Source organism: Heteronotia binoei, chromosome 21 (assembly GCF_032191835.1).
Source record: "Heteronotia binoei isolate CCM8104 ecotype False Entrance Well chromosome 21, APGP_CSIRO_Hbin_v1, whole genome shotgun sequence".
NCBI lineage: Eukaryota > Metazoa > Chordata > Lepidosauria > Squamata > Gekkonidae > Heteronotia > Heteronotia binoei.
In genome coordinates, this window is record NC_083243.1 from 46,848,944 (window position 1) to 46,909,891 (window position 60,948).

At 40.9% G+C, this 60,948-nt stretch overlaps 1 protein-coding gene across 1 annotated transcript; it reads left to right on the forward strand.

The window, feature by feature from the left end:
* The first annotated feature begins 7,346 nt into the window (after positions 1-7,346).
* On the forward strand, positions 7,347-52,192 carry SEL1L (SEL1L adaptor subunit of SYVN1 ubiquitin ligase). The gene is made up of 21 exons (XM_060262022.1): positions 7,347-7,497; positions 20,300-20,337; positions 20,902-21,124; positions 25,541-25,708; positions 27,113-27,218; positions 27,897-28,059; positions 28,976-29,029; positions 29,123-29,182; positions 29,289-29,370; positions 30,464-30,618; positions 35,336-35,392; positions 36,010-36,078; positions 38,619-38,696; positions 39,212-39,274; positions 42,279-42,366; positions 43,723-43,871; positions 46,418-46,583; positions 47,619-47,693; positions 48,725-48,897; positions 49,514-49,642; positions 51,917-52,192. Exons 1-21 carry the CDS (start codon positions 7,407-7,409, stop codon positions 52,118-52,120), a joined length of 2,391 nt encoding a protein of 796 aa, XP_060118005.1. The 5' UTR covers positions 7,347-7,406; the 3' UTR covers positions 52,121-52,192.
* Positions 52,193-60,948: the final 8,756 nt, after the last annotated feature.

Below are 60,948 nucleotides of genomic sequence, written 5' to 3' on the forward strand. Positions count from 1 at the left end.
TTGAGAGGGGCCCCCCTTGTCTTTTAAGGCTACCCTCTTTATTTGGCAGCACTTTGGTATCAATTCCTCCTCTTTGGCACTGTTCAGTCCAGTGTGTGTCACATTTCATGGTGCATTGCTGATCAGACTTCAAACAACCCGTGTTGAGACACAGTTGGAACAAAGGGAAAGGGTTTTAGGAATGTCAATTACCAAAAATAGGCTATGCCTGAGTTAAAAAATATAAAATAATCCATTCATGGTATATGCATTGAATAATTACACATGTCCAGTCTAAATTTGTGAACATAGATATTGGAAGGATCCTAGAGAACTTATTTCTTTATCAATAAAACATTATTAGTTATGATGCATGAACACAAGAACTCATCTCATTTCTAAAACACACAAGAGACCTATGCAAATCACATGCTATAAACCTAATCAACTCATGTGCCTTTATGGAAAACACTTTGTTGTAGCCTAGGTGATTAAGATACACGCATTCAGACATACTTGGAAACATTGCCAGTTGTGGGCAGTCCACATTGGCCACATTATTACAATACAAAAACCATTTCCTGACTAATTCCCCTCCTCCCTTAGTCTAACAAAAGGTCTTCTTTCTTGAGTTCATGGAGAGCTTGCGTGCTCTGTGCATGACAATCTTTTCACAGGGAAATCTATTTCTATTGCAGCCAAAAGGAATTCCTTTTCCTGGAAGCACAACTTGGAAGTGGCAATGGGCTGCTGTTATGATCAGCTGAGGCAATCAGCCTTTTGCTAGGCAGAGGAATTTCCCCGGAAATAAGTTTTCTCCACAACTCAATTTGAATGGGGTTCTCGGGGAGGCCTTCCTTCCAACATCAATGAGGCATGACCAAGCAAATTTCAGGACCTCTAGGTAGATATGGAAGAGCCTGGAAAACATACTTGAAGAAACAAACAAATAAAACAGCAATAATAGCTGTTTTTTTCCCTTTAAAGCTTTCCTTGGCTGTCCATAAATTGCCATAACTTGAGTCCAACACTGTTGAGATAGGTTTGCATACATTAGCTAAATTATCATACTTGTTTTGGGCAGGAGACTTCCTCCTTCTCACATGGTGTTTCAGTTTGACAAGGTCTCTACCCTTCCAATGTTAAAGGACAGATTTCATACAACATACATTATGCAGAACACAAATCCACAATATAAACCCATGCATCACTTCTCATGATTCAGGCTAGTGCATATCCATATAGAAAATGACCACCTAGTGGTTCATGAGAGGCTTTTTATTTTGTTGCAACAGATATGAATCTCAAAAAGAAAACATGAAATTGTGCACAAAATTTGGAGCTCCAAAAAGAGATTACCAGAGTTGAAGTTACCCTTGGATTATGAAAATGGTCACAAAAAGGGAAGAAAAACTTCAAAAACAAACACAAAACAAAACTGAGGCCTCAATAGAACAATGCCAGTTTTAATATACATGTATGCGAAGGATCAGACCCAAAATGATTAGAGAACTGGATTAGAGAATTTAAACCAATGGACATCAGTGAGGTGTTCAAGTCCACTGAACTCCAACTTCCTCCGTGTCAGCTCATCCAAAATTTGTTCTGTGGGTCTTACGTAGGTGTGAGAGCAGATTTAATCAAACTTTAACAACAAAAATCCTAAAAGCAAATAATAGTTAATCCTTAAACAAACAATTCTTAGCAGACATACCAGTAATACTTAAAATTACTATATAATAATGAGCATGCACTAAACTTGAATTGCAGATCCCGATTTTCTTCATATATAACAAAACAATCCTGGAAGGCAAATTCTAGTTAATACACCTTGACAAAGAAGGTTGAAATAACAGAGAGGCAGGAACTTAAAACAAATAAATGGAAATGTGTTATCCAGTACCTGGCCAGGACTGGTGACTGGATTGAAACACAAAATCAAACAGAATTGGAGCCCTACCACGATAAGAACATGAAACATAGAAAGAATTTTCTGAACAAAACACTCAGAAAAAGTCATGCTCTAACAAGATACTATAGATGGAGGCATAAAATAAGATAGATAAGCATATAGATGCCTCTTTCCACAATAAGAGGTTCACCATATAGCTGAATAGGAAGATTGATATGCACAGTTCATAGATGGAACATAACTATAAATGACATCAAGAGAACAATTGAAGATATACATTTTAAGGAATGCAGAACATTATTAAAGTCCAGATTAACAATGAAGACCAAGAGTTTTCAGGAATCCTGCCTACTAAATTACTAAGAAATCTAGAAAGGGTATTTCCATAGGAAACATGACACTGAGAATAACTGGATCACTGGTACAGCAAAGTATTAGTTTCTCAAGACTTAAGAAAGAAGATGCACAGTGAGAGAGCAGTTCCACCCAAGGAAGGGTATAGATGTTCCTCTATAACACGTTATAACTTCAAATGGAAAGAGGTCTTGTAGAAACCAACATTTATGAGGCAGAACTTCAAAACACTGATCTAAAAAAAAAACTCAGTACCAACAACCAAAGGAACCCCCATATTCAAATAAATGAAAAGTTGGGAAGCAGCCCAAAGTAAGATAGAAAAACTGCCAGATGCAACACCTGAAGACCACATGCTTCTGGCATGAGATGTTCTTAACAAAAATCCCAAGAGAATAAAATTTCCAAAAGGTTGGATACTGTATTAGAATAGATGCTCCATATAAACCCTTTGTCCCAGATCAAAAACTTAAGAGATCTGTTAGGTGCACCATTTCTTTAAAGCAAAGGAGATCACAAGCTAAATATCTTATAAATATTCCCCTTAAAATTAAAGCTACACAATCTAAGTACAAGGGAAACTAATAACGGCCACTAGAAAAATATTCTCAGACTCAAAAGGTGAAGCAAAAAAAAAGAAATAAATTATCAGAGGAATAGCTTCTAATCTAGAAGAACTCTTGCCTCAAGGCAGTTTACAGGCAGGTTCTTTTCTCTGGCAGAGAAAGAGTGGAACTTTGGGATGCCAGCTCCAGGCTGGAGATTTCTGAATATCTGAATTACGGTAAATTTGAAGATTACAAGGCATGCAGTCCACCCTCTTGGACACTTTCTCTCCCAGAGGCACTAGCCTTAATGTTCTGGGCATTACATTATATTTTTGGGAGTGATCTCCAGGTTCCACCTGGAGACTGGCACCCTTGCAAAACAGTAGTGTTTTGAGCAAGCCAAGGCGCTTCCAAACTGACTTGCTTATTTTAAAATATACACATCTTCCTTACAGGCATCTAAAACTACTCATTTTATTTGTGGAGACATTCTTGCAGAATTTCAAAAGTTTGAATTTGTATCCTTAGACCCAAAACCAGGAGAATATGAGAATTCAGAAAAATATTTCAATTGTGCCTCCCCCCTTTGATACCATGGGGCATATATATAAACACAAGATGTTTTTACACTTCTTATTTCTACAATTAAGACTTAATTTGGCTAAGTGTCTTCTCTTTCCTAAAACAGCTAAAGATTGTCTGCAAAAGTTTTCCTAGCCAAAATCCAGTGAAAGTTGCTAGGACATAAATTCCTTGCAAAAGAGAAAACTTTGACTCTTCGCAAATTTACTTCTCTTTTCTGGTTCTGTTAGAGATTTCAGATTGAGTAAAGAGAAGAGGATTAGCATTCCTTCCTGGTGGGGGAAGGGGCAGAAAGGGAAAAGTCCCCTGTGCAAGCACTAGTCGTTTCTAGGGTTGCCAATCCCCAGGTGGGGGCAGGGGATCCCCCGGTTTGAAGGCCCTCCCCCCGCTTCAGGGTCGTCAGAAAATGGGGGGAGGGGAGGGAAATGTCTGCTGGGAACTCTATTATTTCCTGTGGAGATTTATTCCCATAGAAAATCATGGAGAATTGATCCGCGGGAATCTGGGGCTCTGGGGGGGGGGGGCTGTTTTTTTGGGTAGAGGCACCAAATGTTCAGCATGGCATCTAGTGCCTCTCCCCAAAATACCCCCCAAGTTTCAAAAAGATTGGACCAGGGGGTCCAATTCTATGAGCCCCAAAAGAAGGTGCCCCTAACCTTCATGATTTCCAATGGAAGGAAGGCATTTAAAAGGTGTGCCGTCCTTTTAAATGTGATGGCCAGAACTCCCTTAGAGTTCAATTATGCTTGTCACAGCCTTGATATTAGCTCCACCCCTAATTTCTCCTGGATCCACCCCCAAAGTCTCCTGGCTCCACCCCCAAAGTCCCCAGATATTTCTTGAATTGGACTTGGCAACCCTAGTCGTTTCCAACTCTGGGGTGACATTGCTTTCACTTCACATTTTCATGGCAGACTTTTTACGGGGTAGTTTGCTACTGTCTTCCCCAGTCATCTACACTTTCCCCAGTCTTTTACACTTTCCCCAGCAAGCTGGGTACTCATTTTACCAGGCTGAGTCATCCTGGAGCCAACTACCTGAAAACCCTGCTTCCACTGGAGATCGAACTCAGGTCGTGAGCAGAGTTTAGGACTGCAGTACTGCAGCTCTAACACTCTGTGCCATGGTGTTCTTGTGGGGGGAGGGCAGGAAGACTGCAAATTTGCAATCTTTAACTTCCCTATGCCAGGCTCCAATTTGGGGCTGATTTAGGCACTCTCTGTACATACTCAGAGGCCTTTACTTGAGCCTGAAATTTATAGAACTAAAGCAGTAAATATTTAACAAAACTAGTTTAATCTCTCTTTCTCAGAGGTATTTGGTTCTGGCATTTTAAAGGTGAAAATAAAGGTACAACTCTCTAAATCTCTTTCTCAATCATGGCAATAAATTGTATTTATTTAATTTGCATCCTGGCTGCATTTTAAAGGAGATGAACCTAAGTTCTTTTGGGCTAACTGTAATGCAGTAGCCATGCACCACTGAATTTTAATACTGAGATAGCTGAATAGCCTTAACTGGATACACCACGAGAATGTTCAGCACCAGAATGGAGCCTACTGAACAAGGCTTAAGGGATGATCAGGCCCTTCTTCCCTCCTAAGGAGAGGAAATCCGATTTCCCAAACAATTTATACTCACAATCCTGAAGATCTTCCAATTCCCTACACACGTCGGTTCAACCAGGCTCGGGTTCTTGATTGACTGACCGGGCACCACCCCCACCAAGGCAGAGAGAGCTGGACTCAGTCAAAAATGTGACCTTAGCACCTAGTCCATTCTTTCTGCCATGAGGGTAGAGGGCAGACGGTTATGCAGTCATCCAAGGGAAGAAAAAATCCTTACCTCGTCATTCTCCAGCCAACCATTTTATGTAGCAGGTAAATAACGAAGCCCCATACATTGCTTGGTTTGAAGCGAGGTATTTTTCTTTGACATCAAAGTAGAACTTGTCAGCATAAGCTCAAAATGACTAAGTTAAAATCATCAGCCTTCTGACCATTTTTATGCATCCCCCAAAACAAGCAGACAAACCCCCCTCTTATCTAATTCAAATGCTCCACCTCCTGCTTTCCTTCCAGTAATTTCTTGTAGTTTTCCCCTGCTCTGTCCCTCTGTGTTATCAGCAAGAAGCTCCTTCTCTGCGGGGCCCCTGTTATCTTGGATTCACACCCTTAGCCTGTCTGGTTTTAACAGTTTAGCAGAAGCTCCTCTGAGGGGCCCCTTAACAGTCACTCTAAATGTTGCATCAGACATTCTCTTTTGAAGGCACAACCATATTTTCCATTATTATTATTATTATTGAGGTATTCATTAATTATTCAGGGGTCCCTCTTCAGTGTGACTTTGTCCATGGGGTCGCAAAGAGTCGAACTCGATGGTGCGACTGAACAACAGCAACAAGTCTCTTTTCAAAGAGATCCTAAGAAATAAAATGTTTAGCTTCTAGGATGGTGGCCCAATCAACTTAGAGAAATTGGAACTAACCTGAGATGCTGATATAATATAACCCATGTTAATTTAACATTCTAAAAGCCTCAATAACAGTGTTTGAAGATTTAAAAAACCCCTCCAATCTGAGGTTCTTTATCAAATTAAAGACCTGCAAAGTGTATTGCTTCAAATAAGCCACTAATAAGGGAAAGCTGAAAATTCTGGCTAGGGACATTTGATTCACAAACCATTAGTTTACAATTACTTGTCACTTCAAAAACTGTTTTTCTGATCAAATAAAAGGTGATTGTTAGGGGTGAAATTCATGTCTCACTATTACAGATGCAAGTTTATAGATGACACGGTCTACTGAAGACGAGGTTGAAAAGAAAGGCAATGTGTTAATCCTTCTGGGATTCAAGGGGGCTATGCTAATTTAAAACATTAATTTCTTCTCAGCGCCAACCTGGCTCCCATCACTTGGATCACTGAAAATCCACCCCTCCCCCCCCATCACTGAAAATACTTTGAAACTAAGTTTCATTTAATGCAATCCGAAGAGTCTTCACTTCGTGATTTAAATCTAGTCTAGATATGCAGGATCTTCGCTTCAAAGTTTATAGATGATTTCCTACTAGCAAAGGATAAGGTCACTTTTTTCCCCCCGCACGAGACCTCAAATGAATTAAACGATGCTTCATAAAAGCAGTTGTTAGTGTCACTACTCCACACAGAATCAGACAACCGGGAATTCCGCCGGAAAACGTAGCTAATTAATAATAATCTGCCCGCTCTGTTCAGGTTTTCGAATATACCAGCTGGGCTGCTACTTTGTGGGAGGCGATATCATCAGAAAGCGCTTGCTGACGTTGCAAGCAAAGCAGCTCGTCAGCGCAGGTACCCAGAACAAAGTCCCGCATTAGAACCCGCCGGATGAAAAGGTTTTCGCAAAGCCTCTTGGGTACTGCATCCTTCCTGCTCCGTAAGTTGTGCGCGCTTCTACTTTGCGGCACGGCAAAGGGCTACGGTTTAAATTAATGTAATTTACTTCTGGTTGTATTGCATAAAGTCCTTCATCCGCGGAGCATTAGTGGAAGCACATAGACAGTTAAAGAAAACCAGAGGCGGATAAAGGTTCTGTCTCCTTATAAGACTTTGAAATAATACCCGTTCTATGAGGAAAAGAAAGTTAGTGAAGAAACTACCCAAAGACATTTTTTTTTCCTCACCGGGACTTCCCATCTTTCTACTACATGCTGCAATCAGAAACCGGAAGAAAAACCCCTTCAAAAAAGTTCCTCTTTGTACGAGCGTGGCGTCTTCGTTCTCCTGATTGGCTGAGAAAAAGGCGTTAGCCCCGCGCACAAGGTTTGGAAATCGACTGTTTTTACCCAATTCGAAGAGGCCATGTCGAGGAACCTCGGAGCCAATGAGCTTTTGACATCGACAACGTCCAGCGGTGATTGGAGGCTGTGGCGGCGCTGGGGCTGCTAAGGCGTTGCCGCGTGATTGGCTGCCGCGAGGTTGGTGGGCGGGGTGGAAGGTGCCGGACTGAGGGCTCTGTCGGTCTCGCTCGCAGGGCAGGGATCGTGAACGAGATGGAACCGCCGCGCGGGCGGGTTAGGCCGCGGTTCTTGCTGTGGGCGGTGGCGTTGTTGCTCGTGAGCGTGGGCCTGGCTGTCACCGCTGGTCAGTAGGAACGCCTTTGCGCGCGGTTGGGCCTCGCCTTAAGGAGACCCTGAGAGGGAGGGGTGATAGAAGGTGGGGGTGGCATGGAGTGGGAGCGTCTAGTTGCCGCTCACAGCTCTGGCAGAGCGAGGGATGGTGTCAGCCCTCTGTTCCTCCTCTAGGGAGCTTATTGCAATGTATTGAAGTGTGTCCTCTGTTTTGCCCTCACAGCAACCCTGTGAGGTGGGTCACTCATGAAGGGAGGGTGGTTGGGCTTTGAACCTAGGACGCCTAGCTCTAGTCACTACACTGGTTGAGGACTGGATGCATCAAGAAGGCCTTGAGAAGCAATCGTTGGCTCACTAGTTGGCTCTTTCTGTGTGAATCAGTGTAAAAATTTTAATTTAACATCATGTCCCTGCCTCCAGTGTCTTCTGTGTTGGGCAACATGTAGAAAGTCTGGGGTTCAATTGCCAGCAACCCCGCTCAGAAGGATCCCCAATCCTCAATATCAGAGTGGGTTTTTGTGTGTGTGATGTGAAAACCTTCTGCCTGAGACCCTGGTGAGCTGTTGTTGTTGAGCAGGCTGGTTGTTTTATTAATTTTCAGCTTTAACACCTAGTACATCTGTCCTATTGTTGACTCCCATTTGTGCTTGTATCTTGTGTACTGCCTATGAGTAGAATGCTTCAGGATCCTAATCTGATCATTATCAGTTGCTGAGGTCTGTCTGTGTCTTCTCTCCAGCAACAACGGTTTCTCTCCCCCCCCCCTTCCCCCCAATGTGTATGTAGTTCAGCTGGTTGTCTTCGGAATTTGGCACCCTGGTAGTTTCTCAATTGGCCTCTGGTTGCACTGGCCCTTGGGGCTAGATACTAGTAGGCTGGTCAGATCTGTGAATGTAACAATGGTAGCATGCATGAAATGGAGTGGATTACTTTGGAGGTTAGAATAGGAACTATTTAAGCATTGTTGGATATGGAAGGGTGGGTACAGCAGGGAATGGGAATGAAGTTTAAAGGTGGCAGGTGGCCATCTGAGAAGTCCGGGCAGTGAATTCCTAATCTGGGGAATTGAAAGTGTTTAAACAGTTTTATAGCTGGAGAAAAGGTAAGTATGGGAGAGTGACCAGCATCCAGCAATTTAATTTAAATTTATAGCCCACCCTTGATTGAAAGATTGTGCAGGTAACACTACAACAACAAAAGTATTTCTCTCTGACAGATATTGTTCAGTCACCTTTCTTGTAACCTCTCTGTTTGGCAGTGTTTGCCACTGATAAGCAGGAAAGATACTGACTGCAAATCTAAACCTAACTCAAATAATTACATCTTTTGTTTCATAGTCTTTTTCCATAATGTAAGCTACTTGATGAGGGTAAGCATGCTGGTAATTTTTGTTATCTGTGCTGGCAGATGGATCATATATGTAAACTACTATACAAAAATAATTTTTTGCAATAATTAGGAGGAGAGGTAATTTTATTATATTCATGTCTGCTTCTGAAACTGGCCAGTTATATAACTTCGTTGCTTAATTTCATTCAAAAGGAAAGAGTTAGACGATTCATTTGAGGTGAAACCCATCATATACCAGTGGCATTTCTATCTTTGTGTGCTGAGTTTTTTGAAATGGGGTTACTGGATAGGTAAAATGCAGTTTGAGAAGCGCTTTCTGGTGTAGCAACATCAAGTACTTGCCTAGGGCAGCAAGGAACATTCTGTTGTTCCTTTAAGCTGGGGACAGTGCTCACCAGGTATGTCCCTTGTACTCATTATTCTTGTGCTGGTCATTTGGCTATTCCTTAAGAGTGTGCCAAAGTGTTAAGAGGGACAGTCAGTCCTAAAGTTGCCCCCCTCCCTTTATTTTCACAGAACAGTATGATACTTTTAAAGAATTCACTGGAGCTATCACCTGCTGCAGTTTGCAATCTGAGGGAAATTTCCACAATATCTGGTATCAGAAGTAAATGTCGATAAATCATAGATCTAAACTTAGAATCTAAGATCAGCAAGGAAATCAGTGTGTACTGAGCGAAGTGTATGGGCAGTGATAGCACTAAGAGTCCAGATTACAGCTACAAGAGTTGAAGGACAGAGCTATAACTGTAGCCACCACAAAATAAAGCAAATATGTATCTGTAAACTGCTCCACAGATAAGGGAGTATTATCATTTTATTGCTAAAACAGCTGTTCCTTTTTCATATTTAGATATTCTATAGAAGCAGATATACCTGGCTAGCCTTTTGCCAAGGGCAAATACCTGCCAGCATAAGGGTCTAAGAATCCATGAAGTGTGTGAGCCAACTAGGGGCAATGGGCTTATTGTTTGGAATTGGTCACTGTTCTACGGTGCTGTTATGAACAGCCCCATCCAATTCTCTCTCTCAGAGGCAAGATTTTATTTTATTTTTGAGATTTTTATTCCACTCTCCCACACAAGTGGGATCAGGGTGATTGCAACATAGATAAAACAGTCGCCTTTCTGACTGAGCATTCCTAATGGTCTGTGTTCTTCTTTTCTGAAGAACTTCTTAGATGTCCTACCCTGTGTCAGTATGATATTGTACTGCCGGCTCAGCCCAGAAACCTGAGTTGGGATCGCCCTTTAACTTAAACCACTGAAAATGGCACTTGAGATGTTTTGAAATTAGAAAGTAACAAAATATTTTATTCAACTTAATAAAATTTAAATTTATTTATATGTGTGTGTGTGTGATGTTATAAAAAAATTGTGAGAATAAGTGCTTGCCGGCCATGTTAGGAAGGAGGGTGGCAGGATAGGATGAGGTGGGAGGTCAAGTCACACATCGGGGAGAGGGGGGGGTGGCTTGGCTTTGTTGAGGGCAGCTTGGTGATGGGAGAGGACTAGGTGACAGTGGTCAGAAGCCAGAGTCATGCATCAGGGAGGGGGAGCCCAGTGGTGCCCCCTTGGTCAGGTGGCGCCCAAGGCAACTGCCTACTGCCCTTTCCTTGGCCTGAATGAGAGTCTTTATATACTTCTCAAACTTCTTCCCAACTTTCCCAGTAATCCATCTGCGTTAAACTGCTTTCGTTCAGGGATGAATTAAGACAGCTAGGGCTGAAATCAGACTGAATTCTTCTCAGCATCAGTTCAGAAGTCTTTCTCTGTTCAGCTGATACTAACCAGTCAGATTCCTAGTGTGTCACTCAAGTCTCTGTTTCTGTGAGGAATTAATCCTTCACAGTCCTTCACTTGTACAAATGGAAACTAGCTGCAGCCCAGAGTTCTTAAGAAACACAGAGTATGTTTTCATAATAATCATGAATGCTTGAAAGCATTATGCAAGTAGTATGTCACAAATAGTACCTTGTTAGCTATATGACAGCTCTATTAGCTGGGTGGGTACATTCACACTGTCTCATACAGGTACCCCCCATATTGAGGATAGGGGGCTGAAAGAGTGTTGTCTCCTAAGGTCACTAGATGAGCTCACAGCGGGTTTGAATTTTAGGGGACTTACTGATTAGTAGATCAAGGCACAGTGGGTTACCTGGGGAGGGGGAGCGGTTTTATATATTTTCTACTGATGGCTCAAGTAGTAATAGCAAGACATTAGGGAAAAAAGCTCATTAAATCTAGGAGAGGATAGACATTCTTGCTGGCTTCTGTAAAGTAATATTGAGATTGCCAGTGTGGTTATCTTGGGACCAGTAATTTTATTTTTCTTTAATTTTAATTTGAAATCTGTTTATTGTGACAGATATTGTGATCTTGGTATGGGTTTTGTTTCTCAGAAATGGGGGTGTTTGGGAGGCTAGAGCTGTGTTTCTATTTTCTCCTGTATTTTAATAACTTGGAAGCTATGCTAATTTTATTATTTATTTATTTTATTTTATTGGATTTATATCCCGCCCTCCCCGCTGGGATTCTTAAATCTCGCATTTATTTCATTGACATTTTGACAAGAACTTTAGTCAGTTTCAGTGTACAGAGACCACACACCAAAATGAAGGTTAGAATGGCAACTGGGCAGATTAGAGAACAGGTTACTGAGCATCTTCAGCAGATTTAACTGAGAATGCAGAGGCTTTTATACTAAGTGGATCATTTAACTCGGGATCCTGACCTTTTACTGTGGGAAACTTTGGAATTTTGAGGGGGAGTGGTGAGTACCACCCCAAATAGCTCCCACAGGAAGTGGAGCCAAACCAAAAATGGCTGGTTATGAATGTGAAGCCAAATGGAATGCCTGCCTTCTCACAAATCCTTAGGAGGAGGAAATACTGAAGGGGGGGATGGAACCACACACTAAGGAACACACAGTTCCTTAGCAGTCATCTTCATCTTCCAGCGGAGAATCCTTTCATTTGAATGAGGGAATCTCTAACAAGGCCTGTCTTGCAGTGGCCCCACCCACTTCCAGAAAAGCTCAATGAACACTGAGGGAAGTACATCTTCTGAGCATGCAGCAGGTGTCACTGGGGGTGTTGGGGAAGGTATTTGTGCAGGGTTGGACTAGATGACCCTGGGGGTACCTTCCAACTCTATGATTCTATTGGTGGGTGCTATGGTGCTGTGTTGGGGAACCATGATCTAGTCATTTCAGATGACAGCCTGCTGAAATGTTGATTCAATCATGTTCCTGACATCCTGTAATTAGTTTAAATTTGTATAAGAAAATATCTGCTGAATGTCTCCCATCTGTTTTGTAGTTAGAGAAGAGACAGTGGTGTATGCCTTTCATGGAAAATAGCTAAAGTAATGCCAGGGCAGGTAGTGTGCTGGCAATTTGGCTTATATGTTATCAGTGTTAGTCCTTTCTTTCATAGTGGAGCCACAAATACTGTGAGTGGCACTTGATCCAAGAAGGCTGTAGTTACTTATCTCATTCACAGATACGATTACTTTAAAACTTGGTATTATTACCTTTAAAACTAACCATCTGCACTTTTTCTCAGAAGTAGTTTGGGAGAATTAGGTTTGTGGAAAAAATGACGAGATCAGCAAAGCTTCAATGTCAGTATGTTTCAAGAACAGAGTTTAGGTCCAATGACATCTTTTAAGACCAGCAGAGTTTTATTCAAGGTATAAGTTTTTGTGTGCACGCACTTAGTATCTTAAGTACCAGGACTCTTTTATATGTACCTTATTCTGTTCTGTGCTGCCTATAAGGGGAATGGTCTTCAACCTTTCCATATCCGGAACCCTCCTTTAACCTTAGGAAGTAACATAGTGCATGCTGAGCTCCATGTCCAAGCAAGTCACATGACATTGATCATTTGACAGAAAGAAGAGGAGTGAATCTGCCTGGGCTGAGGAGAAAAATGCTTTTCCATCAAGTGACCTGGCTTTGCTATTCTCCTCCTCCTGTACTTGCATAGAGGAGTGGGAGATGTTGTGCCCTTGCACTCCACACATGCACACCTGAAGCAAGTGCTTACCTGAAAGCAGCAAAAAACATATCAACTTTATAGAGACTTGCAACCCAGCAGATGAAACAGTCAATTCACCTGGTGGGTCTTACCATATGATTTGAACAACACTGCATTAAGGTACCCTCGTGCATGTTATGCAGCTTGTTTGGACAAGGTAATGTTTGTCTTGAACAAGCTGCCCATGAGATCTTAGTATTGCTATTTTTAGAGACCTCTTTTTTTCCCCATGGATCGATTTGGGCAGTCCTTACTTGATAATGGTGCAAAAATTGTAGATTATTGGATAGTCTTTTCATATGAAATAAAGATATGGCTTGTATACTTTTTTATCCAAATATTGGTCCTAATTTCTGCTGTTATAATTATAATAATAAAGTTTGTAGAAATGTTGCTAGAATGTTGTTAGGGGCATCTTAAAATTAACAAACTGGCTGAGAGGGAAGCAGTACCAGGGTACACACCTCTTCACTGAAATTGCACTTATTCTGTGCTGCTTTCTACTGTATTAATATGAAGGCAAAGCTTTGTAGAACTTTGTGGGAAAATGTTTGGTCTCCAGGATTTATTGGGTGGCATGTGAGATTGCTAGAAATCTTTTGTCACAGGTGTTTCTCAAGCTTTTAGTTAAGAACATAAGAGAAGCCATGTTGGATCAGGCCAATGGCCCATCCAGTCCAACACTGTGTCACACAGTGGTCAAAAAACTGAGGCACCATCAGGAGATCCATCAGTGGGACCAGGACACTAGGAGCCCTCCCATTGTGCCCCCCTCAAACACAAAAAATATAGAGCATCACTGCCCCAGGCAGAGAGTTCCAAAAATACGTTGTGGCTAATAGCCACTAATGGACCTCTGCTCCATATGTTTATCCAATTCCCTCTTGAAGTTGTCTATTCTTGTAGCTGCCACCACTTCCTGTGGCATTGAATTCTATGTGTTACTCACCCTTTGGGTGAAGAAGTACTTCCTTTTATCTATTCTAACCTGACTGCTCAGCAATTTCATTGAGTGCCCACAAGTTCTAGTATTGTGAGAAAGTACTTCTTTCTCTACCTTCTCTATCCCATGCATAATCTTGTAAACCTCTATGATGTTGCCCCTCAGTCGACATTTCTCCAGCTAAATGACTGACGATGATGTGCCTGCAATATTTTTCAAAATCCAAAAGTATGGCAGCCTATAAGGGGTTCTGAACCTTATGTAAATTGTGAATGCAGGGAAGAGGGGAGTCTTTTTGGGGAGAAGATTGTGCCTGCTTATTGCATTATTTCTGCAACCATTTCAACAGATCGTATTTTTTAACTCCAGGCTTTCTGGGAGCCTTCCTAGGGTACAGAGGAGACTCCTGCCAACACTCCCCTCCCCTCCCCCAGTTGATCTTATTCAGCAGCAAGAGGTTGGGAATCTGTGTGTGTTAAGTAACATAACATTGGGTTTGCATAGCATAATGACTTCATGACTTAGAAATTTGTAGTATTGCCCCTCAGACTCTTTGTATGGATACATTCAGCAAAAGCTTAGCTAGGTTTGCCTTGTCAAGCCTGATTTTTTTCCACCCTAGTGCTTCCTAGTTGCAAGAACTCCTTGTAGCAAGTATAGGTTTGTAAATTTAGTGTATTCTTTGGTTGAGTTGCTTTGTGTAAAATAAGTGACCATTACTTGTCAACAAATAACTCATTTATAGATATGCAGTATGCGTTCTCTTAACAGTTTGATTCCCAGTTTGAGCCCCAGAAGCTTAGAAACAACACTGGTAACTGAAGTTTAATGTGAAAAATGAAGGCTTGAAGCTGTGAGTTTACTAGCCTTAGGCTGCAATTCTAAGAACACAGAGAATTCTGTTGAATAAAACTGGTGTGACTTCTGTGCAGACCTGCTTAGGATTGCTCCCCTCATTTTCTTTATTGCAGTAATTAAATGTTCCCTTGAATTGGTTATAAAAGCTGTTCTCTTATATAACTGACTTTCAAAATCTGTTCACATTTTCATGGTTGGTTTCTGGTCCCAAACTGAGGTTCTATTTCGGTTCTTAAGACTTTCCATGGCTTGGACCCTGAGTAGTGGGAGGACTGCCTTCTCCTGCATGAACCTTAAGATCATATATGGATCTTATATAAAGTCACCTTTTGCAGCCTTGTTCCATGTTCTCCTTCCAAATGTACACATGGGACATGGCCTTGTCAGTGGCGACATCAAGTCTGTGAAGTTGGAATCTTGTTGGTACTAAATTTCCAAGTCCAGATAAGTTTCGTTTCACAGGATTTGGGGGATCAGATTATTTTTATATGTTTGATTTGGAGTTTCCCTTAGAGTTCTGTGCTGTCACTGATTGTTCTCTTGCTTTAACTTGTTTCGATTTGGCTTTGGGCACTACTTTGCAGATCTACCTGACAGGAAATCAAGTTCTAAACAGCTACATAGTAACTTAACAGTGGCAGGGTCAAACAGACAATTTCAGAAGTCTTTTCTTAATGATAACACTTCCATGTAACAGCTGGTCAAACCCTGTTTTGCTTAGCTTGCGCTTTTCATTTTGGAACAACAATTCAGAAATTAATTCTACCTTTTGTTAGTAACTCCTGTGATTGTTTTCTCTTGGTTAGTCCTTAATTTAGAGGGTCATTTATTTCATTGTCTGCTCTATGAGTAGCCAAAACCTAATGTTTGCAGGCCTCTTTTTATTTATTCATTAAAAGAAATTCACTTTTTCAGTTGCAGCTGAAGTGCCTATTATTTAAGAGTCTGATGCCAAGAATAATAAAACTGTAACTTATTTCTTCTCCAGTGATTCTCCTACAATTCAGCCAGCCAAACTTAGAGAAAACTTCATTAACAATAAAAGTAACAAAATAGGCAAGCCCTGTTTTTCCTCCTCATTGGATGCTTTGCTTTGGAAAGAACATCTATTTGCTGATAGTCAGCTGTGTTTTTACTGCAAACTAATATAGAGCTTATTCCTTTAGAGACATGTGAACATGATGCAATGAGAATGAAACTTGCTGTTGGTTTCACTTGACATAGATGCAAATATGTTTGTCAGTTTCTGGTTCAGTTTAAAACCAGATAATCCTTCACACTTCTTAGTGCTTATCCAGGTTCAAGACTACTTTGTTGATTAGCAGTTTCTTATGTGATATTCTATGTGACGTGATCCAGGACCTGTTTTTTAACAGCATCTTCTTAAGCATTAAGCATAGAATCCTAATTAATGATACTGTGATCACTTCAGCTTCATACCTATACAGCAGGTATCTTCTGAAAGAAAGCTGGACTTGGTTCTAAGCTCATCCTTTAAAGATCTGGTGATAGTTTTCATAAAGTTATAGCAATTTAGGGTTTGCAGCATTGACCACTTTGCAACTGGTAATAATTAGAGAGATTATTTCTGGGTAATTTTAAAGCCATGAATGGGGGGGGGGGATTTGGAGGAACATTAAAAATAATCCCTTCCTTATAAAACCTACTGAAGTGCTATAAGAACATGAAATTAATAGTTCATAATTTGGCATATAAATTTGTAAATTGGCACATGTATAAGATTTAGACATATGAATAAGAACATACAGGAACCCATACTGGATCAGGCCAGTGGATCAGTTCAAACCTCTTTGTCACACAGTGACCAAAACTCATGTGCCATTATGAAGTCCACCAGCAGGGCCAGAATTCCAGAAGCCCTTCCACTGTTGCCCCCCAAGAATGTGTAGAGCATGACTACCCCAGACATAGTATTCCACTATACTTTGTGATTAATAGAAACTGATGAACCTCTGCTTCGCGTGTTTATCCAGTCCTCTCTTGAAGCCGTCTATACTTGTAGCCACCACCACTTCCTGCAACAGTGAATTCCACATGTTAATTACTCATTGGGTGAATAAGTACTTCCTTTTATCTGTTCTAAGCCTACTGCTTGCTAATTTCATTGAGTTCCCATGAATTTTTGTATTCTCTACCTTTATCCCATGTCTAATTTAGTAATCATGTCACCTCTCATGATTTCTCCAAGCTGAAGAGCCCTAACCTCTTTAACATTTCTTCATAGGAAGGATTTTCATCTCCTTAACCTTTTAGTAGTCCATTTTTGCACATTTTGCAATGCTGTAATGTCTTTTTTGAGGTATGGTGATCAGAGCTGTACATAGTATTCCAAATGAGGCCACACCATAGATTTATACAGGGACATTATGATACTGATTTGTTTTCAGTCCCCTTCATAATAATCCCCAGTATAGCATTTGCCTTTTTTATTGCAGTCATACACTGAGTCAACATCTTCAATGAGTTATCTGCCATGAGTCCAAAACCTCTCTCCTGGTCAGTTACCACCAATTCAGACACCATCAGTGTATATTTATATTTTGGGTTTTGGCTCCAATGTTCATTTTTCTGCACTTGCCCACATTGAATCTCATTTGTCACACTGAATCCCACTTGCCCAGCCTCAACGGATTCCTCTGGAGCTACTCACAGTCTTTCCTGGTTCTCATCACCCTGAACAATTTAGTGTCATCTGCAAACTTAGACACTTCTCTGCTTACTCCCAACTCCAAGACATTTATGAACAAGTAAAAAAGCATTGGACCTAGTACCAAGCCCTGCAGTACCCCACTGCTTACCACCTTTCACTTTGAAAACTAGCCCATTTGTACTCACTCTCTGTTTCCTGTTAATGAACCAGTTTTTAATCCACAAGAGGATTTTTCCTCTTATCCCATGGCTGCTGAGTTTACTTAGAGCCTTTTATTAGGATCTTTATCAAAAGCTTTCTTGAAGTCATGTACTGTAGGCATGTTTCTTCACCTCCTCAAAGAACTCTAAAAGATTATTTAGACAATATCTTCCTTTACGAATCCATGCTGATTCTTCCTCTATAGCTGTTGTACGTCACTATGCCTACTAATTCTGTCTTTAATAATGGATTCCACCAATTTATCCAGTATCAGTATTAGACTGACCAGCATGTAATTTCCCCGATCTCCTCTGGAACATTTTCATAAAGATAGGGACCTTTTCTTAAAGATAGGCTACCTTCCAGTCCTCAAGAATGAAGGCAGATTTTAGTGATTGCATATTTTTGTCAGGAGATCCACAAGTTCACATTTGAGTTATTTCTGAACACTTGGATGTATGCCATCCAGGCCTGGTGATTTGTCAATTCTTCATCTGTCCATCAGTCATAGGGCATCCTCTCTCGTCACCTCAATCTGACTCGGGTCTTTCAACACCCCTCCTGAAATTGGTGGTTCTGGAGTAGGCAAGCACCTTCCATCTTCCACAGTGAAGACAGGGGCAAAAATATGCATTCAGCTTCTCTGCCATTTCCTTATCATCCTTTGGTAATCCTTTTACCCCATTGCCTCCCTGCCTAGATTTCTGCTTCTAAATAGTTGAACAGTTGTTTTTTGCAATATGTTCCTCATAGTCCCTTTTTGATAACCAACGTACATTTTATTTGCCAAAACCTGTGCTCCCTTTTATTTATTTCACTCAGACTAGCCTTCCACTGCTTAAAAGAATCCTGCTTTTCTTTTACTGCTTCCATTACTGTTCGTTGACCATGCAGGCCTTTTTTATACCTATTTATACCTTTCCAACCCTGTGTTATACATTTTACCTGAGCTTCCAGTATTGTAGTTTTAAATAGTCTCCAAGCTTCCCAAAGGGATTTGACTCTCCTTACTTTTCCTTTCAGTGTCTTCTTCATAAGCCCCGTCCTCATTTGAAAGAAGTTACGCCTTCTAAAGTGAAAGGGGTTTTGTTGGTCTTTTGGGACAACTCACTATTTATAGAAATGCCTTCCAAATACCATAACATCACCAAATAGCAGTTTAATATGTTAAGTGTGAACACTTTGTAGTGTAGTCATCTTTGAGGTAAGAGAAACGTAAGAGATGGAAATAAGAAATAACTTTCTGTAGTAAATAAGAGTCTATTATTTGGAACAAACAGTCACAATAGGATAGGGCTGCCAAGTCCCTCCACCACTGTGGTGGGGGCTCTTCTAATGCATGAGGTGCAGTGGCATCACCTGGAAGTGATGTCACCATGTTGGGGATCCTCTAGGATTCACGGTTAAAAACTATGGTACCATAGAATTTTATCATGAATCCTAGAGCGTCCCCATGCAATGATGTCACTTTATGCCACAACAGGGCTATTTGGGGGCAGGGATCCCCTGGTGGCCTGCTCCATGCTGGCTGGTTGGGGTCCCCCAAACCAGGGGATCCCTTGCTCCCAGCAGAACTTGGCAGCCCTACAATATGGTTAGTGTTTCGGGATATAGCAAATTAACATCACATTGAAAATACTGAACCAACTACTGATCTGTATTTTCATGTGTTATATAATATTAATTGTGGACATTTAACATTTAAACAATTAAAATGTCTTTCAAAATACATTATGTACACAGTGTACGCAAGAATATCACTATCTGATGTTGAAGATTCTTACATAAAAATCTTCACACTACATATGCTGATTAACTAAAAAGCATTTCATTCATTACAAAAAAGAAAATATTTCATAGGGGTTTTTTTCCAGAATCCCCCCAGGCAACTGATTTTTCCACTAGAAAAATTAGAGGAAATTTCTTCAGGTGATTCTTTTTCCTCAATTCTTCTGATTTATTTTCAGATCTTCAGATCTCTGGTAATAGCAAAAGACATTGAGGTTTAAATGCTTGTCTTGTATACATCTTCTACTAACTTTCTTAGTTGCCTTTTCCTCATTGCTATCTTGCAAAATTCACTCTGGTATTTCATGATAAATAGTTCATTCATTTCTGAAGGCTGATTTACCAATTCTTTATCTGAACTTTTTAAACTGTCACATCAGACTTTTTTTTCTTGCTACCTTTGTTGAATGAGGCTTCGCAGATTGAGAGTTTATCTTTCCTTCTCCCCATACTCCTTTACCTTTGTCTTCTCTTCAGAGAATTTTCCTGTGCCCTCCATTTCCTGTATTTCACTACAAAAGTTATCTTAAAAAATGTTTGTTTCTGGCCCTTTGAGTCTTACTTAGATTCAAACTTCAGGAGTTTGAAATGCTTTTTTCCTGTCTTGCAACCAGTATTTGTGTTTGTTTCTCTCTTTATTTTAAACTACTGCAATGCATAGAATAATCACAAATTATTCTCGGCAAAAGCAGAGTCTATTTGGTTTGTTTTGGAACAAAATGGTCATCCTGAGCCTCAACTTTATTTCAACTTGGGATCAAGATACTGTGTTTTCCAGCAGGTTCCAGTTCTGTTAAATATTGGGGTGGGTGGGAAGGTAAATGAAATTGTGACCGCTCTGATATTCAGAGTATAGGGCGGGATCTAAATCCAGTATCATCATCATATTACAGTATCCAGCTGATATTTGTATCCTTTTGCTGCAGAACCTTAAGGAGTTTTAAACTCTTGTGTTTATTTTGCAGATGAAGAAGGAACTCAGGATGAGTCCTTTGAATCAAAGGTGAGCCCCTTCACTTTCATATTTATCTTGCAGATAAATGTTTAGGTTCTGTTGCCAGTGGCACTACATGATGCATACTGATCCTTTAGTCTAAGTAGCTGGGTTTGTGGGGAGGGATTATTTCATGTTTTATGGATTAAGACCTTCAGATTTCACATTGACTTGGCATGTGGGAGAAATATATTACTATTTGTTTGAGGACGAGTAAATTAATATGGTGGGAATACATGGAGGGAGAAGATAACAGTTTTGAATTTAAAGTTGCAGACGTGGTTGCTGCCCTTGTTAAGAACCTGAGAAAGGAATAATTGAATTTTCAGAGGGAAACTAATGTACAGTGTGTAAAATCTCTAATCAGAACCTGGACCCTTGAAGCATCCACCCTCAAACATTTCTCCCTCCTAAATTCTAGTTTATTTTTTAAAAAATTTATAACCAAAATCTTATGCATGTCAAAAGTGGTGGTGTTATTGTTGGAAGCACTGCTGGAAGATGAAGATGTAAATATACTAAATGAATATATATAGTAAGCTTAATTTTATTCTCCTGCTTCTTATTATACAGGCAGCCTTGCCATCAGAAGAACAGGTGAAGGACCATCGAACTGGAGCCCATGTGGTAGCAGGTCAAATCTTCATTGACTCTGAGGAACCAGAGGGTCATACTGAAGATGAAGAGAGTCTCAGGAACGAAGAAGAACAAGAAAAAACTTTAGGAGATCTGAGCTCTCTAGAATTGCCAAGCTCCTTAAATAAGGATGTGGACGAGGCTGAAGTTCAAAAACCAGGTAGTCTTTTGCATGTCATCTTTGATCTGTATTTGCAGAGTTTGAAAAAGTAGTAAAAGCATATGTTTGGCATAAAACTAGTAGGAACTGGGGGAATCCTTCTTGTTGTCTATGGCCAGAACACACAATGTATGGCTCTCTTAATCAAGTGCCAATAACTGTTTCATGTAATTCCTTGCTTGTATTGCTCACAGTGAAAGTAATGTTTTGTAACCTTCACCAGAATTATGTGCTTAGTTGTAATTCTTCAGTTAATAATGTTCTGGCTTTTATCTGGTGCTTGTGGGGAAAGCAGTGGCATGTAAAAGGTTGTAAGATCCTTAGTTGCAATGAACAACGTCGGGGAGGGACGGTGGTTCAGTGGTAGAGCATCTGCTTGGTAAGCAGAAGGTCCCAGGTTCAATCCCTGGCATCTCCAAAAAGGGTCCAGGCAAGTAGGCGTGAAAAACCTCAGCTTGAGACCCTGGAGAGCCGCTGCCAGTCTGAGTAGACAATACTGACTTCGATGGACCAAGGGTCTGATTCAGTATAAGGCAGCTTCATATGTTCAGCAGAAGGAAGAAAGAAAGAAGTGTTGAAGGTGTGAGGGAGCACTACTCTGCTGACTAGCCTTGCCTCCAAACTAGTTAAAAAGCCATAGAGATTAAGTATAAAAACTTAAGTAGAAGAAGAAGATGATATTGGATTTATATCCCGCCCTCCACTCCGAAGAGTCTCAGAGCGGCTCACAATCTCCTTTACCTTCCTCCCCCACAACAAACACCCTGTGAGGTGGGTGGGGCTGGAGAGGGCTCTCCCAGCAGCTGCCCTTTCAAGGACAACTTCTGCCAGAGCTATGGCTGACCCAAGGCCATTCCAGCAGGTGCAAGTGGAGGAGTGGAGAATCAAACCCAGTTCTCCCAGATAAGAGTCCACACACTTAACCACTACACCAAACTGGCATATCAAAACTCTGGGTGGGATTGCAGCATTGTCTGTTAGCACAAGCCCTGTAAAGATGATGTATGTAGTGATGAGCCAATGTATGTGCAGGGGGAATGCTGTCTTGTCCTTAAATCTGTTGTCCAGTCAGGGCTATAGTAAAGAGTATTGCACCATACTCTACTACTGAGTGTGTTGGCTAGAGTGGAGAACATAAGAGAAGCCATGATGGATCAGGCCATTGCGGCTCGTCCAGTCCAACACTCTGTCTCAGTGGCTAAAAAACCCAGGTGGCATCAGGAGGTCCACCAGTCCATGTTGAAGCTCATTTGCCACGTTGACTCCCACTTGCCCAGCCTCAACAGATCCCTTTGGAGTGCCTCACAGTCCTCCCTGGTTCTTCACCTTCCTGAAAATTTAGTGTCATCCGCAAACTTAGTCACTTCTCTGCGTACTCCCAACTCCCAAGTCATTAATGAACAAGTTAAAAAGCAACAGACCCAGTACTGACCCCTGTGGTGCCCCACTGCTTACCACCTTCCTCTGTGAAAATTGCCCATTTATATTCACTGTTTCCTATTAATTAGCCAGTTTTTTATTCAAGAGAGAACTTGTCCTTTTACCCCATGACTATTGAGCTTATTAGGAGCTTTTGATGAGGAACTTTATCAAAAGGTTTCTGGAAGTCAAGGTAAACAACATCTATTGGGTCTCCCTTGTCCACATGTTTGTTCACCCTCTCAGAGAACTCTTAACAGGTTAGTGAGACAAGATCTTCCCTTACAAAACCCAAGCTGAGTCTTCCTCAGGAATTTTTGTTCATCAGTGTGCCTACTCATTCTCTCTTTAATAATGGTTTCCACCGGCTTACCCAGTATTGACATCAGACTGACTGGTCTGTAGTTTCCTGTATCTCCTCTGAAATCCTTTTTAAAGATGGGGATGACATTAGCTACCTTCCAGTCCTCAGGAATGGAGGCAGATTTTTATGAAAGATTACATATTTTTTGTCAGGAGATCCACAAGTTTACATTGAGTTCTTTTAGAACTGTTGGATGTATGCCATCCAGGCCTGGTGATTTATCAGTTTTTAAATTGTCTTATCAGTTGTAGGACCTCCTCTCTTGTCACCTTAATCTGACTCAGGTGTTTCAACACCCCTCCCAAAATCAGCAGTTCTGGAGTGAGCAAGTGCTCCTCATCTTCCACAGTGAAGACAGAGGCAAAAAAATGCATTGAGCTTCTCAGCCATTTCCCTATCCTCCTTCAGTAATCCTTTTACCCCTTGGTCATCCAAGGGCCCCACTGCCTCCCTGGCTGGTTTCCTACTTCAAATGTATCTGAAGAAAAAAAAATGTGTTAGTCTTTATGGGGTTTTTTTTCAGTATGCTCCTCATTCACATTTTGCCTGCCTGATCACAGATTTGTGTTTTATTTGCCACAGCCTGTGTTCCCTTTCAGTAACCTCGCTCAGACTAGCTTTCCACTGCTTAAAGGAGGGGTGGGGAACCTTTTTTCCACCAAGGACCATATGGATATTTATAACATTATTCACGGGCCATAAAAAATTATCAACTTAAAGAACAGTGCTCTCCTGAGGGAGAATGATTCAGGCCAACAAAATTAATGCAAATAATTGTTTTTCTATCTGAAGTCATGTGGGGAGAGCCCAATCCGGCATGCACACATACATGGACCGCCGCCCTAGGCAAATGCATAGGTCCAGGGGTTTTTTGTAGAAAAAGCCCAGCAGAAACTCAGTAGCATATTAGGTCACACACTTATTAGCATATTAGGCCAGCCAGGCCCCAGGGAGGCTGCGGCACAGTACATCTGGGCCCTGTGATCCCTGCCTGGCCCTAGGGAGACTGCCGCATGGCTCGGTTCGGCCCAGCAATCCCCGAGGGCCACACCAATAACCTCAAGGGCCATATACAGCCCTCGGGACAGAGGTTCTCCACTCCTGGCTTAAAGGAATCCTCCTTCCTTTTACAGCTTCCATTACTTGATTTGTTAACAGTGCAGGCCTTTTTATATACCTAATTGTGCCTTTCCTAACCTGCAGTATATATTTAATCTGAGTTTCTAGGATTGTAGTTTTAAATAGTCCCCAAGCTTCCCCAAGGGTTTTGATCCTTTTTTACCTTTCCTTTCAGTTTCCTCTTCACATGTCTCCTCATCTCAGAGAAGTTACCTCTTTTAAAGTTAAAAGTGGTTGTATTGGTCTTTTGGGGCAATTCCTATTTATACATTCATTTTTTCCAGGGTAAAAGAACTACAATAGTCACCAGATTTCATCTTCTGTGAGCAGGTGCTGTGACCCATATGGCCCAGGCTGTCCTAATCTCATCAAATTTCAGAAGCTAAGCAGGGTTAACCCTGATCAGTATTATGATGGGTGACCACCAAGGAATACCAGGGTCATGACACAGAGGCAGGAAATGGCAAACCACCTCTGAACATCTCTTGCCTTGAAAACCATATGAAGAACATAAAGTATGAGTAAGGCTGTAGTACATCAGGAAGCATGTTGGACTCAGCCTTCCAGTACTATGGTGACAGAATGTCACCAGAACTAGAGTTAATGTTGACACTCCAGGGGAAAACAGTAGCAACATGATGAAACCTGTACTTATCTAATTATAACACTTGGAAGACAGAAGACTTGTTTCATACACCATAAACACAGCAGGTGCAGCCTGCCTTTTTTTACTTCTAATGCCACATCAGCAGTAACTGCAGTCCAGAATAGGCTTGTGTGTGAAAACAGAATGAGTCTGCCAAAGCCCAAACTGCCCTCTTGTTAGATTAAGTAATGTAGGTTTAGTCTTATTCCCAGACAGTTGCCAAACTCAGGTGGCTTAAAACCATGAGGGGGCAGGGTGCTGAATGAGCACTCTTCCCTAAATTCACATCAGATCCTAGATTCCAGCAGTAGCTGCCTAAAACCATTAGTTCTCAGGTCTTACTCTGTTCTAGTTGAGTTACTGCGATTGTCTTACTGTTTTTTCAGCTCAGTTGTTGAGGAAATGCACATTTTTATTTTGTGTGTGAGATCAAGAGTGTATAATGTGACTCAGTCATGGAACAGCAGCCAGATTAAGCTAACAGTGATGCAAGCAAAATAGCCAAACTTATATCAGTGGCTACCATGATTTTTATTAACTAGTAAACGCCTAGCTTGTTTATATGACAGAGGTGCCTATTGTGATCCCTGGAGTTTGTAAGCTTGAATGTCTGTACATACAGGCCCCCAGGAATAGAATTCCAGGGGGCATTTGGGGTTTGCTGGGGGATGGGGGAAGATAAAGAATCACTTCACAGATGCAAATCCTTCCACTCACAGAAACATTAGTCTAAATTTCTAGAGAAAATGTTTATATTGGAAAGACATGGGATAAAGGTTCTACAGGGAAAATGACGAAGAAACCGCAGCAGCTAAGATCCTGCCCAATACCATCTCCTCGGAGTTTGTTTATTTGTTTGTGTGTTTAGTTTTAAGAGCCCTAGGAGGAACTGCAGATGGTGAGCTGTGCCACTTCCCCTTCCTTTTTCTGGAGAAAGAATATGTGGAATGTACTGCCGATGGAAGGGAAGATGGGAGACTCTGGTGTGCCACCACCTATGACTACAAGAGCGACCAGAAGTGGGGCTTCTGTGAAAGTAAGCAGCCTTACTGATGCTTTCTTTTAATAAGCTGGTGAAGCATGCAAGACAAACTTTAGTACAAGAATAGGGTTTTCTAATCCAAATATGCTCATTGGCCTGTGGAAGCTGTCAAGAGAGGTTCAGTTCTTGGGTGGCATGAGATTCAAATTACAAATAGGGTGGGAAGAATGGAATGGGAGCAAAAGAAAGATTATGCAAGCATTTGGGGGTTGCTTGGCGAAATGGACTGGTAGTGTATTTGGTGCAATCAGCAGTGCTGTAGAGCATATAATTAACTTGCAGGACGTTGACACTGAGATGAGAAAACAGTAGTAGCATAATGAAGCCTATATTTATCTACTTATAGCACTCAGAAGGGAGAAAACTAACAAGATTAGTTTAAGTGACTTTGAAGGGAGATTTGACAAATTTGTGTAAACAGCTGTTACCTATGATAGCTACCTGGAACCAGCAGCAGTGTATGTCTGAGTACCAGTTGGGACAAGTAACAAGAAGAGCTGTGGGCTCTATGCCCTGTGTTATCGGTTTCCCAGAGGCACCTGGCTAGCAGTGTTGGAATTCTGGACTGTTTATACCTTTGGTTTGATCCAAGACAGCTATGATGTGCTGAAACTCTTAGTTTTTGATACTGCCCCTTTACCCTGCAGTTGCCTGGATATAAATATACAGTGTTAATTCTCCAAAGGACAAAGAATCGCCATGTAATAATAATAATTTTAAAAAGAGTTGATCTCCCTAACTACTTTCCTACCAGCGGGAGCAGGGAAAGTAGCTAGACAAATCCCTAGCAGGGAAAAGGTTTAGCACACTGTCATCTTCCACTGGATGTGCCCCAGCTGCAACCTCCAAGAGCAAAAAAAAAAGTGAATCATTTATGTTTTTGAAATTTAAAGTCCAGAGTTGCTTCATATTCTTTTGATTGCTTGAGTAGGTCATCCTAAATTAATTTGACTTCAGAAGCTCACACAGTTATGTGCAAAAGCAAATATAAGGTTTCATTGCACTAAGCAGAATGAGATTGATACCTGCTTTCCAGCACTTAGGTCTCCAGTGTTTGATGCTCCATGTAATTTATTTTGGTAGAAACGGGAATTTGGCTTGGCAAGGTGCAGGCAGGTGCATCCCCTTTTTAATTAAGCTGCCACTGCCAACAAACGTCAAGCTGTATGTAATTTTGTCTATTTCCAGTTTGTGATAGGGTTTATCACAAACCCTTTCCTTGATTTCTTACAGACCTACAAAAGGCTGTGGCTTACTTAAAGCCCAGGAACTCAATGTGAACCATAGTTTTCTGGTGGTCTGTAATGACCAAAATAGCCATAAAGGTGTTTGAGCAGTGTTTTAATGTCTGAAATATTAATTTCTGTTATGTTTCTTTCCCCCCTCCCCTGCCACAAGCTGAAGAACAGTCAAATAAGAGAAGACAAATGCAAGAGGCAGAGGATGTTTACCAAACTGGAATGAAAATCCTTAATACAAGCAGTAAAAAGGCCCAGAAGAAAGAGTAAGTTGATTGTTTTTCTTCCAGTATTATTATATAATGTGCATACTCCAAGTATCAGCTTGTTATAATTAAAAGGTAAAGAGGCTACATTGATAATTGGAATGTGTAAAGAATTCATTGTTATATAATTGACTCATTTTAGTAATAGGTGGCACACTTTTTGCTGCTTGTCTGATCATTGTATTAACTTCCATAAATAAGCTGTGTTTATTCTATTTAGTCAGTACACAGAGATGTGTAATTTTCACCTTCATCTTGCTTCATGTTGGAAAACTCACACTTTTTTTCTTTCCTGATTTTTGTATTCCACTACTCCCATAGAAGTTGGCACTAGATGTAGAATTTAACATCCAAGAAGTCTTTTCTATTCAAAGGGGGGAAAGCCAGAGGTCTTCCCTTTTAAGACCTGTAATATGTCTGGCCACTGCTTAATGTAGTCTCAAAGCCAAAGGTTAATACTTTTCTGGTAAACAGTGTTTGCATGTGAAATCTTTCACTGCCACCAGGGATTGTGCCATCCTTTCCAATTATGTATGAGGTCTTATTTCATCTGTGGTGCTGCTAATGCATACCGTGAAACCATCAGGTAACAGCAGAGAAACTTATTTCCTTATTCCATAGAGCAGTTTTTGTTTTCCTCAAAAGAGTAACCGAGCATGTGTGTGTGTTCTTTTTAAGAGCTTATCAGTATCTCCTGAGAGCAGCTGACATGAACCATACCAAGGCAATGGAAAAAGTATCTTACGCCTTCTTGTTTGGGGACTACCTGAAGCAAAATATCCAGGCGGCAAAAGAGCTGTTTGAGAAACTGACTGAAGAAGGGTCTCCTAAAGGGCAAACGGTACAGACATCTTAAAGAGCTCTGATTGGTGAAAAATACATGAAGTGGTGCTGAACTGAATTTTATTTCCTCTAACTTGCATTATGTTATTTGACTGAAGAAGACTACCTGTTCATTGGTAGCTGTTCTTCTGTGGAACTGCTGAAAAGAATTACCACACTGCTGCTATTCCGGTTCCTGTATCTGGGTTAGGTGTACCTCATGGTTGGTTTTCTAGAGCATTTCCAGGCACGGCTTATTTGCTATTCAAAATTCTCTGAAATAATTGGCCCTGAGCGTAAATAATAGACGGGGGACTGTCAGCCTCCACATGTGGTCAGTTGTCAGGGATACTTCACCAGGCCAAGGGGGCTTCTTGTGGTACCACATCTTATTGCTTAGGCACCATGCTCCTTTCACACCTTGGGTTTTCCATAGAAATTTGCAACAGGCTTTTTCATCCAGCTTTTTTCTGCCAAAAGGAATAGTAGGTGTAGTGTAGAAATACTTGACTAAATAAGAGCAGACCTTCTCATTGAATCTTTCAGAATGGTAGCAGAAGCATGCGTCTTTGCAATTAAGTGGCTTAATAAAAATCCACAATGTAATTCTTTCTTCTTTGAGCACAACAAGGAATGTTTTTGTATTTTCCTGCTGCTTCACAGCCTATTTTTAGATTGGTTCTTAATTAGTTCATATTCATCATTACTATAGAATTTTGCCAGCCTTAACCTCATGTCTTCATAACACGTTGCTGTCAAATTTAGAATGTAGTCATAAAGTTTGCTTGCTATGCAACAACAGGCCTTGCCACTTTAACAATAGTAAAGCGTTTTGATCATCCTGATATGCCCAGCTATGTTAAACATAAATGTAGAACTGTGCACTGTAAAGTGGATGGTGGATTCAGGTTTAACTCTTGAATTTATCATTTCAGGCCCTTGGTTTCCTGTATGCCTCTGGTCTTGGTGTTGATTCCAACCAAGCAAAGGTATGGCAATTCAGTTTGACTTTTTCTTGCTTATGCTTTTAGTTAATATCACTTGATCAATCAGTTAATCTTGATTAACATTTTCAAATACAGGCACTGGTTTATTACACTTTTGGAGCTCTTGGAGGAAATTTGATAGCTCATATGATCTTAGTAAGTGTTTTTCTCCTTATTCCCTAAATTGTATTTGTTCATGGATGTCTGTGATTAATGTTCTAGGAATGTAGAGGCGTCCACATAACAGATTCTTTGTTTCTAGGGCTACCGCTACTGGGCTGGTATAGGAGTCCTTCAAAGCTGTGAATCTGCTCTCACACATTATCGTCTAGTAGCCAACCATGGTATGTATGTTTAGGTTTTTTCCCTTAGTTAACAAGCACATTTCAAATTATGTGCTTGTCAAGGCAGATGTCAAGACATAAAGAAGTAAGAATACCTGATAATATACATTTTAAAAACTCTACTTTTCCTCCAACGGAGATCAAGGCAGCATACATGGTTCCCCCCACCACCCCGCTGCCCAATTTTGGCCTCATACCAATCTGTGAAGCAGATGAAGATGTGAGAATATGCCTTGACCAAGGTCACCCAATGAATTTTGATGGCTGAGTGGGGTTTTGACCCTAAGACTCCTAGTGCCTAGTCAAGCACCATGACCACTAATGCCTGCATTCTTAGTGTGGCCTCTACAGAAATCAGGTGAACCCTTTATAGCATTCCCTGGATATAGGATTGCTGCTGCTTGATCTCCAGTATGCTTCAATGAGTTGTGAGATGGAAAACAATCCTAACAGGCACATGACATCAGGTTTGATCAGCAACGCATGTCCTTGTATAGCAATTATTAAAGGCCGTTTCTTGTAGTTCAAACACAGTGTCTTTTCTGTGTACAAATAGTTGTAATTATATTATGTTGGGCTGGATTGCTAGGTGCCCTTTCAAGCTGAAGGCATTCTTTTCACACAAGGGAGTTTTGCAGTGTTTGTGTCTGCCCTCTGTTCTGCATCCTACATAGAAGCTCCATCCAGAGCAGCTTTTCACTGACCCAAGGAGCTTCAGTATATGTGGGGGTAGTGGGAAATATACCATGGATCTTAGGAGTCATCCCAGTGTATTTTAAAGTGAAATTATCATGTACTGCCTGGTTGGACTTCACAAGGTGCTCTCCTTCTGGAATGTTCAGTTATGCTTTGAGGACCGCTGAATGTTTACTGTTACATAAACTGTCTTGCACGTGCATCCAAAGACTGAACATGTATCATCAGGCATTCAAGTCAGGAAACTTAGATTGACCGTAACTACCTGCTGAGGGCATTTGGTGGTGACCTTGCTGCTGCAGAGTTCTTAAAACAGGCCTGAGTTTGTTTGGAATGATTCCTCTGGTTTTATATTTGACTAAGAATTAAATGTTCTTACATTTTTCATCCATTCTAGTGGCAAGTGACATCTCCCTGACAGGAGGTACAGTGGTACAAAGAATTCGTCTGCCAGATGAAGTAGAAAATCCAGGAATGGCAAGTGGGATGCTGGAAGAAGATTTGATACAGTACTACCAGTTTTTAGCTGAAAAAGGAGATGTACAGGCACAAGTAAGATTGGTTTTTTGCCCAAGATGGGAATTCATTGTTCCTGGAGTTACAGAGCTAAATTAAAAGCTCTATGATACATTTAAGTATTACCCTTTCCTCCCTTGCAAATGTCACAAATTATTCTGTTAATTCCAAGAATTTGAATATTTGCACTAAATATCTTCCATAATGCCCTAGAGATGCATCCAGGTTTTGTAATATACATTTATTATCTTTTTGAAATGTTGGTGTTGACCCACAGAGACATACTCTTGCTGTTTATTTTCATCAAGATTGCAGGCTCTTGGAAGTATGATCTCTGGCCTGATTCTTACTGATGTGGCTCCTCCATAGTACACGGAAAGTTGGGGAGAAGGCGAGGTTCGGTTTGTAGCTGAACTATGAACCGGAAAGTTGGTTTGTGAATTGACCTCACCTGGTTCATATCCCTCAGCGGGGAGGGCGAGGTATAAATCAAATTAAACATAAATCAAATTAATCATATAAATTGAATTAAACATGAGCCATTTGAGATTTAAACTTTCTGTTCCTTGTGAAAAGCTGTGGAGAGCAGAAAACAGGTTTAAATGACTCCCATTTAAACCAAACAGCTGAGTGGCAGGGTCTCCCTCTGCTTTCTGCTCTCTGTGGCTTTTCATGGGGAATAGAAAGCAGGGCTTTAAATGGCTCCCATTTAAAACCAAACAGCTGAGTTGGCAGAGAGCTCCCTGGCACTTAGCTGTTTTTCATGAAGAGAAGAGAGTGGGTTTAAACCCCTGCTTTCTGCTGTTCACAAACCACTACAAACGTCATCAAAATTCATGAAAGCTAATGGTTCTTCCGTTCACGAACATTGCTTCACAAACTGACCAAAATTCATGACAAACTTTAGTGTGTAAGACAGTTATTCTCATCCCTAATTGACTTTTTAAAAGTTTTATTGATTTAAACTACAAAAAAAAGAAACATTGCAGAAGATACATAAAAAAGAGAAAAGGGGGGGGGGGGCTTGACAGAATGGGGAAAACAGAAACAGAAACCAGTACAAATATATCAATTATAACTCCACCTCCCAATAAAATTCTCAAATCATTCTACCTACAAGTATAAAAATCTCCTTAAATATTACCTTCCTTTCTTCCTTTACCAGAATAAAAAAGGAATAATTTCTTATTAATAAATTAGTAAAGCAATGTAAATCTAAAACACTACTATTTAAATTAAATATAACTAGTTAAGAAAAAAGATTTTTTCTTTCAAAACTGTCTCAACGCCAATTTTATCTAATTTAACTTAAGCCTATTATAAGCACAAATTAGGTTGCTGATTTAGCAAAATCCTTATTAAAAGAAGCACATAAAATCATTTCTTTGTCTTTAGCAAATTACATAAAATACAACTAAATAATTTGTCTATCTCCATCTAAACCATTTCTCCTGATAACATATTAAAAGCAAGTCTGCCAAATTACCAAGTCTACCAAATTCCGCAGCAATTACGCCATCTGCCTTTTCAACCTTTGATCCTATTCTTACATCATTATAAGCAATCTCACCAAATAGGCAAACTGTCAATACATCTACTATATAGAGAAATATGTTAACTACACTCATTAACATTACTTCAAGATCTTCCTTATTCTTTTAAAGTTTAACATATGTTCATTATTAATGGTTACATGTTTATTTATTCACAACGGAAAAAAAAGAACTCAGATTCCAGAGTCCTTTTTCCCAAAGATTAAAAACTGTTTAGTTCCTTTGATTTCTGCACCCATATTGCATCCGAGGCAGCCCATTTAATCACAGTTTATCTTTTGATACCATTTCACTTCTTAGTCAGAGCTCCTTGTTCAGCCATTCACCAAAGCAGAAAAAAAAATCCAAACTCCTTTTACGAAAAGCTTTCCAAATCCTGATTTGTTGATTGGAGTGCAGCTTTTCTCTTCTCGACGTGGCCTGCCCCCTCAACCACAGGGGGAAGAATTCATCACCATTTTTCCCTCTCAGCTTGATTTCATTGCATCTTGATTTCCGGTCTAGTTTTGAAAGTGTGTCACAAGAGAACATCTTACTTTTCCTTTGTTTATTTCTCAAAGTATCACTTTCCCCTTCCACTTTCACTGCTATCAATACACTCTCTTTAGTACTAGACCTCTGTAGGTTTACAGTTTCATTAGCTGTCAGATCTTCTTCCCTCAGATCATTAGCTGTCATCATAAAACAATTCATTTGGTCTTTAAGGAGCTGCATAAATGAGATAAGATCTTCTTTCAGAGAAATGAGATTTGAGCAAATATCTTTTCCATGTGACATTTCATTAAACTGTGCCATATCAAAACTCAGTCTCTTAAATCAGATTGTAAATTCGCTTCAAGCTCCTGTTAATCCCCGTTCCACAACAGCTTCAACTGAAGTTTTAGAAACCATTCTTTCAGATACAGTCAGGCGATAGAGACAGAACTCTCTGCAGTATATCTCCTTTGTGTTCAGATCATATTCCAACTTCTTAGTAATCTCTTTGATATATATCCAATAATAGTCTGCGTCAATTTTAATGATTATATTCAATCCAGTTTAAATAGTTAAGACTGCTCATAACATTTTGAGGCCTTTTGAGCTGATCTTTTGAGCTAGTCTTTTGTTGTTATACAGAGTGACCCATCAGGGAGTAGAATTGGAAAAAACACCTACTTGTTAAGTAGAGTCGTCACTTTAGAAGTGGGAAAATGCTGCTTCAAAGGCATACTGGGGAAAGAGAAAGCAAAAAAGCGGTCGGAGGTTCTTTTTCTGGTGATATGCCAGCTTTCATAGCCACAGAGCTTTAGGACGCACAGAGGGCAGCTGCTGCTGGCCCCCTCCCCCCCCCCCCGGTAAAAGTCCCATGCCGAAGAAAAAGCCACTCCGGGCTTTTTCTATGGGGGCATCACTTCTGTGACACCCCTTCAACGGCCAGACTCAGAGTTGCCATAGAAAGACAATCTGCAAGCAACTCTGAAGCCAAGATGGTGGATCCCGGAAGTCTATGCTCATCCCTAATTACAGCTCTCTTCCCTGGTACTTGATTGCCTATGCAAGTAGAACATATATGAAGAAGCATCATCTTGTGAGCGCTAGCCTGCAGTCTGAAGTGGTGCAGTGCAGAAGCAGTTAGTCCTCTCCCCTTGTGCCATTTTCCCAGTGGGAAGTGATCATCCTCTCCACACACACACACACACACACACACACATAACAATGCATTAAATCCTGCTAGGCAGCATAAAGCAAAGCCCCACTCAAAACCAGTCTCCTTGTATGCTCAGATACAGTATTCTGTGCAACAAAAGAAAATCCCTTGGAATGACTACATGTTTTGGCAAGGCTTTATAGAAAGTATTTTTACTAGTTTGTAAAGGAACATAGCTCCGGAAAGATCTCTTGATTCAGATGTAATGGTTTCTGATTTCTCCCTGGGACTCTGTAATTCAGAGTCCCAGGGAGAAATGTGTTGCGGAAGGATTTGTAAGCATCCCTAGGTGTTAGTTGACAGTGATTGATTTTGAGTTAGAAGTGCCCTTCCCATCCTCTGTAAGAGTTCAATCTGCATGGTAACAGACATAAAGAGAACCAGAAGTTTATTTGCGTATATACTTCTGAAAATTAGATGGTTGACTGATGCACCATTTTTACAAAGAAGGGAAGATGTGAAAGTCTAATTTAATCACTTACAAATCACTTACTTAATAACTTAGCAAAACTTTAGTCTCATGTGCTTTTTCTCAATAGCAAAAATGAATGATCCTCCTGCCCTGGAGAGTAGTGTCCATTACATGGAGCAATTCACTTAAGAGTGTCACATGACACTATTTAAATAGCACAGCATTAAGAGAGAAATATTACCTCCAAATGCCTTGACATTCTCTGGCTGTATTTTTAAAATTAATTTAGAAAAATTACATGCCACATATTCAGAAGCCTGCTTGAAGTGCTTCACAAGGTAAAAAACCGAAGAATTATCAGGAACCAAACAGGCCAGGGGTATAAACACAGAATAAAATAACATTTAGCAGCCTGAAATTATTTTCTGCATATTCCCAGTCTTAACAAATGACAGCTGGCATATTAAAGTATTTTTGCTACAAAGAGTAAAATAACTTCGCAAGCCTGTGGATTTAGCACAGGCAGGTTCAGAATCAGCCCTTGCCCCCCACACACATATAACACGAAAGAGAAGCCATAATTACAACTTGGCCAGTGGGGAAATGGTCTCTGTCCCATAGATGCCTTTAAAGCATTGGAAGACCAATTGGTGGATATGGCTTTGCAGTGTCTGGAAAGGGGAAAAGTGATCTTTCACTGAGAGTGGCTGACAGTGTGTGTGTGTGTGTTTGGAACCTGCTTCTGGTAAAAACAATCCCACTCCATTACAAACTGACTTTGCCTCACCATCTTTCAACTCCCCTCACTGGTTTTGCAGAAGGAAGCAGGAAGCACAGTGTACTTCTGAAAACTAGATGGTTGGCTTAATAAAATTGTTTCAGAACAAAGACTTCATGCCTGGACAAAGAGTTTTGCTAATTTCTGTCTTCATTTTGTTTTACCTGCTGAAGCAGAACAATGTGGTTTTTTCCCCCAGATATTTCCTCAACCTTTTGATGTGTACTATTCATGTTGGATATACACGTCATTCATTTTACACTTGTGTATCTTTTGAGTCAACTTGTTTGGCAGAAAAATACATAACATTCTTAATGTTGTAGGTTGGTCTTGGGCAATTGCATCTCCATGGAGGAAGAGGAGTAGAGCAAAATCATCAGGTAACAGTGTGCCATTTAACTGTTTTAGGAGGAGGAAAATGTCAGTGCTTATAAAAAACAAGTAGACTGAAATACTGTAGGCATAACAGCTGTCTCTCTTGGCTAGATAGAAGTGTTGTGACAGTTGTATAATTAGAATTCTTGGGGGAACATGTGCTGGGCTAGGATCTGGGAGACCCAAGTTCAAATGCCCACTCAGATGAGAAGCTTTCTAGGTGGCCTTGGGGCAGCCTGTCTTTCTCACAGCTCAAGCTATCTCATAAGGGTTTTGTGAAGATGGAAGAGGGGGCAAACCAATGTATGGCACCCTTGCAGGAAGATAGATCTTGGCAAGTTGTAATCCAGTGACATGTTTTTATTATAGTAAAAAAAATGATATTGCTTTCTATAGTTATCCATTCATTCAATCCTGAATTTCAGCCTTTTTGAATTAAACCGCTTGTGTATTTATCTTGAATGACTTAGTGTCCATATTAGTTAGAATTGCTACTCTCAAAGTAATATCTACTTAATTGTTTATTTACAAGAATGAGCGGTGTAGTGATGGGCTAATATTCTATTAGATTGAAATTTATGCTTGTGACTTCTGTATCTTTCCTGTTTACTCCTCAAATCAGAGAGCTTTTGAGTACTTCAATCAAGCAGCTAATGCTGGTAACTCACATGCCATGGCATTTTTGGGGAAGGTAAGGCATCCATGTTGACTGTGTTTACGGAGTGATCTCTGATAACCACTGTAACCCGTTGTTTAACAGCTGTAGATAACAGATTTATCTGGATGTGATCCTGGATCCCTTTTTCTGCTGTGAGGTATAGAGGAGTGAGAATCCTTCACTTTGTACACATCTTAGATTGAGTTAATGGCACATTCCCCCCCCCCCCCACCCAATCCCTGCAATACTATGAAATATAAGGCACATTCTTTGTTTGCCTGCTTTTGGGGAGCCCTTGCAGTACTTGCAGAAGATATCAGGCTCAATACCTAACATTTCATGTAGAAAGAGTCTTGTAGTAGATTATGTGAAAAACCTCTGAGACTTTGGAGAGCCACTAACAATCAGACAGGGGTGTCAAAACATGTGGTCCGGGGGCTGAATCAGGCACCCAGAGGGCTCCTATCAGGCCCACAAGCAACGCACAGTTGTCTGCTTCCTTCTCCCTCTCTTGCTTTCTTTTGCATCACAACTTGCTTTACCAGGCTTGCTCAGTCACACGAGCTACAGAGCAAAGCTCCTCCCTTGCAGAGGAAGTGGGGGAAGGAGAGCCAGCTTTGCCAGGCTCTCTCAAATTGCACAGTGAGCTACTGAGCCAAGCCTCTCTTCCTTCTGTTGGCTGGGGCTCAGCAAACCAGTGAGGTGGATTAGGCTGAGTGTGTGTATGTGTGTGTGTCCTTTATAAAGTTTATATCTCCCTGACCTGGCATTACATTTTATGACACACATGGCCTGGCCTGACAAGGTCAAGATCTGGCCCTCATAGCAAATGAGCTCGACACCCCTGATCTGTCTTAGCATAAGGCAATTCCAGTTGTGTTAAGGACCCCCTTTCTGACAAGATGGTGCTATCTTTTTGCAATGATCTTGGTACTTGAGTACTTTAAAAGCACTCCTTTTCATCTGTTGGATGATAAATGTGCCACAGTTATGGAATATCCTGGGCCTTATTGCTATTGCAAGTTGACTTTGATTCAGTATAATGCCTACTGAATTATCAAGTGCTGTGAAACACAATGCTGACTTTATGACATGTGAAACTGAGGTATTGGTCTATCTGGCAGTGGCTCTCCAGAGCCTCGGGCTGATTTTTCTTCTAGCACCTGCTATCTCAGGTCAACTGGAGGCACCAGGGATTGAACCAGGGACCTCTTAAATGAAAAACCTGTTTCCTTCTCCAAATACATGAAGTAGCCTTATCAGGTCAACAAGCACAGCAGGTTGTTCAGGAAGTGAGAGTGGCTTATATCACTCAGCATTAGCAGCATGCTCCAAGACACATTTATTTGTAGCTTTGAGTCATCTTTTTGAAAAGAAATGTTGATAAGATGCAAATATGATCTCCTCACCCATTAATAATAGTGGCATTTTCTGACCATCTGTGCCGTCATCACACTCTGTTCTATATGTTGAGTTTACAGTTGGTAGCTCTTTTTCCAAATTGCCTTTGACATGTAACTTTAAGAAAACCACAGTGTGTAAGGAAATCTGAAACACTAAAGCACTGTGTTCAAAGCTGTTACGATTGTTTATAAACACTTATAAAGAATTCTAGTACTTCCAAAAATGAAATGATTTATTATTTGATGAACAAACTTTGTATGTGTACTTGACAGCTGAAGAAAGGCTACAGGATCCTAACACACCTTATAGCTTGAGGAGAATCTAAGCCAGCTGTGATTTTCTGTAGGTTTAGTACCAATTCTCTCAGCTTTGTAAATAATGTTAACTTTATGACACTCCTTGGAATTGAATCAGAAAAGCTGTACATCTTTCTATATTAGTATATTAGTACATAGCCTTTGATGTCTGTAGCTGTAAAACCTGAAGAAGTCACATGAAATGGGATTTTTTTTAACCAGTCCCTGTAGTCTTTCCAGCCTCAGTTCACAATGTCTTGTAAAGGCATGCTTATTGCACATATGAACTGGTGTAGCCCTTAAGATTGGCTTTTATATCTTTTGTTTCTTGTATATTTGAGCTTTATTGTATAAGGTGTGTTAGCCTTTCTTCAGCTGCTCAAGTACACATAGAAAGTTTGTTCTTTAATATTTCATTTTTGAAAGTACTAGCATTCTTTGTTGATTATAAATGTTTATATGCAATCACAAGACCTTTGAGTTTGGTTATATATGGTTCTTTTGTTCTTCAGATTTGACATGTAACTGTCTGTAAGAATTGATGGCATAGCATATATTGATATCCAATAGTAGCTCACCAAGCACTGGCTAGGGTTTTTTCCCATTTAAGTTTGGTTGAGGAGAAGCAGCAAGGGGGAGGGGACTTAAGCATTACTTGGCCTGGAGTAAAAGGATGAATTATATATGATGAGTTCCCCCAAAGTCATGTTTGCACAGTCTACATTTTTTCCTGAACATTTTTTTATTTATTTAAAACATTTATTAGCTGTCTGTCGTCTTTTTTTTTTAATTGAAGGCAGCTTACAGCATAGATAAAATACATAAAAACCAAAGTTTAAAATAACAATTTTGATTTGCATGTTTTATTTTCAGATGTATTCTGAAGGAAGTGATGTTGTGCCCCAGAGCAACGAGACAGCACTTCAGTACTTTAAGAAAGCTGCTGATATGGTATGTCTCCGTTTAGCCCTAGAGTGGACAATATTTGTTCTAAGCATTGATACAGTGGGCCTCAAAGTGAGAGTATATAGCTATTCAGCTTGAATTTAGTGCTTATTCCTGTGCAGATGCAAAGGGACATAAGCTGAGGCTCAGCATTGCTTAACACAAAGTCTAGTAATGCTTTTGTTGATCTTTCCTGTGCTGTGTGCTGCAATTATGAGGTGTCTTTCATTCTGGTTATCATTTGTTCATTTCACAGATCTTCCACCTCCTAGACCATGGAACATAGCATATACTTGCAGCCTTTATCCTAAATTTTAGTGGAAGTAGAGCTGCAGCATAATGCAGCTGGTGCTTAAGTAAAGGCTTCAAACTGAAACTGTGATGCACTTAGCCTCAAACGTATTTTTTTCTCTTCGTTCTGACTATACTTGTGAATTATACTGTACATATTGGTGCTCTAAATTCAGATGTACGATCACACTGTTGTGTAATCACATTATTTATACTCTCTTGTTTTTCAGGGTAACCCAGTGGGGCAAAGTGGTCTAGGAATGGCTTATCTGTATGGAAGAGGTGTTCCAGTGGTAAGTTGGATATTGGCTCTGAGGCTTTTGCGACATATTTTGCAGATAAAATCTTGACTCTCCACCAGGACCTCCCAGCTACAGTTGACACAGTATGTGAACTGGAAGCCCCTTGGCCATCGGATGGTCCAATATTGGACCGCTTCAGTCGACTCGTATTGGAGAATGTACACAGGATCCTAGCAGCAGTGAAGTCCCCTGGACAGCTTGTGAAGCTTGTGAAGGCTTGCCAGGATGATACCAGGGACTCTCTGGGTGATATTGTTAACCTGTCCCTGACAAGTGGGACGTTCCCAGAGAGATTAAAAGAGACTGTTATTCGCCCGCTTTTGAAATAATCTTTGCTGGACCCTAGCGTCCTAGCTAACTACCGCCCAGTTTCAAACCTGCCATTCCTGGGAAAGGTAGTTGAGAAAGCGGTAATGGAGCAGCTGCAGGTTTTCCTGGATGAAACTTGCTCTACACTGTCTTGCCCCTGAAACTGATCCAGAAACTGCAGTGGGTGCAGAATGTGGCAGCTCACCTGCTGACTGCATCAACTATACGGGTGAGCATACAGCCAGCACTCCGCAACCTGCACTGGCTGCCTATAGAGTACCGGATCCGTTTCAAGGTGTTAGTTTTGACTTTTAAAGCCTTACGCGGCCTGGAACCAGTATACCTATGAGTCCGTCTCCTTCCATATATGCCTGGAGGTCGCTTCACTTGGCCTCCCAAGATCTTCTGATAGTTCCCGGCCCAAGGGATGCCCATCTTGCATCTACCAGGGCCAGGGCTTTTTCGGTCCTGGCCGTGGCCTGGTGGAATCAGCTTTCTATGGAGATCCGGGCCCTACCTGGCTTGTTGGCCTTTCATAGGGCCTGTAAAACGGAGCTGTTCTGCCAGATCTTTGGATGAGGCAGCGGGCATCTATCCACCTATTAGATTGGTTGGCCTCCCCCTACGCCCTTATGGCCCGCTGCACTACTGTATTGTGGTGCTATACTATCTTGCTTCACATCATTATGCTGAACTAACCTATTGCACTTTACTTATTGCTGAAGTTGATTTTATTATGATTTTATTGTGATCTTAATTTAAACTGTTGTACTCCGCTCTGAGCTCCCCAAAAGGAGGAAGGGGTGGAATAGAAATAAAATAATAATAATAAATTTGCCCAGTATAGTGGCCATTTAAGTTTTCTTGGGGCATGATTTCACAATACCATTTAGTTAGTTTTCCACATCAAATTGGCCTCTTGCATCCTTGGCTGCTGCTCAAGAGATACCAATCAATGGGAATTCCAGTGAGCAGTTCAACAAACTTTGCATTATATAATACACTGGAGTGTTCTCCCAGTGTCCTGAAAATGAATCTAAGACATTGTTAGCCACTAAAAGCCTTAGTTTCATTTCTATATACTGGGTGAGCGATAGTGCATTTCTGAGCAAAGCTACATCCTTCTGTGGCCACTAATGTGAAGGGACTTAGAAAGGTACACTTATTGTTAGGATTGCAATGTAAGCATATTAGTTTTGCATGGGCACAGAGTAGGGCATGAACTGAAGCACAAATCATGATTTGTGCTAAAAATGACTAGTTTGTGATTCATTACAAATTGGTTAGGTAAATGGTGCTGTACACAAAATAAAAACAAAATGGCTGGGGGGGGGGTTGTTTGTGTCTTTGCCCTTGGTTATCATAGAGGTTTTCCCCAAATGATAGAGTGCCTGCCCAGCATGATGACGTCACCCAGAAGTGACATTATCACACCAGGCATGTAGCGGGGAGGGGAGTGCTTTGTCACTTGGGAAAAAGCTCTATGTTTTTTCTCCAAGTGATAGAAAGTTCCTCCAGCGACATGCCTTATGCAATAATGTCACTTCTGGGTGACATTGTGCCGGGCACATCGCAGTGCACCTGTATTTCTAGCCTTCTGCGGGGGAGCGTGTTCCAGGCCTTCCCAAGCCAAACGAATCACTATTCATTTAGAAAATTAAAAGAACAAAATGAACCACCGAATTGGAGAGTGAATGAACCACAAAATGAAAAAAATCACAATTTTTCCAGTTCACACCCATCCTTAGTGCAGAGCTATGAGACTAGGAAGGTGGACTGGTAATTCTTAAAGTTATGCTCCTTTAAGGAAAGGACTGACTTTGAAAAAGTTCCAAATCATGGAGAGCAAAAGAAGAGGAAGACTTTTCCTTCCGCCTTCCTTTTCTCTGTTCCAGGGATTTCACCCATAATTCAGATAACCTGATTAGAATGATTCTGCAAAAATAGGGAGGGTTTGTAAAGTTAATGAGAATTTAATCACCCCTATTTCTAAAATAACAAGTATTGTTTTTGAAAGTTCAATTTAACCAAGATTGACAGGGTCTAAGATTGGTCCAGCATTTCCATTTTTCTTGTAATATCCATCTGTTTAATGGAAATGATAACCACACAAACAGCTTCAAGGCTGTAAGCAGACTTGTCTACAAACCAGTTCTTATGTGAGGTGGAATGCCAATAATCTTGTTAGACACACACAGTCACTAAAGAGGCTACCCAGTACACTTATTCCAAGGAGTTCTGAGCACCATTATCAGCTGGGTCCACTGGAGCAACTTCCATGGATGGAGAGATTTCTGCTTACTCAATACAACTTATCTCCCCATACCCCTTGCAGCTCACAATGCTGCTCTTGGTGGGACAAGGATCTGCAAGGAACAACGTTTCAGGAGACTTTTGGGATTATAGCCTTGGACAGGCAAGAAATTTACAACCTGCTAGTAGAATCCTTGTGTCTGCAGAAACCTCTCAGGTGAATCCAAGCCAGTGGGGCTCTTTCTTCCCTGTTTTTATCCTTGGAGAAATCCTGTGAGATAGGTTAAATTTAGCTGGCTGAAGATCACCCAATGAGCTCCATGGCTTAGTGGAGGTACAGAAAAAACACAAATACTTGAGTGAAGATTTGAACATAGGGTCTTCAGATCCTAGTCCAATACTAACCATTCTCTTCCACTGGCGCTCTCTACAGAATTATGATCTGGCACTGAAATATTTCCAGAAAGCAGCAGATCAAGGGTGGGTAGATGGACAGCTTCAACTGGGGTCTATGTATTACAGTAAGTAGTGTCATTGTTTTTAAATTTTGTGATCCATCTTTACGGCATTATTTATGTGTATGACACTGTTTATTCTGCATTGTTCTCCAACACTGAGAACTTACTGTATCAGTTCTTTAAAACATCTTTCATTTTGTAATCTGGTTTTATGTATTGTTTGTATGCATTACATAGTTTATTGGCTCACTTTTAAATTGTTTAATGCACCTAGAGTCTCAGCAAGAAAGACAGACTATAAATAAAATAAATACATAGCAACAGTTTTGTATTTGCTGTACTAATTAACTTCCATTAGGTGGCACTCAAATCCAGTTCATTTGCACTTCTTTCCTTTTTAGAGAAGAGATACTTGGTGGGAGGGGGTGTAATACTCTTCTGCATACTTCACCAGACCTTTTTTTGTCTAAAAGGCAGATATTGTGTCTGAAGTTTATGTGGGAGAGAAGTATCATGATTGCATCAAGGGGTTTTTTTCCCTGTTCTTGGTCAAATACTTCATGAAGATAAACAGACCTGAGCAGTTGATGTGTTCAGTAACCAGAAGAAAAGTAAATCTGATTGGTGTGAGGGGTCAAATTCATTTTATGATTTTATAGTCTTATCACCCATTAATTGAAGATTGTGATGATTTATACTCTTGGTAGTCCCAGACTTTTGGGGGGTTAACTTTTAAATCTAGGGCATACTAACCAGGAAATAGGTCACTGGCCTTGGTGTTTCTGTGTGAACACTTAAGATTGGCCTGTAGATGGGGTTGGCCAGAGAAAGCTAGAATGAGATTTTTAAATATATAGTTATGTACATGAGGTTTAGAAGGCTTGTTTAAGCTAAAGGAAAAGGAAATGTCCCCTGTGCAAGCACCAGTCGTTTCCGACTCTGGGGTGACATTGCTTTCACAACGTTTTCATGGCAGACTTTTTACGGGGTAGTTTGCCATTGACTTCCCCAGACTTCTACACTTTCCCCCCAGCAGGCTGGATACTCATTTTACTGACCTCGGAAAGATGGAAGGCTGAGTCAACCTTGAGCCAGCTTCCGCCGGGGATTGAACTCAGGTCGCGAGCAGAGTTTAGGATTGCAGTACTGCAGCTTTAACACTCTGCACCACAGGGCTCTTTTTAAGAGAAAGGGTACCTAGTAATTATTGTGCATTCTCAGAATGGAACTTTTTCTAGTAAAAACTGCATCACTTTTGACTTCCATTTGATAGTTGAAATCTTGCTCAGTTTTAATTAAGCTTTTGTACTTTTAAATCTACAGATGGTAGAGAGACTGTAGGTAGACCAAGTGGCATCAATTATATCATTCCAAATGACAAGCATCCCTAATCTTCTGCTGCCCCTTCTCTGTTCATAGATGGCATTGGAGTCAAAAAGGATTATTCAAAGGCTTTGAAGTTTTTCAACTTGGCTTCTCAGGGAGGCCACATTCTGGCCTTCTATAACTTGGCACAGATGCATGCCACCGCCACTGGGGTAGATCGTTCCTGTCGCACTGCAGTTGAGGTAAGAATCTCGCACTCACTCCTTTCTTCCTCTGACCAGAATCTCTTCTGTTACAGCCGAGTAACAGTTTGTATTCAGAGTTCAGCTCCATTTAACTTTGTTCTGACCAAACAAGGGGGCACACAAATGCTGTAGGTGTCCAGACAGCCTGGAATAAAATTTTGTGTGGCTGTAGTTCCTGTGTGTTCTATTAAATGCTTCCACAGGGTTTCAAGGAATTAGTTCTTCAGAACAGTTTTGACTGTTCACTGTCTTTTATTTTACTATGATCAAATATTTCTTTAAAAATACTGTCTGGGAATCTGACCTGCCTTTCCAGTTGCAGTGCACACTTGCACAAGCAGCAGAGGACAATTTTTGCTTTTCTCTACCATTCCTTTCTCAGTCCCCCACTTCAATCTGGATGATGTTTCTTGGGCACCATGGTTCCCCAGGGGCACAGTGGAGGGAGAGTGCCTTGGGAAGGTGGCCAGAAAATTGCTCTTTACGCAGCACAGGCTTGATGCTCGTGGTCCAAGCCAGTGTCAAATATTGCATGAAATGAAGAATACTATGCATAGATTGCCTTTTACATTATTATTTCATTATCCAGGCTATTCAATGTGTTATACTGCTTTTATTTCATTATACTTTAATTATGTGATCCAGATTACTACATTGTATGGATTGTGCTGAACAATTACTGTGTTTTTCTTAGAACACTGCCTTGAATCTCAACAAGAAAAGTTGATGATAAAGTAAATTATGTTGCTGCTTGTCAGCAGGAGTGAAGGAAGTTCCCTTCCCCCCCCCCCCCACCAGCCATCAAGGTCAAACCCAGCAGCATGAAATAGCTGCTTCTGTTCTCCACCTGCTATAGCTGTGCAGGTATCTTGGAACAGGATGATCTGTTGATTGGGTTTATATCCTACTGTTCTTTTGGGTATTCTCAGGGAAGTTAATTGGTATTGAACGCACAAATTACTTTAAATCAACAGAATAGCAGAGTGGATAATGAGCTCTTCCCTTCGCTAATGAAAGCTGTTAGAATCACTGCACAGGGAACATGACGACTCAGAACCCTCAATGTCTTATGGTAGTTGATGGTGACCAGCAGGCAGGACCAGCGTGACTTAGTCAGTGAGGTAGATGGCTGCCTAGAACACAGTCTGGTGAGAGGGGCGGCTCCTGCAGACCTACCTCGCCCAGCTAGGGGGGTGCATGTGTGCCCAGCCAAAAGTGGGAGCCATAGCAGTCACCTGGCCTTCCCAACAGGGCAGCATAGTGGCAGGTGCACTACTCCCAGCAGCCTGACCTCCTCCCTGGCATCCTTTGCCTGTCCTGACCATCAGCATTGGGATGCACGCCCGCCACCTGCAAAGGAGAGGCAAGGTGAGGTGGCTTGCCGATGGGGCGGGCGGGCTCACAAGACGAGGCGGCTTCTTCTCTCTCCCTAGGCCCTTCCTGCAGCCTGCCCCAGTGAGAGTGACAGTCCCCACAGAGGGAACCTCTGGTCAATGCAGCCTGCCCCTGCCCCAGCCTGGGATCACCAAGGGCACCCTCAGCTTAGACCTGCCACCACCCCACTCTCTCGCCACTTCCAGCCCCCCCCCCACAGGTGCCCTCTGGGCTAGGTTCCTGTGCCGGGGCAGGGCAGGAAGTTGGGGGCAGGGGGGGGGGACCTCGCCTAGGGCACTGAAAATCCTGGCACTGGCCCTGCCAGCAGGGATAGCCGGTGAACTGACACCCCCTCCTTCTGCATCTGGCACTTGGTCTTAGATTGCTGCACTGGGATTCAGAGATTCACTATCCCTGAGGGTTATTATTCTTCATAGGTGCTTTTTGTTTGGGCTCATTATCTGAAACATTTATATCCTGTCTCTAGTTTCATTTTTTTTTTAAATGAAATTTATTGGCTCACCTTGGTGTGTCAGGATAAAAGCCAGAGAAGGCTGTTCTGTGAATCAGTCACACAGAAACCTTGTTTAATGATGTTCAAAACTTCTAAAATAATGTAAAGTTTGATTTAACTGTTTCATAATAGCATGTGGTTAGTAAAAGTATAACATGGGTTGTTTAAAGTATTTTTATCGATGCTTTAGAAAAAAAGCCTGACCACTACTTGATGAGTCAATTAACTAGATCTCATCAACCCTACATCTCATTCAAAGAGGGCAACTCTCCTGTGTTTGGCAAGTGATCTTTCATTCCTTTGGGGTTGTGTCTCTCAGTCCTTAACTCTATCCACTGTGGCTCTATGAAATAGACCTATTGATGCATCCTTTTCTGAAGCTTAACATCAGTTGAGGTGAAGAATTTACAACAAAACATTTTAAGATGCTAAGGTGCAGTGTGAAGTACTGAATAGTTTTCATAAGCACTTTATTTTAGGATTTGTCATTCTTATTCCTTGTTGAATGCCTCGTGCTTCCTTTCAATGTGGTTGCGATTTTCATATAAAGTAACCTACGGAAAGGCCTTAGGGCACCTAAATTAAGTGTCCTGAATGCATGTTAATTCTTTTTTGTTAAAAAAGTTACCACTGTCTGCTATTGCTTTTTCTGCAGCTGTTTAAGAACGTTTGTGAACGAGGCCGCTGGTCTGAAAGGCTTATGACTGCCTACAACAGCTACAAAGAAGGCGATGCAAATTCTGCTGTGGTTCAGTATCTCCTGTTGGCGGAGCAAGGCTATGAAGTAGCACAGAGCAATGCTGCCTTTATACTGGATCAGAGTAAGGGAACGGGTTACAGTGAGTACAATAGTGGCTCGTGGCAGGTGAAAAGGGATCAATATCTCACATCCGAGTCATTCTCCCTTTTGATGATGATAAAACAGGTTGACGTAAAATAGCACAAGAGTTGCCACGACCTTCTGGTATCAATGAATTTCTGTTCCACTTGTAATGTTTTTGCCAAATTGAAACATTTTGCTGTTTTAGAAGTCCTTGTAGAATGTCTCACAAGTTGGGCCAGTCTCAAGGTGCAGCTGCTACCGGCTCCTGCCTAATTAAAGTTGAATGAATAGATAGTTGTCCTAATAAAATACGAAAGTATCCTCTTAAATCAGCCCTGCCCACTGCAAGCCCTCAAGGCAGCTTACCATCCAGAACTGTCTTAACTCATAAGATGGTAACAGAACTAGCAGTAGCAAAATTGAGAGTAACTTTATGACTTGCAGTTTTTTGAGAGAATAAGAGGGTGTTTTTAGCTTGCTGACTAAACGAGGACAGAACAAGCATGTCCATGTGTTTGTCATTGGAGTGCCATCAAAGAAAAGAGTACTCCCAAAAAATCTTTGAAGGCAGGGATGGTTTCTCAGATTTAAGTCTTCAAATAATAACTTTTATGGATTTTGTGTGATGAGGTGGGGTACACGGTACAGTGAGATATGTGAAAGGAAGATGGGGGTTGGAGTGTTGTCAAATCCAGATGTCTGAGCTATTCAACACTCCCTCAATCAATTCCTTATGTTGTTTACAAATACTACTCAGACTTTAAGCAGAAAAATACCATCAGCAAGCAGGTGTAAACAGTGGCTTCTCAGTTCAGGCATTCTGTCTTCATGTTTCTGCTGCTCTAACAATGCAATATTTAGCAGAATTACATCCTTCCAAGTCTGTTGAAGTCAGAATAGTGTTAACTGTTGACAGTACAGTGAGCCCCAGGCCTCACTTTCAGTGTAGCTAATCAGAGTAGCCTTTCATTGGGCTTCTAGATTTTACGATGATTTGTGTCTTAATTCTCTCAACATTTTGTTCAAACTGCAGAAGAAGCCAGCATCATAGAAGAAAATGAAACTTATACCAGAGCGTTGCTGCACTGGAACAGAGCAGCCTCCCAAGGTTAGTTGCTGTTGAAATGACCCTGGTTCTCAGCCATTATAATTTTTTTGTGCGTGTTCGCTATATTCTGTAGAAATAGCGAAAGAAATCCTGTGCAGCTCTTTGAAATTTCTAAATCATTCCTATACAAAATTTAAAAAATATATATATTTTAAAAAAACCTCACACCCTTTAAAAAAATCTTCCCAGTAAGAAACTTCATTTTTTTGTTGCTGGTAGTTGTGGTTGCCTTTTTCACCATTAAAATAAAAATAATTTATAAACTTAAAAATATTGCTGTTTCATGAGGGCACCTCTCATTTACTTATTCCATATGTGGCCTCACACTTTGTTAAGAGCAAGAATGGTTAGCAACATTTCAGCCTTCTTTTTGGTCTACAAGAGACCTGGAGTGGAACCAAAGGACATTTTATTTATTTGCTTCACTTAGAGCCTGCCTTTCTTTCCCAGCTGGGACCCAAAGTGCTCATAATGTGCTCCTTTCCTCAGTCTTTACTGTAAGGTGGAATTCAGACAATTAGTTTATTGATACCTGAAGCTTTTTGTAAAGCTTCCTGACTTTTTCCAGTGTTTTTGCAGAATGAGTCGGCCTCCTTGGGTTGAACTCCCCAATTCTCCATGCAGAGGGTTTCCCCATGCTCCCATTACTCTGTAACTCCCAAAAAGGTATTGACATGGGGCTCCATGGATAAACAGCTGTGTGGCATGAGGGGGGCACAGCATGGAGGAAGTTTCATGCTACCTGCCCTTTTGTCTACAGGGGTCCCCTAGCCTCCGGTAATTCCTTGTTAGAGGGTCAGTGGGAGCTGCTGTAGAAAAGGGGGAGCGAAGATTTTCTTCCATGGGCATTTTGTACTCCAGTGTATTGTCTCCAGCACCATATCTGTAGCTCAGTATTGCTGATCCAAATGTTCCTGTCTTTCAAATGCAGTGTGAAGCCTGCTTAGGGTACTAGAGCATCTTAAATTGGTTGAGTATATGTAACATAGCTCATGGGGGTTTTTTTCATACACGTTCTTTTTTGGTAATAGGTTATACTGTTGCTAGACTCAAACTTGGTGATTACCACTTTTATGGCTTTGGCACTGACATTGATTATGAAACAGCATTTATTCACTACCACCTAGCAACAGAGCATCAACATAGTGCCCAAGCTATGTTCAACCTTGGGTACATGCATGAGAAGGGACTTGGCATCAAGCAGGTGAGCACAACTTAAGATGCATTGTGTTTATGTCTGCTTTCTATAGAAATATATAGAATCATTTATCTCCTGCCAAGAATGCACTTTGTGCCATGTGCCTAGTGCACTGGGAGGAGGGAGACTGTTCCAGAGGTTACCGTCTGGCTAGATGGATAGGAGGCCTCTGTCATTTTTTTTATTTGATTTATATGAAATCAAGTCATGAAAAAAGATTTCAGTGTAACACAATAGTCAAAAGCTGGAGTGCCAGCAATTTTGCTGCTGAAGAGATGTAAAGGCATAATTATCCAAACTCTTACTATGCCAACCTTTCGTCATGCAACACTGAGTAATACTGTCCTAACTATTTAGGTAGTACATCTTTGAGTGGCTGTGGTCCTGCATTTTGGAGCTGGATCCAGAATATACTTGAGCCAATAAGCAAAGGTTTTAATTAATGGAAAATTAAAAGAAGCAATTTCAGTTGAAAAAGGAACACATATATTTATATCAGCAATAGAGATTTCCCTTTTCTGTACCCTCACTGGTTTTTAACAAAAGAATAATAATCAAAAGTAAAATGTCTTTGAGACTTAAATCACAACATTGTCATGTAAACATATCTTATATTTTCCAGGACATCCACCTTGCAAAACGCTTCTATGACATGGCAGCTGATGCCAGTCCTGATGCTCAAGTTCCTGTCTTCCTTGCACTATGCAAATTGGGAATAATTTATGCCTTCCAGTATATACAAGAAACCAATGTAAGTAACCAAGTGGATTCACAGGCAAGGAAGATTATCTTCAGTATCTTAACAAATGTTACATTCCTGGCCCCAGTGTAGTTTGGTGTAGTGGTTAAGTGCACAGACTCTTATCTGAGAGAACTGGGTTTGATTCCCCACTCCTCCACTTGCAGCTGCTGAAATGGCCTTGGGTCAGCCATAGCTCTCACAGAGCTGTCCTTGAAAGGACAGCTTCTTTGAGAGCTCTCTCAGCCCCACCTACTTTACAGGGTGTCTGTTGGGAGGTTATAAAGGAGATAGTAGGCCACTCTGAAATTCAGAGTGAAGGGTGGGGTATAAATCCAGTTTCTTCTTCTTCTTAACTGTGGCTGCTGTGACCATTGGGATGGCTTGAAGGTTAAATGATATCATGAGAAAGAATTATAAGGTGCAGAAACATTTACTGCAGCTGGAACTGGCTGTAGTAGTAATACATTGCTAGGTAGGCTGTTAATATTTCACTTGTTGCTCATTCCACCTGAGTTGTAATACTAACTTCTATTTTTGTTTCTTCATTGCGCTTAATGCTTGACATCTCATTCCTAGTCAGCTAGTAATTTAAGTTATGTTTCTGCTCACTGACTCATTTGGCTACTCTGCTCGTATGGGTTTTAGTGAGTAATCAGACTGGTCCATTATGCACATGGAGCCTCTTTGCCATTGATTCAGGAGTTGTTCCGAAATGGCTGAAAGTTCATCTTTCAGTATCACTGAAAGTCTTGTACAGTCCAAAAGTCTGTGATCCAGCATGCTTGTTGCATTCTGAACCACTCTAGAAAGGGTTGACTCTCTTTCAGAGCAGGGAAGAGGCTAGCTTGGCTTGTAGTTACCACCCAGGCATCTTGGCAGAATAAGAATAAAATTAGAAGCTGTGCACAATCCGTAATGCCTGTGTATTTCTGTGCATCCATCTACTGGTTACAGTTCAGCATTGCCTGACAGTACAACAAACCATAAAACAAGAGAATGTGCAGGAATAGCAAGCTGAAATGCAGAGGTTGCCTTTGTCCCTTTTGGAGCCCTTGCTTTAAATTTCTTCTCTATCTAAGGAAGGCTAGAACAGAAGGGTTTGTCACAAATACACCATAGGTGTAGCAGATGGGAGTTGTTCTGTAGGGGTTGGGAATTATTAAATAAGAGAGGTTGAGCAGAATTTGAACTGCTTTTGCCCTTTTATTTGTGCAACAGAGATCAGAGTAAGTCTTTACATAGTGGTGCAGATAGCTGAATTTGCCGTTTAGAACTCCAGAATCAAGGAAGGGAGAAAAATTATTGGTGTTGTATTTGTTTAACATAAGCAAGGGGTAAAAATCCATCTCTCTCTCTCTCTTAATTACATGATATAACTGTAACATTAAAAAAGAGCAAGAGTCCAGTAGCACCTTAAAAACTGACAAAATTTGTTGCAGGGCAGGAGCTTTCATGAGTCACTGCTCACTTCTTCAGATACTAATTCGGATAGCAAGAAGTGAGCAGTGGCTCACAAAAGCTCATACCCCGCCACAAATGTTGTGCTTCTGGTCTCTTGTTCTTTTCTACTGCTACAAGCAAACATGGCTACCCATCTTGATCTGTTTTATAACTGTGTTGTACATCTACAGGGTTTGCATAGGTTCTGGACTACAGTGTGCAGAAAGAAGCATGAAGGTAAAAACAAACCTCTGTGCTGAGGCTTGGATCCTGTGAACAGGTTCCCCATGTGTCAGTCTCTGCCAGGGAGCATTTGTTCTCTTCTACCAAAGGGTCCATTGAAAACTATTGACCTTGCACGAATGGAGTTTTGTTGGAAGAGGGAGCGTGCTCCGCAACAGAGATTGGCATGCATGGAGCTCATTCATAGGACCCAAGCCTGTGTGTTCCACAGTAGCCAGAGTTGTATATAGACAATCCATCATATTGCGGTGCTTTTGTGGTGCATGTTGAGCTAGTACCAGAGAGATTGAGGTTCAGATCACCACTCAGCCTTGGAACCCACTCGGTGATCGTGAGGCAGTTACTTTCTTCTCAGTGTAAGCAAAATGCTGGAGAGGGAAGCCACATGCAGCACTGTAAGATCCTTGAAGGATGGGTGGTAAACAAATGGCGGTGCTTCAAGATTTCTAGAGATGGCTTGTGTGTCACATGTGCTAAGATTACAGCTGTAGGAGAAGTTCATACCTGGAGAAGTCACTGACACACACTGCAGACAACCTTTTATGTATCTTCTTGCATTTGCTCCCTGCTGTGTCACTTTTTTCTCCCTTTCCTTGTTAGGTCAAAGAGGTGTTCTCCCACCTTGATATGGATCAGCTTTTGGGACCGGAGTGGGACCTTTACCTCATGACCATCATTGCTCTGCTCCTGGGCACAGTTATAGCTTACCGGCAGAGGCAGCATCAGGCAATCCCCAGGCCTGCTGGACCCCGGCCAGCCGTTCCTCCCCAAGAGCCTCCTCCAGAACATCCGCCACAGCAATAGCAGAAGCTGAGGGTCTTGATGAAGTGAACTGGATTTTTCCCAGCTGGGACTGCTCTTGTGATTTTTCTTTTTTTGACAACACCAGTTTGATGGTCACTTCCACACCAGAGAGACAAAAGAAGTGTTGCGTTCTGAAAAGCTGCTGAGGACAATGCCTTTTTTTTCCCAGGGATATGCAACTTTCTTTAAGACTGAGATGAATGTTATTTCAGTGCCAATGGAATAACACAATAGCTTGGGGGAGGGGGGAAGCATGAGACACAAGAGTGCAACTGCAGAAATGATACCTGCTCTATCCAGATTGTTACTCAGAGCCCTTTTTCCATCTTGCTGTAAGAGTGTGCCCTCCCTGGTGAAAGCCGGGCCTATCCAGAAAGGAAAACGTAGCTGTGAGGCTTTGTACAACATTGGAGAATCAGACCTACACCCTCCGAAGCCAAACGCAGCTCTGTTCTCGAGTGTGTTCGACGTTGTGATAAGCACGATGCTTTTATCTTCCCCTGTTCTTCCAAATTTGTTCTTTAAAAGCTGTCTTAATCCCTTGATAGTATTTTTATCTGTTCTGGCTTCTTTCACCTGGATACCACAGTCATAAGAAGCAGATGAAGACAATCAGTCAGTACAGTGATGAGTATGCTACTTGTTCTCTGTGATCTGCACTTATTCCTTGCCTCTTGCATGTACCCTTTTGCTAGTAGCAGAAATGGCCCAAAGGGGTTAGGGATTTGGACTACATTTGCAACATGAAAATATAATCCCTTGAGTTTGCAGAATTCAAATTCTGTCTCTTCAGACTCTCTTTAAATTTTAAATGGTGGGTGGTCTACAGATATGCCAGGATTGGCACCAAGTGTTAGAGAATCCTTCTGAGCCCCACAGTAGTTGGTCTTTTTAAAAAATCTTCATCTTATGAAGTAGAGGTGGTTTTGCTTTTCAGACTGTTATGGCAGCTTTAATGAGGCAGTTTGTCTTAACTAGATATCATAAGTGAGAGGGCCTTGTGCTATAATGGGAGTTATTAATGTAACTGGATATCTACATATCTTATCAGATTATGTGTGTCCCAATTTCTTTTGGAGGTGGCACCTAACATTATTGACTAGTAGCATCACTGTTTAGACCAGATTATTCTAACCCCACCCCCACCCACCCCAAAAAATCTGTGCTAATCAGAATGTCAGATTTTTCTGCATCTTGATACGATGCATACGTCAGATTTTTCTGCATCTTGATAAAAGATGCTTGAACAAAATTTCCGGAGCTGTTTTTTTTTTTGCAAAATAACAGTTAAGAGCCACCTTTGTAGTACAGAACATCTCATCCATTAAGTTTTCTTTGCTGTTGCTTTTCCTGTTCAGGCAAGTTAATATAGCAAGTAAAAATGCAAGGTTAACTTTCTGGCAGAAGCCCTAGATAGAAATATGCTATTTTTAATATTTCACCGGTAGATACCAATGTCTGCTCCTAGAACCACACTAGATGAGCTGCCGGTACTGCAGGCAATAGTGTGCAGATAGTATGTTGATCCTTAGTCCAGAGCTTATACAGTACATTTGAGAAGCACGTAATTCTCTCTTTGTACACATTGGTAATTGTGGGCATCTGGTTTATAGTTACCATTGGAATAGCTTTTGCCACCTCCATGAAACAAGACGCTGTATGGTTGTGAAATAGAAGCATATTGTTGAGCAAGAATGCTTTACTATTGTCTGGGAAAGGCATCTAGACATAAAGCATTGTGGTTGCAGATTAAATGTTATGAAAGCAGACAATATTGTATGTACCGTGGATGGTCTTAAAAATGCATACATCAAATGGGTGAGGTAGAAATATTCTTCTTACCATGGGTAAAAAGTATCAAATGTCATATTTTGATTTACATATAGTCCATGATGCAAAGAAGCATTGTTTGTGGGCTGGGGAGGAAGATAAGTATTTGACAAGTCTGTAGATCTCACAGCCCTAGAGGAAGGCTGCTATGTGATTTAGTGATCAGCTGGCTCTTGACAACTATAGAATGGCCACTGAGAAAACCGTCAAAATTCCTCTGTGCTTCTGTGATTAATTCTGTGTCAAATTATAATTGAGTGCAATCAACAGAAATGCTTGATTTCAGTGAGATCCAAGTGTTATGCATGCACTGTGATCCTTCAGTTTTATTTGCTTGTATCACATTGAAACCAAATTTCTCTTTCTCTGGAATGACAACCCGTAAATGCATATAGGCTCTTAAGAATATCCATCAGTGTACGAAGCCCTGTTTCCTTTTTACAGTAATAACTATCATAGAAATTCTTTAAGAGTGACTGAACCCCTTTAAAACTCTTTATTAAAAGGACATAAAGGTTGAATCTTGCTTTTTCTTATCTTCTTAATGATGGAGAAACAGTAGCCTTCATATCTGCCTTCTGTATTAGCCTGGACTTTGGGGAAATAGGGAAATACTGCCTAATATTTAGCTTTTTGAATTCTTTTCTTCTCTTAAATACAAAATGAACAATAAGGTTTTCTTCCCTCACCCCATGCATATGCTGGGCTTTCTCATTTTTTCCCCAATAATAACAATTTGCATATGATTTAGGTAACACTAGATAGACGGAGAAACATCAAGCTAACTCAGGGATTTAAGAATAACGAATAGATCTAGGTTTTCTGCCTCATACACAGTAATTTGTTTGGCCATCTTGCACTAACTGTTGTGAATGCTATTTTTTTTTTAAGCCTTCATATCTTCAAACTTGCTTTTACACAGTCGATGGCTGTGATCACACACACACAATAATGCACTTTCAATCCGTTTTCGATGCACTTTCCAATTGGATTTTGCTGTGTGAATTGGCAAAATCCAGTGGGAAAGTGCATTGAAAGTGCATTATTTAGTGTGTTTGATCACAGCCTATGCTAGGAAAATAGTATTTGGCTTCTAAGTGTTGTTACGGAATGTGATTTTGGAGAGCATTTTCTTTTTGTGCTTAGAAGTGCATCTTAGAAGAACTGGAGAGAGAAGGTTGGGTTTTAATTATCCAGTTTGAATGGACTGCTTAATCCAAAAGTTATATTCAGTGATTTTCTTTCAGAAGTATTGCATTCGGTGGTAACTGCAACAAAATGACTCGGATCCTACACCTTGTTTCCCCATTGTGCTTTGCAGAGGCAGTCATCTGCTGCTAGGCAGTTTTCAGCTTCTTGAAAGTTGCTGGCCTTGCATGAGCAGAAGTGCCTAGCACTGAAGGAACAGACACCTTGCAATGGACAAAGGAAGCATCGATGGGTAACAAAGCAAAAGATCCAAGCCTTGGCATTTAGAAGTCTCTTCTGAGAGTTCTCCAAAAAGTTGCAATGTTTTAAGTGAAGGATTTTACTCAAGTCTTAAGCCACTAATTCAAAAGTCCAGAAGATATTTGAAATAGTGATGTTCCACCACAAGTCTGGTCAGGCTTCTTTCTGCCACTACCATCTTGGTGGCCTGTGGTTGCTCACCAAATACATTACCCATAAAGTAGTTTTGTATATATGTGAAATATTTTGGCTAACTTCTCCAGAAGGGGAAGTTGGTGGGGCTTTGCCTTTAAAAACAAGTCATTAGCCTCTCCCCTTGAGGAGCTGCTTCCCTTGAATGGGATGAGAAATGAAGTAAAGTGTTCCATGTTAGACTCTACTTTTAACATGAGGCATCACATCCACTGAAATAACTGAGGCATGATCTAAAGTCCTGCTTGCAGGAAATGGAGCAGGATAGAAATCAAATAAAGACACAGCACCTTGTAAAGCAAATTGTCAATGCTGAGTGTGCAACATAGGTACATCAGCGTCACTTACTTGCAGGCCACACATTCTTGGCTCCACTAACTTGCCTCATTGAAACTTAGGTTGTATTCCCAAGTGTGTACAATATGTGCACAGATTTCTGCCCCATCAACACTAGGACTAGCTTCTAAGTAAATATGCCTAGGTGTGAGTGGCAAGCTAGGACTAACATAAACTGGATTGCTACCACAGTTTGCAATCTGTTGATGTGCTATTTCCAATAAGGGTTAAGATCTGTTCTTACAATTGGATTCGAATGTATGCATAACTTTTCACTGCATGACCAGGTTTGTTTACTTTTCCAGTTCTTAATATTTTGAGCAGAATACTTATATGCTGACCCACTCCACCAGTCTCTTCCCCCCGCCCCCAGTGTTTGGTGTGATTTGTGAGCTGCAATTGAATTAGTACAATTGGAGAGGGCTAGTAAGAAATTGTGGTTTTTTCACATTGGCCTATGTCATTAAGCTTCGAAGGGGTTTTGTAAATTCTCTTTTGTATTTAAGATGATGCAGTATAAAAGCTGGAAAAAGTGTAATATAACTGTGTAAACAAATCCTGTTAATAGAAAGATGTACAGATTCATTTTGTACTATATCTTATTGAATAAAGATGCCACTTTTGTGATTGGCTGTAATGCTATAAGATCTTGGGTTGTTTCCTGACAACACAATTTATATCTGGATTATGTGTTCTGATGCTCAGATTTGGCACTCTTCTAAGTGCCTAACAGGGCCGTCCCGCACATGTGTACTGCTGGAAAGAAAGTTCCAGTGTGCCTTCTTCCCAAGTAAGTGTGCCCAAGTTCAGAATGTTGGACTTCCAATTGCCTTTTATTAAAAGAGGATGCTTCTGAACATGTCCCTAGTACAGATGATTCTCACAATGGGGTTATGTCCTTTTGTGTAATAAGTACAAAGGAAGGATGACCCAAGATTATTCGAGGGTTAGAGCACCTTCCCTATGAGAAAAGGCTGAAGAGTCTTGGACTTTTCCGTTTAGAAAAAAGACTATTAAGAGGGAACATGATAGAGATTTATAAAATTATGTATGGGGTGGAGAGAGCTGACAAATTTTTCTCCTGCTCCCAAAATACCAGAACGCCAGAGCATTCAATGAAACTAGTGCAGTAGGTTCAGGACAGACAGAAGGAAATAGTAGTTTACACAGAAAGTGATTAAAATATGGAATTTGCCACTAGAGGATATAGTGATGGATGCAGGAATAAACAGCTTTAAAGGGGGATTAGATAGATTCATGGAGAATTAAGTCAACAGCTACTAGCAATGGTGACTGAGGGGAATCTTTACACTAAACCCCTGAATTCCAGAGCAAGAAGGCAACATCAGGGGAAGGCCTAGGCCTCTCTGCCCTGTTGTTGGCCATCCAGAGGATGCTAAACTAGAAGATGGACAATTGGTCTGATCCAGCAGGGCTTTTATGTTTTGAATAGTGAGAGCAGCCAGAAGAAGGTGAAATGTAAGAGCATCATTGCAGTGAACTACTACCGGTGGTCTGGCCCAGCACAGAGAGATGCGATATTCAGAAGTCCATGGCACTTGCCTAAGTGTATTGAATAGATTAATTTTTTAACACTTTAGACTGCTTCATAAAAATCAAAAGTATCCTGACCGTATTCCTGGCTAGAAGTACAGAATAAGGTCTCTTCTCCATATCCACCATAAAGCAATTGTAAAAAACTACAATTATGATAGCATGTACATGACACTCAAGAACATTTAAAGTACTTTATACGTTCTAAAGAGAACAGCTTCATAAGGGAACTGAATTTTTCTGTCTTAGGGGTGTGCATTCAGATATTTCCAATGTGAAACACTGCCTGAAATTCCCTGCTTAGTTTTAGGTTGCATGTTTATGATCTTGGGGGGGGGGGGGGGGGATAGAGTTTCAGGCACTGTTTTGGATTCACAATATTCAAAGGCTCACCCCTATTACTGACGTCTCCCATGGAGCTGAGACACCTAGTTAATCCATAAAACTAGAACCAAGGACTCGTTCAGAGCTCAATCTCAGCCACTTTGTAGTGCTGTTGGTCCTAAACTGGACTCAAACTTCGTTCTGCTGCTTCAGACCATCATTATTCTCAATAAAGTAAAGCAGTCACTAAGCAAAAACAGTAACTGGCTGCAGCCCTTTTGGTTTTGAAAAGAAACAAGTCCATATAGGCCAATATACATACAGTATGGGGTGGTATTCACACACCCTTGTGACAGAATTTTGGTCAAATTCAACCACACCTTCAACCAGCGGAAGAATTTTCAAAACGTATCTTGTCCTGTGTTGGAATGAATACTCAATTGACCAAAATATGCAAAAGGCATTTTTAAAGAAATACTTTGAGATTTCCCTTTTCCTCCCCTTGCCCCAGCAAAAAACCAAACTTGTGAACTAGAAAAGATTTCTCTGCTTTTCACACCATTTTCAATAATAGATTCAGGAGGGTGGCCGTGGTGGCTTGAAGCAGCAGAATAAAGTTTGAGTCCAGTGGCGCCTTTAAGACCAGCAAAGTTTTGTTCGCGGTATAAGCTTGAGCAATGCCAACTGCCCTTAGAAAGCTGGCTAGCCTAGCACAGACCATTAAGTATCCTGTGCTAATATATTTTTTTAAAAAGTTAATTTGGAAGACCACTGTGTTCATGGGGGCTGCTGCCAAGTAAACAGGCAAAGGAGAATCCCACCCTTAGGCTCCAAAGTGCTTCATGTCCATTTTCTTGAAATGCCTATTGCTAGAGCTGCCAACAGTCTGGAGAAAAATGGCCTGTCCCTTTAACTGAGGATTAATAGGATTTTATTTACTGGGTGATGTTCTTTACACCCCTGCCCCGAAAAACTTTAGTTGCCTGTTTCTTCACAATCCTCCCCCACCAGGCCTGTTGGCAATCCTGATTCTACCACAGCGGCTCCAAAGTGTGTGTATGTAGTGTATTTTCTGGCTCAATCATAGGTCACATGTCAAAAAATACTTACTTGTAACTGAGTATTTCCAAGGCAAAAAAAAATGGTGTTTCAACTAGTGTTCCCTCTAAGCAGCAGAGTCTTGTGAGCAAAAATTCTACTTTGTGAGCTACTGGTATTAAAATCGTGAGCTACTGCATAAATTATTGGGCTCTGGGGTCATCCTTCCTGAGCTAAGGCAAAAATCTGTGAACTGAAGGCTAAAATTCTGTGAGCTAGCTCATGCTAACTCAGCTTAGAGGGAACACTGGTTTCAACACAAAACAGAATGAGGATTAATCTGTGTTGCTTATTAGCTATTCCCTTTCCAATTTATTGCATGTAGTAATTTATCAAGCCAGAAGAGGGTGCAGTTGTTCAGCCCTTCACTGTAAGAATACACTAAAGAATGCTTGCTGGAAAGGAGTTACACCATTGTCTATGCCAGGAGTGGTCAAAGTTGCTTAATGTAAGAGCTACATAGAATAAGTGTCAGATGAACGAAGGAAGGAAGGAAAAAAGGGAGGGGAGGGAGAGAAACAGCAACTTTAAATGCATTCTCCAAGCTGCTGGCTAGTTTAACTTGGAGAAGTTATTTAAAGAGACAAATGCTTTCTCCAGGCTGGCTTACAGAGCAGTGGGGGCTTTGAGAACCACACACCATGTGCGAAAGAGCCACATGTGGCCCCCAAGTCGCAGTTTGGCCACCCCTGGTCTATGCTTTTATGGACTTTGTATAAAGCACCTGTCAAGGAATGAGAATTTGGAGCAATAACTGCTAATTAAATGCCTGCAGCTAAGCAACAGAAGGAAAAAGCTGTATGATATTTGTGGTGACAAGGAATTTATTTATTATTTATTTATTACTTTAAATTTCTATCCCGCCCTCTCCGCAAGCGGACTCAGGGCGGCTAACAACATACATTTTTACAATTTAACCAATAAAACTACAATTTAAAATTATTTAAAACACTTAAACATTAAAACATTCCATTGCATTTTTGGTGCTGTATCACTATGATATAATTTAACATAAATATAAATGTAAATGGTGATCATGGTACTCTGTAATGGTGTAGAGTGGCAGCTCTCTCCCAGATTAGGTTAGATCTCAAAGGCCTGTTGAAACAGTTCGGTCTTACAGGCCCTGTGGAAGCACAATGGGTGTAACGTTTATCTAGATTAGAGACCCCTGTGTTTCTCTGACCCCAGCTGAAACTCCATACATACTCAGAGATACATCCTGAGTTTCTTTTGCCACAGCAGGACTAAGTCTTAATTTATCCGACAATCTGTCCCAGGTCAGCTCATCCTTTACCCCTTGAATGTGAGGCTGCATGCTTGTCTGGGAAACAGGCAGGCAGAGTCTCCTGCTTCTCTTCTCAGGTCAATATGGTGGAGTAGCTCAAAGAGGCTGCAGCTCACAGGGGAGGAAACCCAGCAAGTCACTCAAAAAAACAGAACTCCCAAATGATACAGATTTATCCAAATGCACATGCAAAACAGATATTAACACCTGTGAGCTACCGCACATAGAAACAAAAGGAAAACATAGTTTCTAGCTAGCAAAAAAAAAAAAAACCCTACAGTTTTCAGCACCTTTTCATAGCATTTTCACTCCCACTCCATCTTCCCAGCAGCTGGTGTCTGGGCTTCATGAAATGACAAGCTGATGTGTAGTGTATATCTCTGTGTGATGGAAGTATTGTCCTTTACTGCAAACTCAAACAAGACAGTCCTATTTCTCTCATAAAGCATAAAGATCTGTACCTAACAGAGGCTATCCACTACACCCACAACATATGCTCTGATGCACGCATGCACATATATTCTTGTGTATACATGCACGTATGAATAATGTGTATCTGTGTATATGATGTAATTCATATACATATCTATATGAAGGGGTACTGTGCTTTTGTCTTCCAGTTTATGTAAGAGCACCATGCGTATGCAAAGATACAGAACCCTGTTCTATCCATACTGTGCACGTGTGTATGCACACTTCTGGTCTTGCTGAGCGCCACCATATCTGTCAATCACCATGGGAACCAGATTCCATACTT

Excerpts from the sequence above, each read along its gene's own strand:
- SEL1L (XM_060262022.1), top strand. The coding sequence starts at position 7,407 with ATGGAACCGCCGCGCGGGCGGGTTAGGCCGCGGTTCTTGCTGTGGGCG. Across the intron at positions 39,275-42,278 it reads ATGGAAGAGGTGTTCCAGTG|AATTATGATCTGGCACTGAA; the intron begins GTAAGTTGGATA and ends CGCTCTCTACAG. Across the intron at positions 47,694-48,724 it reads GAACAGAGCAGCCTCCCAAG|GTTATACTGTTGCTAGACTC; the intron begins GTTAGTTGCTGT and ends TTTTGGTAATAG.